The 68,640-nt window shown below is 51.2% G+C and overlaps 3 protein-coding genes and 1 long non-coding RNA gene across 4 annotated transcripts; 3 read left to right on the top strand and 1 right to left on the bottom strand.

Annotated features, from left to right (window-relative positions):
* Positions 1-210: 210 nt before the first annotated feature.
* LOC121347945 (complement receptor type 1-like) lies at positions 211-27,730 on the top strand. The gene is made up of 39 exons (XM_041427004.1): positions 211-497; positions 1,341-1,532; positions 2,018-2,209; positions 2,416-2,512; positions 2,681-2,766; positions 3,007-3,210; positions 3,680-3,739; positions 3,839-3,865; positions 3,972-4,035; positions 4,192-4,302; positions 4,521-4,706; positions 4,933-5,028; positions 5,287-5,376; positions 6,213-6,424; positions 9,125-9,199; positions 9,801-9,980; positions 11,020-11,202; positions 11,370-11,549; positions 11,658-11,840; positions 12,319-12,501; positions 12,669-12,848; positions 12,972-13,154; positions 15,778-15,972; positions 16,315-16,494; positions 16,587-16,778; positions 17,797-17,991; positions 18,469-18,651; positions 18,994-19,173; positions 19,796-19,970; positions 20,125-20,294; positions 20,386-20,568; positions 22,624-22,806; positions 24,862-25,041; positions 25,733-25,915; positions 26,188-26,370; positions 26,569-26,748; positions 27,156-27,185; positions 27,317-27,392; positions 27,649-27,730. The coding sequence occupies exons 1-39, from the start codon at positions 218-220 to the stop codon at positions 27,728-27,730; spliced, it is 5,994 nt and encodes a 1,997-aa protein (XP_041282938.1). The 5' UTR covers positions 211-217.
* A 2,022-nt stretch (positions 27,731-29,752) lies between these two features.
* CD46 (CD46 molecule) lies at positions 29,753-40,397 on the top strand. The gene is made up of 11 exons (XM_041427132.1): positions 29,753-29,831; positions 30,691-30,882; positions 31,091-31,187; positions 31,791-31,876; positions 32,252-32,458; positions 33,003-33,185; positions 33,687-33,875; positions 33,979-34,170; positions 34,472-34,498; positions 35,146-35,212; positions 38,560-40,397. The coding sequence occupies exons 1-11, from the start codon at positions 29,753-29,755 to the stop codon at positions 38,609-38,611; spliced, it is 1,371 nt and encodes a 456-aa protein (XP_041283066.1). The 3' UTR covers positions 38,612-40,397.
* Positions 40,398-41,559: 1,162 nt separating this feature from the next.
* LOC121348013 lies at positions 41,560-65,994 on the bottom strand. Its single transcript, XR_005954308.1, has 5 exons — positions 64,879-65,994; positions 61,773-64,790; positions 54,177-61,658; positions 50,794-50,899; positions 41,560-43,224 (listed from the first exon to the last, which is right to left on the bottom strand). It is a non-coding gene; the product is annotated as an uncharacterized LOC121348013 (long non-coding RNA).
* A 493-nt stretch (positions 65,995-66,487) lies between these two features.
* On the top strand, positions 66,488-68,095 carry LOC121348012 (translation initiation factor IF-2-like). Its single transcript, XM_041427133.1, has one exon. It carries the CDS (start codon positions 66,579-66,581, stop codon positions 67,197-67,199), a length of 621 nt encoding a protein of 206 aa, XP_041283067.1. The 5' UTR covers positions 66,488-66,578; the 3' UTR covers positions 67,200-68,095.
* Positions 68,096-68,640: the final 545 nt, after the last annotated feature.

Here is a 68,640-nt window from a genome sequence, read left to right as displayed (position 1 = left end):
ATAACAAAGGGAAACAGGAAGGTGCAGGTCGGCTGCTGCCTGCCCTCTCCTCGGACTGGGAGGACACATTCCCCTTCCTGCCCTTTTTGGTTTGGGTGTTTTCTTTTCGTTTGGGACTTGGCAGCTTTGGAGGGAGGGGGGATTTTCCTGGCGGGTGCAGAGCAAGGCAGAGAAGCAGAGGCAGAGGCAGCGGGTTCCCTGGAAGCTGCTCCTTGGGATGCCAGGCGTGCCTGGCACCGCGCACCCCGCGCGTTCCACACCCAGCCCCGCTCCCCACCGCGCTCCCGGCTTTCGTCAGAGCCTTCCCGGAGCTGAGCTGAGCTCAGCTGAGCTGGGCTGGCCGGGAGGGGCGGGCGGGGGCTCCGCGGAGCTCGGAGCAGCCCCGCGGGAGCGGCTCCGCTGCCCGGGCAGTGCCGGGGGACCCGCGATGGGCTGCGGCCGCCGCTGCTCGCTCCTGCTCCTGCTGCTGCTGCTGCTGCTGCTGCCCGCGGCGTGGGGTGAGCCCCTGCAGGGGAGGGGGCTGCGGGGAGCCGGGCACTCCGGGCTGGGAGCTCCGTGCGTGCGGGAGCGCTCTCTGCGCCCGCGCGTGTGCGAGTGTAGGACCCGTGGGTTATCCACGGGAGTGTGGGGTATCCATGGGAGTGTGGGTTATCCACGGGACTGTGGGGTATCCATGGGAGTGTGGGTTATCCATGGGAGTGTGGGGTATCTATTGGAGTGTGGGGTATCTATGGGAGTGTGGGGTATCCACGGGAGTGTGGGTTATCCATGGCAGTGTGGGTTATCCATGGCAGTGTGGGGTATCTATGGCAGTGTGGGGTATCCACGGGAGTGTGGGTTATCCATGGGAGTGTGGGGTATCCACGGGAGTGTGGGTTATCATGGCAGTGTGGGGTATCCATGGCAGTGTGGGGTATCTATGGCAGTGTGGGTTATCCATGGGAGTGTGGGTTATCCATGGCAGTGTGGGGTATCTATTGGAGTGTGGGTTATCCATGGGAATGTGTGCTCCATGTCTTATCCATGTGAATGTGATTCGTGTGCGTGTGTTCCCTGTACACGTGCTCCATGTGCTCCGTGTGTGTTTTCTGTGTGCTCTGTGTGTTATGTGTGTCAGTGGGTGTTATCCATGTGCTGCTCCCTGTGTGTTTGTGCTCCTTGTGTGCTTTGTGGCTGTGTGTGTGCTCTGTGTTCTCTGTGTGTGTGCGCCCTGTATCCCTGTCCCTGAGTGTTCTCCCTGTGCCCCCCTTTCCCACCGGCTCTGTGTGTGCCCCCCGCCCTGCCCGGGGTACAAAAGCAGCAGAAGGAGCCGCGCTAAATCCCCGTTTATTTCCCCACAGGGGACTGCGGGCCGCTGCCAAATATCAGCCACGCCGAGCCGCGGGGGGACACCAAACACCAGCAGAGCTTCAGTGTGGGCTCCACAGTGACCTTCGGCTGCGTCCCGGGTTACACCAAGCTCCCTTTTCTCTCCGACACCATCCGCTGCCTGCCGAACTCCCGCTGGTCCAGCCTGCCCGAGTTCTGCGGCCGTGAGTGTTTCCCTTTCTCTGACACAAGCAGGGCGCGGGCTGCTTGTGGGAACACCCACAGCTTTGGCAATCGCTGCCTCAGGGCTTTCCTCATCACACAGGATGAAGTGGTCTGGCCACCTCTCTTGCTGCCCCTTTTTCCTACACTCCATCGAGTAGCTGGAGCCACTTGTGTGGCACTTGTGTGCTAATGAAACTAGAGGAACAGCTTGGGAAGCACATGGGAAAGGGGAAGGAATGCAGGGGCAGAGCACTGAGTGACCAAAGGGTTAATCAGGCTGGGAGGTTTGGTTTTGGGCATTTGGAAGCTTCTCCAGTGAGAACTGGCTGCACTTCCCCACCTCAGACAATTCCCTGGTGGAAGTGGCCAGGGAGGAGGGCACTGTTTGGGATCCATGTTCTTAGTGAGGCTCACTCGGATTTCTGTTTACAAAATGTTATTTTTGCTCTGTAACCCGACATTTGGGTGTCTCTGTGGTGGCCAGGCAGCTGTCCCAGACCCAGATCTGTGTCATTTGCTGCGATATCACCAGAAGACAAAATGCAGAATTTTTACGCCGTTAACACCACGGTGAGGTACATTTGTCGCCAAGGTTTTGAAAACACCACAGCCCAGCCCCCCACCAGCACCTGTTTGGACAACTTAACGTGGACAGAAGTTCCTAAACTGTGTCAGAGTGAGTGTCCCCCTGTAATTTCATTTCCACCAACCCTGTGTTCCAAGTGCCACGCATGTATTTTAAAATTGCTCTTTTCTAATGACATTTAACATGAAATACCATTAACTGCCTGATTTGACATTGCCATACTGCCACGAAAACTAAGCTTTGTGGGGTTTTCCCCAGCCTCATGGTGTCCTAAGGACAATCTTACCCTTTTTTAGAGAAATCCTGTGGTATTCCAGCCAATCCAGAACACGGCCAAGTTATCCTAAAAGAACATCAGCTGGGTGCAACAGCCAGAGTGGTTTGTGACCGTGGGTGAGTGTGAAGCCAGTGTCCTCTGCATCCCAGTTGCCTGGCCAGAGTCACTGGGGTGTGAATGGGACATGGGGCCCTGCCCCTGCAGAGTCCTCAGCACCTCTGTGGTGGCACATTCTCGGTTGGTGGCAACCAGCTGATTTTGGGATGTGCCTTTTGCCCCCGCAGGTACAGATTAAAGGGAGCATCACCTTCCGTCATTTGCCTCCTACAGGGAGACAAAGCTGTCTGGAGTCCTCTTCCAGCTTGTCAGGGTGAGTGAAGTTGTCCAGTGCTTGGCTGGAAAAACCAAATGTTCCAACCCAGAAATGCTGAATTTTTGGTTTACTTCGCTAAGCGAAGTCAGGCGAGCATCTCTGCAAGGGGACAGCTGCTGTCACAAGCAGGGAGTCCCCAGGAGCATCCCTGGCTCCTGTGACAGCCTGACAGGAGCAGTGCCTGCTGAGAAGAGCACCCCAGGGGTCACCTCCTGACTTCTTCCATTTGTCCCGCAGTGATTTCCTGTCCCCCTCCTCCAGCCATCCCCCGCGGGCAGCACAGCGGGAGCAGCTCGGGGGAGTTCGTGCTGGGCTCTGTCACAACCTACACGTGCGAGCCGGGGCTGGAGCTGGTGGGAGAGGACACGCTGCGCTGCACCGGCGACACGGGGGACAGCGGCGACAGCGGCACCTGGAGCGGGGCCCCGCCCGCCTGCCGCGGTGAGAGCCATCCCCTGCTCACAGCCGCCCCTTCCCCGCAGTTTGCTCCTGCTGGGCTGCAAATCGCTGCTGATTCCACCCTGCCTGGCACTTTGTTCGCAAGGTGCCAGGCTCTGCTGAGCAGCACCGGGAGCAGAACCAGTCGTGGTTTTATGTTTTCCCTTCGAGAGGATCAGGCAGAAATGTAATGGTCAGTGTGGGGAATTATCAGTGACTGCAAAGCTGCTGGAGGGAACTTAGAAAGGATTTATTTATCAACAACACCCAGGCAATAAAGCCGAGTGGAACAGCAGAATCCCCTCGGTCCTTAAGGCCTGGAGGGGCACAAGAGGTCCCTGTCACAGCCTGAGATGCACAAGTCACCTGCCCATGTGATGTTCACTCCTCTCTGAACTATTTTATATATTTTGTACAAGCTGAGCACCATATAAAACAGCATTTTGAGTGCTTTTCCTTTGTCTCTCCCCAGTTAAAACCACAGCAGAGACAAACCAAACCAAACCCTCAGAAGAGAATCCTTACTGGCTGGGTAAGAGCTCCATTGCTTAGAAGTCCTGTTAATTGCTGTAATTGCACCACGTTTTGGCTTTCATATCTTTAACAACTCTTTCATTATTTTCCTCCCCAGCAAGCATCCTCATTCCCAGTTGCATTGGTAAGTAGCTTAAAATTGAAAATGTATTTTCCTACCCCAAAGCTGTTTGCTGTTAAATACCTGGAGTCAGTGGTTGATTTCACTCTCCCTTTCCCTTCTTTGTCAGTTCCTCCAGTAGCCCTTGGAATTCTAGCTGGGATCATCATGAGACGGAAAGAGAGTGAAAAGCAGTAAGCTGCCCCTTGAAAATCAGAACTTTCCCTGGGGATAAGTGGATTTTTCCTTTCAAGCCCCATACCTTCAGTATATTTGCATGGTTAGCATGATTTTTCCATGTTGTGAAGCTTCTTTTTATTCTACAATTTCCCCCCTTTCTGTCTCTCCAGCTCTTATAATGTGAATTTACAAAAGCAGGAGATGAAGGGAAGGGATGCAGCGATGCATCCAGAGGTTACAGATGAGAAGAAGCACCCCAAGCCCTGGAATTCCTATTTTTGGTAGGTTTGCTTGTTCACCTGCCCAAAAACTTGTGCCAGACTTCTGACTACAGCCAGGGGTCTCACTGCTGCTGAGCTCACCTGTGCAGAAGATCTTTGAGCAGTTCTTGATTTCAAACACCACGGTGAGCACCCTGCTGTCCAGAGGGGGCTTCGGGAGGGTCTGGGCTTTGCTGGCTGCTCTCTGGGTGGATTTCCCCCGTCTCTCTCACCCACAGCCACACAGGGAACTGCCACGTGTGTCCCAGCTGTGAGGAGCAGCTCCACAGTGACCTGGCCCCTCTCTCAGAGCCCCCACACCACGGCTGTGCCACCTGCCAGGACTGGCTGAGCTCCCAAAAACCCCGCAGCTACTCTGTCCCCAGCATCGGTGCTGGGGACAGCCAGAGCCCAGCAGGGACCAGGTACAGATCCAGCAGGGGCTTGCTCTGCTGCCCTGGCGAGGAGGAGGCAGAACAAAGGGGAAGGGGGAGGAAGCATGTGGATAAAGTGAGTTTTGCAGCTAGGATTCGTGTGGTTCCTGTTTCAGCAGGAGCAAGGGTTTGATGTTTAGGGAGCAGTGGCTGTGTTGGCAGCAGGTGTTTTTGGGAAGCCTCACACTCAGGTTATCTTCTCTCTCTCTGTGTTCAGCTCTCCTGCCAAAGCTGTGGATGTGCTGAGGGCAGATGGCACAGGAGAAGCTGCTCCATGGTGGAGTGAGGCAGAGCAGCCCATGGACCACCAAAGGTCAGTCTTCCACCTAAAAATACCTAAAAATACCCAGGTGCCACTGTGGGCATGGACAAAAATCAGCGAATTTCAGAAGAGAGTAGAAATGTGTTTATCAGAGAATCCCTGAATGGTTTGGGTTGGAAGGGACCTTAAAGCTCATCTCATCCCACCCCCTCACCTCCCACTACCCCAGGCTGTTCCAAGCCCCAGGGCCACGCTCTGGAAGGCCCATCCCTGCCCTCAGTGCCCACCCTCAATGGTTCTTCTCCACAGTGACCACATCTGTCCCATCTGTGAGAGCTGGCTCCGTGCCCACGCTGGTGACAGCAGTGCTGTGACACCGGGGGAGTGGCAGGACAAGGGGTGAGTGTGGCCAGGGCAGGCAGCTCCTCTCAGCACTGCAGCGCCCTCCAAGCTGAGAGCTCACTGCTTAACCCAGAATAAAAGCACCTGGCAGGGTGTGAGGGTTGGCTGCTCCTGTTGTGCCAGGGTAAAGTGTGGTGCCTCTCCACGAGAGAGATGTGGAACTGGGTCAGGTTCACTCAGATGATGCTTGTGGGGTTTTCCTGGGCGTCTCTGGAGCAGCCTGAGCTCTCAGCTGTGCCCACCTGGCTCGGCCTCGTGTTCTTTGGGGCTCTGCTTTTGGTGGAGCAGCAAAAGCTCAGGTGAGACCCTGCAGTGGGAGCCTCTTGTCAGCCACTGCCCAGGGCTTTTCCCACCTGTGGGTGTGCTTCCTTTGCTTGTGGCAGGGTAAGGTTTTGACCCAGAGAAGTGATGAGGTGAAGCTGTTTGCTCAGTTTATTTATTTATTTCTGACACTCATCCATGTGAGTCTGGTGCTCTCTCAGGCTGACAAAGCTTCCTTAACAGAATCACCATTGACAGAGGCAAATTCACATGAAAAACCAGACAAACATGGCTGGGCACGTGCATCTGCTTGCTTTGGCTTTGGGAAGTGTGAACTCCTTGCTGCTGCTTTTGCTCCGGGGTTTTTCCATTTATTCCTGTGAGTGCCTGTTCCACTGGCTGGGAGCTGCAGTTGTGGGGGAGCTGCAGCTCTGCCTTCTTGAATCACTGCCTGTTGGAATTTAAAAAGGGAAAATGTGAAGGAAAGCAGCTTTTGTGGGTGCAGGGTGGTTTGGAGAGGGGCAGGCGCTGTCACGACCCCGCTGGGACTCACCTCACCTCTCTCCCCACAGCCCCCAGGGCCCCGTCTGCCCCCCCTGCACGGACAGACAGCTCCTGTCCCTTGTCCACGGGGACACAGCCAGCAGCCCCGTGTGTCCCCTGGCCGGGGAGGGGACCCCAGCCCACCTGGTCCCTTGGCACAGCCCCGGCTGCCACCTCTGCCCCGTGTGCTCGGAGCCCACCCACGCTCACCTGTGCCAGCCCCAGCGCCTGGCACCTGATGGTAGGAGATGCACGGGGCACCCCAAAAAACACCCCGGGGTCCCTGGGGAGGGGCACAGGGCTCAGACTCCCCCTGATTCCTGCTTGTTTCCCATGCCAGGATAAATCCAGGAGCTGAGGAGGGAGCTCAGCACCGATCCCAGGCAGGGATTCAGCTCTCAGTGCAATAAAGGGACCTCACATCAAGGCTCTGACTCCACCTGAGCTGGCAAAGAAGCAGAAAAACCAAACACACTTCAAACCCACCTCTGTGTTGGTTTAATGCCCACTTTTTTTTGTTTATTTTTGTATGAAAAAGTGTTTTTGCAGCTCTTAAAGCGAGACTTTAAAGAGACAGTAAACATTTCTTTGCGCTAGGAAAATAATTTCCTCTTTGCACAATCTTACAAGATTTATTTGTATTTCCTTAATGACTTCTTTTTAACTGAGGTTCTTTTCCTAGTGTGCAGACAAAAGTGCAAAATTTACAGTATTTATAGTAAAACTGTTTTGTAAATAAAATGAAGATAAAATAAAATAAAATAACTGATGTCCTGGCTCTGGGGTTTATTTCATATTTACTAATCAAGTCTTCCTTTGAGTGGCTCAAACGATTTTGCAGTCTCATTCTTTGCTGGATGTAATCAAGTTCATTAATTGCTTCTGCTCAATTAATTGCTGTTGTTGCACTGGTGTCCAGTGCCTGAGTTTTCCTGGGAATTGTGAGGAGGGAGGTGGGGCAGTGCTCTGCCTTTCCCTCCTGACAGAGTGACTGCCAGGAAACCCTGGCACTGCTCTGTGGGACTGGAGTGCTTTGGAAGCCACCTGGAATGCTGCTCAGAACGTCTGGAATACTGGAATTCCACCTGGAATGCTGCTCAGAACTTCTCAGAACTTCTGCTCAGAACTTCTGGAATGTTGCTCAGAACTTCTGCTCAGAACTTTTGCTCAGAACTTCTGGAATGCTGCTCAGAACTTCTGCTCAGAACTTCTGGAATGCTGCTCAGGACTCAAGGGCAGCTCTTCCCGGGTGATGCCACGGAGATGCCATAGACCTTTGTCCTGGGAGCAGGACACCAACCCCACAGCTTTTGGGCACTTTGTTTCATCCTGTGTGCCCTGAGTGGCCGTGCTGAGGATGTGTGTGAGCTTAGAGAGAGCTGAGGGAGGGACCACGTGGCAAAATGCCCTGGATTTCTCTGGCTGATGGCAAGGCTGGTGTCCTTTCCTGGCTGTCACTCAGCCTGGCTAAAGATCACTGGACAAGCTGCCATAAAATGGAGTTAAGATTGGAAGGTTTCCTGTTTAGAAGGGCAACACCACTGTGGTGGAATTTTGACTGCCTAAGCCTGAGACGCTCAGACTTTTAGCTGCTGGTAAAGCAAAATGTTGATGTTTGGGGTTTTGTCTGCTGCAGAGGTAAATCACCCATCTGGGAGCTTCTCATGATGCACACTGGGAACAGGAACTGTCCAAAATGTGTCTACTACAGACCTTTGGTTTCTCATTTTCCCCTGCTAGCAGGAACATGCCTTTCATAAGAAGGAAACCCACAAATAACCATTTCCATCCACACTTCAGCCTTGTTCCAGACAGACCCCCAAGTTCTCCCTCCCCAGCAGGGCACTGTCCTGCTCAGGGGCACTGCAGATCCTGTTTTTTCAGCCTTGCAGAACAAGCACTTGCACATTGCTGGTTATTTTTTTATTTCTATTTTACCATAAGCTATGTGAGTGACTAAATGGACAAAATACAACCTAAAGCCTTGCAGCTCTGGGTTGTGTTTGGTTTTGCTGTTTTAATCTCAAGCACATTTATTCATACTGCATAGTCCAAAGTGATTTTTTTTCCCAAATTATTTAACATAGGATTTGGGGATCAGCTAGGAATTATCTCCCCACAATCAGATGAAAGGAATTGTGAATGCTGCAACATTGTTTACAGGTGTGGTCACAAAAATTTACCACTGGAGAGGGTTTATTTACTGTATTTGTAATCAGTTGCACATCATTTCTCTTTATAATCTGAGTGCAGATGACCAAGTGCAATTCTGAAGCGTGAACATTGGATTTGTAAGTATTGGAAGCTGAATAAAAGATTTCTTCAATAAAAGAAATAAAAGGATTTGAGCAGTTCATGTCCTGCTGCCTGCTTTAGGCTCAGGAAGTGTCACCTGCGTGAGGTGGGCAGCTGGAGCTGCTGGGGCTGCTCCTCACCCAAAAGTCCTGTCTGGGGGTTTATTCCTCCTGCCAGTGGGGAGGGATGAGCCCAGGGTCGGGTCAGGAGGATTTGTGTCCCCACTGGTCCCATTTTTATGGAATGCCTCGTTCTGCCTGCCCCACCCCTGGGAAGGTGAACTGTGCCGTGCCCCTTAGGTGCCACCACCACCCCCTGGGGCTCTGGGACAGAGCCTGGGCCACTTCCCCAAGGTGGGGGACACTCTGCACCATGGGCACAGTGCACCTCTGCCTGCACCCTGCCCTTTGTCACCCCTCTTTCCACATCCCCCCGTGCCAAAACCAGCAGCAGCAGCAGCAGCCTGGGGCACCTGCAGCCTCCTGGGGGTGCTGGCTGTGCCTGCACGTCCTGGGGAGCCCACAGGTTCCTGTCCCACAGTCCTGGGAAGTCCCCCAGCAGCATCTCCTTCCTCCCACGGGGGCACTGGGGGGAACTGGGGTGCTCATATCTGCCCTGTGCCCCCAGGAGCTGCTGTCTGTGCCAGGGATGGTGCCCACCTTCACCCTCTGCCTGCTGGGCAGCTCCGCTCTGCTCCTCAGCACCACGCCCGGGGCTCAAGGTAAGGCAGGGCAGCAGCTCTGCTCCTCTGGGGCCTTCCTCCCACTGCCCTCCTGCTCCTCATCCCTGCTCTGTCCTCGCTGATCCCTGCGCCCTTCCCTGCTGAGGGAAATGGGAGCTCTGCACTGGTCCCAGGTGGACCTTGGCATCACAGAGCCCTGAGCTCCTCTGCTGATGGCAGAGACCCTCGGGGGTCATCAGAGCCACAGCTGGCACATCATCAGAGCCACAGCTGGCACCCCCAGCCCAGGCTGGGCACCCCCAGCCCCCTGGCACAGCACAGATCCCTGGGTGCCTTTGGCTCAGTCCCGGGCTGCCCTGTCAGGGTTTTCCTGGGTGGGATTGGGCCCTCAGGAGGGGCTTCAGAGCCTGCAGAAAGGCCAGGAAAGGCTCTTGACACTGCTGGGCGTTGACATGAAATCCTGGACATGCAGATTGTGTCAGCTGAGGTGGCAGCGGGGTCCCCGAGGAGCACAGGGAGGGTCCTGCAGCCCAGGGACCCCCACCCCAGCTGCAGCCCCCAGTGCTCAGGGCGCAGACCCCTCAGCACGGCGGGATCCCCGCAGCTCTGCAGGTCAGCACGTCCCTTCTCTCCCTCCCAGCTGCCCGGTGCCGGTTCCCCCGGGTGCTGAACGGGAGCGTGTCCCCTCGTCGCTCTTCCTACTGGACACGGGACACCGTGAGTGTCACCTGCAACCCCGGCTACGCCCTGAAGGGCCCCGGCAGCAGCACCTGCAGGGCCACCTCCAGGTGGGACCCCTCTCTGCCGGAGTGCAAAAAGGGTGAGTGTCACCTGAGTGTCCCATGAGTGTCCCATGAGTGTTCCCTTAGTGTCCCGAGTGTCCCATGAGTGTCCCCTTAGTGTAACCTGAGTGCCTCCTGAGTGTCCCATGAGTGTCCCAGTGCTGGCCATGGGGAAAGCTCCTCTTGTGTCCTCCCAAATTCGCTGGGAAGGCAAAGCCAGGCTGGATCTGTCCTGGCTGCCCTTCCCAAGCTCGGCTGGCAGCTCCAGAGGGACATGCTGGAGGGGGGACATGGGGAGGGCTGTGCCCTGTCTGGGGCTCCGAGAGGGATGGGGAGAGGCTAACCCCGAGGGATGGCAGGGTCTGAATGCCAGGGGAATTCTGACACTGCTTCTGGGCAGATGTGGGGCAATTTCACCTTCACTGTGGAGTGGAGAGTAATCACAACTTCTCACTGCTCTTGCTGCTTCCACATCAGTCTGGACCCCTTAGTGTAACCTGAGTGCCTCCTGAGTGTCCCATGAGTGTCCCAGTGCTGGCCATGGGGAAAGCTCCTCTTGTGTCCTCCCAAATTCGCTGGGAAGGCAAAGCCAGGCTGGATCTGTCCTGGCTGCCCTTCCCAAGCTCGCCTGGCAGCTCCAGAGGGACATACTGGGGGGGGACATGGGGAGGACTGTGCCCTGTCTGGGGCTCCGAGAGGGATGGGGAGAGGCTAACCCCGAGGGATGGCAGGGTCTGAATGCCAGGGGAATTCTGACACTGCTTCTGGGCAGATGTGGGGCAATTTCACCTTCACTGTGGAGTGGAGAGTAATCACAACTTCTCACTGCTCTTGCTGCTTCCACATCAGTGTGGATCCCCCCCAAACCCTGTGATGAACCTGCAGTCCTGTCAGGACTGCTGTTACTGCCAGTGATTTCTTCCAGGTGCAGCTGCACCTTGAGTGAACGAAAGCCTTGATCCAGCAAATGAACCCAGAGCAGAACTCAGGAGATCTCCCTGCTGCTCCCCGAGCTGTGCCAGCAGCACACAAACCAGCACAGAGCAGACCCACGGGACGCTTTCTCTCCCTCTGCAGAGGTGACATGTCCTCGGCCACCGAGCATCGCCAATGGGCTGCACAGCGGCCACTCCAGGGACAGCTTCTCCCGGGGGGTGACCGTGTCCTACAGCTGCAGGGAGGGCTTTGAGCTGCTCGGCAACGCGTCCATCACCTGCACGGACTCCGGCCTCTGGAGCCGGCCCCTGCCCCGCTGCGAAGGTCTCTGGGGGTCTCTCTCCTGGGGTGGGGAGGCAGGAGGGGTGCTGGGTGTGCTGGAGGGTCAGAGCAGGCGGGGTTGTGGCTCGGAGGGGAGCAGAGGGCTCTGTGTGTGCACATCCAGCTCCCCATGCAGTGAAGTTTAAAGCTCGCTGTCTCTGTTCCCTCAGCGATCGGCTGTCAGGTACCCGAGGTGCAGAATGGGAAGGTCCACAACGTGCAGAGCACCTACAGAGCTGGAGACACTCTGCACTTTGATTGTCACCCCGGTTATGCAGCAGAGGACTCCGATGAGGCTCGGTGCCAGCCCGGGGGTGTCTGGGACCCGCCACTCCTTGTGTGCCAGAAGGGTGAGTGCTGCTCAGGAACAGGGGGTGCAGGCAGGGATTTAACCCATCCGTGCACATCCTCGCTCCTCATTCCCTCGCTGAGATAAATTTCTCATCTCCCTCCCGCAGTCCGGCCGTGCCCGATGCCTCCGGAGGTCGCCAATGGCAATCACAACGGGCGGAGCATAGCAGGATTCACCATGGGAATGTCTGTCAAGTACAGCTGCAATCCTGGCTACTACCTGGTTGGAAATGCCGCTGTGTCCTGCAGAGCATCGGGGAACTGGAGCCAGCCTCACCCTCGCTGCCAAGGTGAGTCTGGGCTCTGTCCCCTCAGGGACAAACTCAGTGTGGCCCTGAGCACAGGGGACACCCTCACCAAATCCACTGAAACCTTCAGTGAGAGACTAAATTCCATTTTAATGAAATATACGGGTTTATAACATATAAAGAACAGGCTGAAATCCACGAGTCCAGAGCCAGCACCCTCCTCCCTGTGCTCCAGCATATCCAGGAATGGTGACAGTGCTGAGAGCAGGCATGGGCAGAGGGGGGCACTCAGCTTTGAGGGGGAGACCAGCTGAGTTTAAATGAATACTTTCAATACTCTTTGTCCACAAAAATTGGAGGAGAGACAGGAGACCCAAAGGCTGCTGGCAGGATGCATCTGGCAGTACCTGGGATTTGACCCCTCTGTCCTCCCAAAGTCTGACATGCGGGAGGTGGGGCTGACCTGGCTCCCCAAAATCACCTTTCCCAAACTCTGATGAGGTTTCCCCTCCCTCTGCAGAGGTGACATGTCCTCGGCCACCGAGCATCGCCAATGGGCTGCACAGCGGCCACTCCAGGGACAGCTTCTCCCGGGGGGTGACCGTGTCCTACAGCTGCAGGGAGGGCTTTGAGCTGCTCGGCAACGCGTCCATCACCTGCACGGACTCCGGCCTCTGGAGCCGGCCCCTGCCCCGCTGCGAAGGTCTCTGGGGGTCTCTCTCCTGGGGTGGGGAGGCAGGAGGGGTGCTGGGTGTGCTGGAGGGTCAGAGCAGGCGGGGTTGTGGCTCGGAGGGGAGCAGAGGGCTCTGTGTGTGCACATCCAGCTCCCCATGCAGTGAAGTTTAAAGCTCGCTGTCTCTGTTCCCTCAGCGATCGGCTGTCAGGTACCCGAGGTGCAGAATGGGAAGGTCCACAACGTGCAGAGCACCTACAGAGCTGGAGACACTCTGCACTTTGGCTGTGATTCTGGGTACACCACAGAGGACTCTGATGAGGCTCGGTGCCAGCCCGGGGGTGTCTGGGACCCGCCACTCCTTGTGTGCCAGAGAGGTGAGTGCTGCTCAGGAACAGGGGTGCAGGCAGGGATTTGATCCATCCGTGATTTAACCCATCCGTGCACATCCTCCCTTCTCATTCTCTCGCTGAGTTAAATTTCCCATGTCCCTCCCGCAGTCCGGCCGTGCCCGATGCCTCCGGAGGTCGCCAATGGCAATCACAACGGGCGGGACAAAGCGTTTTTTACCGCTGGGATGTTTGTGAGGTACAGCTGCAATCCTGGCTACTACCTGGTTGGAAATGCCGCTGTGTCCTGCAGAGCATCGGGGAACTGGAGCCAGCCTCACCCTCGCTGCCAAGGTGAGTCTGGGCTCTGTCCCCTCAGGGACAAACTCAGTGTGGCCCTGAGCACAGGGGACACCCTCACCAGTGCAAACAGATCCTCCAAGAGGGTTAATTCCATGTAAAGTGTACCATGGAATCAATTAATGCCAGGCCTTCCCGTGGCTGGGGAGGTTTGTGTGGACACCACGCTGATTCTGTGGTTCCAGCACCAACAGCCTGTGCTTTTGTGTTTTCTGTCGCTCCAACTTCTCCTGCACACCCTCATTTCCAGGGACTGTCTGCATCAATCCAATCGTAGCCAACGGAAGGCAAGTTGGTGGCCACGGGCTTCTGTCTGCCCCCGGGCAAACGGTGACATTTCGGTGCCACGATGGTTACAGCCTGCAGGGCAGTGCCAGCGTGTCCTGCCAGCAGGATGGCAGCTGGCAGCCCCCTGCTCCTGTGTGTGACAGAGCACTGCCTCACCACAACTCCTTCACCAGGTCTCCAGGTACCTGAAAAACTGCTATTTTATGTCCCTTTATCCTGTTTAAAAAATGCTGTTAAACCCTTTGGGGATGATTTAAGCCTGTCCTGGGAATAAGAACCTAATCTTCTGCAAGCCTTTGGGAAAATGTCTTTATTAATGGCTATATTAATCAAAATGAACATTTTTGCAAGGCAAACCAAACCCCTTTCCTCCTAACAGTGCTCTTTGTGTGCTTGCCCCCATGTGCCTGTCCTGCCTGCTCCTCACATCTCTTTTCTCTCTCACTAGGTGCTTGTGGTGCTCCCACAAGGTTACAATTTGCTGAGCTAAATGAGGAGCATAGAAATGCCTTTGATTTTCCTGTTGGGAAGACTGTGCAATACACTTGCCTCCCTGGATATGCTAAAGTGCCAGGATTGTCACCTACTATGACATGCCTTAAGAGTGGAGTGTGGTCAGAAGCACTAGAGTTCTGTAAAAGTGAATAGCTCCTTGATTTGGTGTCTGTTGTTGCTGGAGGAACAGGTCTCAGGTTCTGCCCATGCTGCCAAAACCTTGATGTTACTCTGAATATGTGACTAGTAAAGCCATGTAACCCTTTGAAATTGGAAACCCGTGTTGGGGGGAACTGGGAATGTGGGCAGGGGACTGGAGGAATAATTGAATATTTTGTACTGTGATGTAGAGAGGCAGGATATAAGGGTGTTTTCCTTCCCCAGGGAAACAGTGCAGTCACCCAGGTGAGCCTGTGAACGGCAAGATTATTTCCCTGACAAATCTCCAGCTTGGGTCTACAGTGGTTTACAGCTGTGAGGAAGGGTAAGTCCTGCTCTGGAGGTGGATTGGGTAAGTGTCCCCCTTTTTAACCCCTGCTCATTCACTCCCAGTAAATGGATTCTGTACAGAAGCCCCTGTAGAGGGTTCTGTACTTATTGTGACTATACACTACAGTGTGTGTATATATATATTTATTTTTTAATATATACATATATTAAATATATATATATTTAATATATCCATATATATCCATATCCCCTATAAATGCTGGGAAATGGGTTGGCCAGAGCAAGGAAGGAACCTCCCCTTCAGGGCCACAGCTGTGCTGCCAGCAGGGCTGATCCCACGTCCCAGGTGGTTGGGAGGAACAATAACTCCAACTGAAGTGGCTTGGGGTGAATGACCGACCCTTTTAACACCAGGCACAGGTTAATTGGACAATCCAGCAGACGCTGTGAGATCTCTGGGGGACGAGTTGCATGGACTGGTCACACTCCCCTCTGCCAGCGTAAGTAGCTCATGGCTCTGGGGGTTTGCAAGGATCTGGGGAATATTTTCCAGCAGAGACTGCCACATCTTTCCAATCAAAGCTTTCCCAGGCAATTTCTCCCCACTGTGGGCAGGAAAATTACCAGAAGGTTTGGAAGTTGTAAGAAAGCAATCTGGGGAAAAGTACAAGATCCCAAAGCTGAAGAGATTATGGAAAGCAACAGCTCAGACACCTCAGCTGGAGCTTTTCCAGCAGTGCTTGTGTCCTGCTCTGACTGACACCAGGAGCCCACTGCAGGAGAGGAAGGGAAAACATGTTGAGCTTAGGGGGTGTTTTGTTAGACCCAGAGAGAACAAGGGTCAGTCCTAAGGAGAGACAGAGCACTGAGCCAGGGCCAGCAGCGAATCCCAAAATCCCAGATGTGGGTTTGCTCCCTCTCTCCGCCGCTGGTGAGTGCCCAAGAGCTGCTGTGCTGCTCCTCAGCAACTCTAGCTGGGCCTTTCTCTGCTGATCAGAGCCATTTCATACGAAGAAAGAAACGTTTGCTGGTACATTCTGGGGTTTTAAAGCATTTCCCAGGTTCTCCAGGTGGGTGTGAACCACAGGTGGCACACAGACTGTGCCTATTGCACAACCTGGCACCAGGATTTTATCCCAGTGATGCTAAATAAGTATTCGATTTCTTATTTCTTAAAAAGTAGAAAATGCAAAGCATGCAGGTGTTTCCTCCACAGAGCTTTGATTACTGCTATGCTTTCTGTAGAAGTGCCAGGGTGGGTGGGATCCTCTTCCCAGGCTCTCACCTGGGAGGTCACTTCATCCCACCTTTAGAAGAAGTGTTTGTGCCTCACAGTCCCAGGGGTTCGGTGCTGCTGTTGAATTGAGGCTCTGCACCCCTGCAGGCATCCCCTGCGAGCCACCCCCGGACATCCCCAACGGGCAGCACTCGGGCGAGCTGCTGAGCGAGTTCCACTACGGCACGGCCGTCACCTACACCTGCAACCGCGGCTTCCCCCTGCACGGGCAGCCCTCCATCCACTGCACCACCCACGACGGCCGCAACGGCGTCTGGAGCGAGCCCCTGCCCGCCTGCGGAGGTGGGCTGGGCAGCCTGAGGGTGCAGGGACCCCCAGCAATCCTCCCAGCATCGCTGCTCCGTGTTGGGAATGACTGGGAAACTGCAGCCAGCTGGGATTTTTGCCCCAGCATAATCCAGCATTATCCAGAGCAGGGGGGGGGTTGGAGTGCCACCCTGCTGTCCCAGGGTCCCCTTTGCCCTTGGAGATGTTTGATATTGTAGGATGCAGGCACAACATCTTCTCTAGGGAAAATGATTTTCAGCCTTGTGTCTTAAAATTGCAACAACCCTTGGTGGCTCCACAGCTGCCCAGCTCTGCCTGAGGGCCCGTTCTGAGCACCTGCACCTCTTTCTTTTCCAGAGGCGAATTGTCCTGTCCCACAGATCCAGCACGGGAGGATCGTGGCTGCCAGGTCTGCCTATGCACACAGGGACACCGTGACCTTGGAATGTGACCCAGGCTATGTCATTCATGGCCACAGAGAGATCCAGTGCCAGCCAAACAACACCTGGGAGCCGCCTGTGCCCGTCTGCGAGCAGGGCAAGTGTCCCAACAGGGCTTAACCTTCCCCTACTCTCCCAAATCCACCTTTTGTGGCTCTTTAACATCCAGGCTGTTCTCTCCCCTGGCAGCTGGCTGCAGAGCCCCTGCCAGGCTGGGCTTTGCCGAGCTGAAGGAGCCCTACAGGAACCAGACGGTGTTTCCCGAGGGGAGCAGGGTGGAATTCGTGTGCCAGCCTGGCTACAGCCAGCTCCCGGGGGTGTCAGCAGCCATCACCTGCCTCAGGAACCAGACGTGGTCTGCAGCGCTGGAGTTCTGTCAAAGTACGTCCTGCAAGTGCTGAAAGCCCCAAGTGTGAGCTTGGCTGGTTTCCATTTTCCCCAGCTCCGTGGGTGTCTCTGCCTGCTGTCTGTGGTGACATTCCTGCTGGGATGTGGGCACAGCCGAGGGTTGATGGAGGCTGGCATTCCCTTCCAGGGAAGCAGTGCCCCAGCCCAGGGAACCCAGCAAACGGCAGAGCTGTTGTCCTGACAGATCTCCTCCTCGGGTCCAAAATTAATTACACTTGTGACAAAGGGTGAGTCCTGCCCTGGGGACAGTGAAGTGGATTTTCAGCTTTACACAACCCAGTTTCCAAGTCAGAAACTCCTGGCTGCCACTTACAAGGGTTGTAAAGAAATCTCAAATAGAAAAAAAAATCTCACTGTTAAAAGAATTAATCCTTCTGTGTGGTCCAGGTACAAGCTGGTGGGAGGCTCCCAGAGAATTTGTGAGGTCTCTGGCACACATGTCTCATGGAATGGGGATCCTCCTGTCTGCCAGCGTAAGTAGGCCACCACAACAGGCCCTTGGAGATGGTTTACAAGATAAAGTGGAACTTCTTTCAAGCCAAAGGTTTTATTGCAAAAGATTTCTCAAGTCGCTGAATGTGTAAAATATTTCCTTTTTCTTTTATTTTGGTTTGGATGTGTTTCTGAGAATGGTTTCAAAGGTCTTTTATTTATTCTGGTCCAAACTGGGAAGAAACACTAATATTTTAAACTGCCTGTTAGTGGGTAAGTTTCTCACTGGCCAGTCTCTCTCTCTGCGTCACCAATGGTCACGGAAAGGGAGGTAAGAATTGTCCCAGCACCTCCAGACACGGGCAGCAAGGAAGTGACTCACAGGAGGGGACGGATTTTCCTTCCCACGTGTGGTTTTATCCATGCAAAGTTTGTTCCTGCAGAATCAGGTGGTTGTGTCACTGCTGAGGTGGTTTCCTCCCCACCCCTGCCCTTCCTGGGCAGCGTGTGTGCCCTGCAGCCCCGGGCACTGCTGACCCTCCCCGTGTCCTGCCCACAGGTGTCACCTGCGCTGCCCCTCCGGCCATCCCCCAGGGGACACACAGCGGGGGCTCCAGGGACACCTTCTCCCTGGGGGACGTGGTCACCTACAGCTGTGCCTCGGGGCTGGCCCCAGCTGGAGACGCCTCCCTGACCTGCACCTCTGCGGACGGGGAGCGCGGCACGTGGAGCGGAGCAGTGCCACGGTGCCAAGGTACGGCTCGGGCTGTGCCCACAGCCAGGCTGTCCCTGGCACAAGGGACAGGGCCTGCACCCATGGGGACACAGCTCATATGACTGATTTTGTTCATTCACAGCAGTTAATGTCAGTGTTCAAAACAACTCGGAGAATTTATAATTTTTAAATCATTTTTCTACGCATCGAATGCTTATTTGCTAGCGCTTTAGTATAACAGATTTTTCTTTTTGATGCTGCTGGGGGAGTACTATTATTGCTTCAGCTTTCATTACAATTTAATTTGATGTATTCTGAAAAAGCTCTAAAATAAAACCAGGATGTTGGTCTCTGATGGAGAAAAGAGCTAAGGAAAATTCCTGGAAAAGCTACATATCACCTTGTCCTGACTGACTGCACTTGGCTATCTCCCTGCTTTGCCTTCAGAAGGTCGGGGTTTTTGGTGTTTATCTTGCCCTGCCCTATTCCTCACCTGCCTTTCCTTGTTCCCGGCAGAGGTGAGGTGCCCTGCCCCCCCGAGCATTGCCAACGGGCAGCACGGTGCCAGCCCCGGGGCCTGGCACAGCCCGGGCTCCGTGGTGCTCTACACCTGCGCCGAGGGCTACTCCCTGCTGGGCAACGCCTCCGTCCGCTGCACGGCCAGGGGAACCTGGAGCCGGCCCCAGCCCCGCTGCCGAGGTGTGTTCTGTGGCTTCCTCTGCCTGGCCCTGGGCTCCTTCCTCCTTCCTGGCTCTTGGTTTAATCACTGCAAGCGAATCCCCAGGGAGAGGCAGAGAGCGGAGGTGCCAGGGGCAGGAGGAGCCCCATGCGCCCATGTGGGTTTCCCTTTCTGTTCCTGCTGAGTACAAACGCTCAGGAACAGCTGAATAATGATATTTCGTGTAAGAACAAGAGTCAGAAGTGTTGAAATGCCCGTGACAGTGATGGCAAGGCCCAGCACTGCTCCCTGCCCAGTGCCCCTCCACAGCCAGGGGGGTTTCACATTCCCAGCTTTTCACATCTCATGCTCTTCCCTTCCAGCAACTGGCTGCACCAGGCCCGAGATTGAGAATGGAAAAGTGACTGGCTCAGAGACCACCTACAACCTGGAGGACATCATTGTCTTCGAGTGCAACTTTGGTTATGCCTTGAAGGGCTCTCAAGAGTCCCAGTGCCAGTTTGGGGGCAAGTGGCACCCTCCTGTCCCCAGCTGTGAGAAGCGTAAGTGCAGATGAGGGGCAGCTGGTTTCTGAACCCGTGTGTGGAGGTAAAGGGGCTGCTCTCAAGGGCTGGAAAGGAAAAACATGCAAGTTTATATCCTGCCATCCTCCTAATTGCCATCCAAACCCCTGAACAGGCTGCCTGGGGAGGTGTGGGCATCATGTGGCACCATCCCAGGAGGGATTTAAAAGACATGTGGGTGTGGCACTTGGGGACATGGGGTAGTGGTGGGTTTTTCCAATGTAAATGTTTCTGTGATTCACACCCTTGTGAAATGTAGGTCTCTTTAAATGAATCCACAAAATCCAGTGAGTCAGGCTGGTGCCTGATACCATTCACAATCACAGAAAGACCAGAGCAAGTTGTTAGAGTCACAGATGGAAACTAACCACTGTAGTTGCCTAAACAGTGAGAAGCTATCATTTTTTTATGTCAATAAGCTCAGAAAACATGAAGGCTGGAAGGTAAGAGAGGGTAGGATGGAAATATCATTCAGTCACAGCTCTTGCTGCTGTTGGGCAGAAGTTAATGGGAAAGAACAAAGCTAAAAGGCTGCCTCACCCTGCAGGGAGGTTTGTGGTACCAGCTCTTGGCTAGCTGGCATGTTTTCCCCTCCTTGCAGTGCCGCCGTGTCCTTCCCCTCCGATTATCAGAAATGGCCAGCACGACAGCAAGGGGGTGACAGAGTTCATCCCTGGCATGGCAGTGAAGTACCGCTGTGACCCGGGCTACGTCCTCACCGGGAAAACCACGGTTTCCTGTTTGCCATCGGGAGTCTGGAGCATCCCTTACCCCCGGTGTGAAGGTGAGCTGCAAATGCTGCTGCCCTCAGTGCAGAGGGAGAGCACTGCACTCACACGGGCTCCCAAAACCAAAGGAGCACCCTCAGCTCTGGCAGCCGTGCCCCCAGCCTGAGCTCTGCTGCTTTTCCCTCCCAGTGATCACCTGCAGCAGCCCCAGCATCAAGGACGGAGAGGTGGCCGAAGGCCGGAGGGCTGTGTACCACCCTGGGGACAATGTCACCTTCCAGTGCCACCCAGGCTTCGTGCTGAGGGGCAGCCGTGGGGCCAAGTGCCAGCCCGACAGCCGCTGGGTGCCTGCTGTGCCCACCTGCCAGCCAGGTGAGCCAGCTGAGATGGGCTTGGCTGTGGTAGCAGTGCTCCTCCTCTGGGTGAAACCCCTAAAGCTCTGCTCTCTGCTCCTCCCTGGCAGTGAGGCCGTGCCCTCCGCCCCCCGTCATCGCCCACGCCACGCTCAGCGCCCAGCCGGGGATGAACTTCACCAGCGGCACCTCCGTGAGCTACAGCTGCCAGCCCGGCTTCTCCCTGCTCGGGGACCCCTCCGTGCTGTGCACGGCCTGGGGCAACTGGAGCCTTCCCTACCCACGCTGTGCAGGTGGGGCTGCCTCAGGATCCACCCCGTGCCAGACCCTGGATCAGGCAAACCTGCCAACCTGCAGGATTGCATGGCATAGGGAGAACCACAGCAGGAGCTGTGCTCACTTTGGGGGCACTGGGAATAAGCTGGTGGCATTGCTCAAGTTTCCCAAAAGGAGACAGGCTTGGGTGTTCTAAATATTGAAATTAAAGATTTCTGTACTTTAGCTCAGAGTCGTGTGAAGGCACCACACCGCCCACACTATTTTTTGGGCATTGTTTTTTCCTGTTTTTTAAGGCCACACAAATTAGGTGCCTGTGTCCTCACATGCTGAATGTTATTTGATGCAGACAAATGTCAGACTGCATAGAAGATGCATTAATAACTTGGGGTTTAACAGTGCCTATCAATGCACCTGTTTCTCTTTAGCTCCATTTCACAGCCAAGGACATATTTCTCATGCCCATTTTGTTTCTTGGCAGCCGGTTGTGGCACACCAACACTGTTGCTATTTGCTGAGCTAAGTGAGCAATATGAAAATCAGACTGAGTTTCCTGTCGGGATGTCTGTGAACTACACTTGTCGGCCTGGATACGTGGAACAGCCACAGATATCACCAACTATCACATGTCTTGAAAATCTAACGTGGTCTGAAGCCCAGCAGTTTTGCAAAAGTAAGTTTTGCAGCAGCTTCTAATTGGTTGAAATTGTTGTGCGCTGAAGCCTTGTAATTTCCCCTTCACCACTCCCTCCTTTGGAGGGTTTGGGCAGATTTCTGAAAATAGTGATTCTTCTCCTATGACACTGAGTTAAATAAGCTTAAAATCAGTTTGTTTCAACCCTTGCCATGAGCACCTTCCACAATTGCCAGGCTCAGCATCCATCCCGTGCCAGGCTCAGCATCCATCCCATGCCAGGCTCACCCTGGATCAGGCAAACCTGCCAACCTGCAGGATTGCATGGCATAGGGAGAACCACAGCAGGAGCTGTGCTCACTTTGGGGGCACTGGGAATAAGCTGGTGGCATTGCTCAAGTTTCCCAAAAGGAGACAGGCTTGGGTGTTCTAAATATTGAAATTAAAGATTTCTGTACTTTAGCTCAGAGTCGTGTGAAGGCACCACACCGCCCACACTATTTTTTGGGCATTGTTTTTTCCTGTTTTTTAAGGCCACACAAATTAGGTGCCTGTGTCCTCACATGCTGAATGTTATTTGATGCAGACAAATGTCAGACTGCATAGAAGATGCATTAATAACTTGGGGTTTAACAGTGCCTATCAATGCACCTGTTTCTCTTTAGCTCCATTTCACAGCCAAGGACATATTTCTCATGCCCATTTTGTTTCTTGGCAGCCGGTTGTGGCACACCAACACTGTTGCTATTTGCTGAGCTAAGTGAGCAATATGAAAATCAGACTGAGTTTCCTGTCGGGATGTCTGTGAACTACACTTGTCGGCCTGGATACGTGGAACAGCCACAGATATCACCAACTATCACATGTCTTGAAAATCTAACGTGGTCTGAAGCCCAGCAGTTTTGCAAAAGTAAGTTTTGCAGCTGCTTCTAATTGGTTGAAATTGTTGTGCGCTGAAGCCTTGTAATTTCCCCTTCACCACTCCCTCCTTTGGAGGGTTTGGGCAGATTTCTGAAAATAGTGATTCTTCTCCTATGACACTGAGTTAAATAAGCTTAAAATCAGTTTGTTTCAACCCTTGCCATGAGCACCTTCCACAATTCCAGCTTTCTCCAAGCCCTGTCCAGCCTGGCCTTGGACATTTCCAGGGATGGGGCAGCCACAGCTGCTCTGGGCATCCTGTGCCAGGGCCTGCCCACCCTGACAGAGAGAATTCCTTCCCAATATCCCATCTAACCCTCTGGCAGTGGGAAGCCATTCCTGTCACTCCATCCCTTGTCCCAAGTCCCTCTCCAGCTTTTTTGGAGCCCCTTTAGGCACTGGAAGAGACTTTAGGGTCTCCCTGGAGCCCTCTCTTCAGGCTAACAACCCCAACTTCCCCAGCCTGTCCCAGCAATGGCCCTGCCCTTTTCTCAGTTCTGTTTTGTCCTCTCTTTAGTGCTGCAATGCCCTTCACCTCCAAATATTGACAAAGGAAGCCACGACAGCCAGGACTTGGAGGTTTTTCCCTCTGGGATGGTTGTGAACTACAGCTGTGACCCTGGCTACAGCCTCCGGGGAGAGGCATCCATCTACTGCACCGACTCTGGCAACTGGAGCCTCCCTCTCCCTCAGTGTGCAGGTACACTGTGGTTCTAAGCTTGGACTTATGGATAGCCTAGGAGTTTCTACCTGTAGGACTCATCCTCACCCTTTCCAAAATTCTGAATCCTTTACCCTCCCCTTTTTTACTCATTTTGCACAATGATTTTTAGCTGTACCTACTCAAAATACATTTTAAAACAATGTTTGTAGTTGACGTCTCCGTTTCTCCCTATGTTTTCTCCCCTGATAGGTGGCTGTGGTGCACCTCCAAACCTCACCTTTGCTGAGCTAACCAGGGAATACAAAAATCAGCTGGAATTTGCTGTTGGGGACACTGTGAGCTACAGCTGCCGGCCGGGACACTCGAGACGCCCTGGAGTGCCCCAAACTCTGACTTGCCTCCAAAACCACACGTGGTCTGAAGCCCTAGAGTTCTGTAAAAGTGAATAGCTCCATCCATTTGGTGTTGGTTTTTGGAAATTGTGTATTTTGTGGGTTTTTGAAGGAAAGATTGGTACATGGCTTTACTAGTCACATGGTCTGGGCCACTTTGGGCCTTTTCGAAATCACATCTTTATTGGCGGCAGAACTTGGACAGAGCCTTAAGGTACCTTCTCATAGTGTGTTACACAACCTCAAGAGAGGAGCTTAAACTCAGCCTTGTTCTTTCCCAGGGAAGCAGTGTAGACACCCAGAACCCCCCAGGAATGGCAGAGTTGTTGTTCTGACAGATCTCCTTTTTGGGTCAACCGTGAGCCACACGTGTGACGAAGGGTGAGTCTCACGCTGCCTTTGCTGCCTCCGTGTCCGAGTTTGGTGCTGGGTAAAGGATCAGAGCCCACTCCTCTGCACAGCTGTTCTCCCACAGCAGACCTGAATTGGAATTTTGGTTCTAATTCTGCCATAGTTGCCTGCTCCAGAAACGGAGAATTGTCTCATTTTTCCCTCCTGTGCTCAGCAGATTAATTTGCAAACCAGCTTCAGTTTTCCTTCTCAGATGGCCTGGAGAAGGAGCTGAGAGTGGGAGCAAGGCCGTGCTGCAAGGAGGCTCCAGCCCTTTGGAAATCAGTTGGGTCATCATTTATCACCTGACCAATCTAACCCAGAGTTTTTGGGGTCAGTGTTGTTCCTCTTGGATGTGGGAAGAAGCAACTTGGTGTCCTTCATTCCCACGTGTTAAACCAGCAGAGAAACCTTGGTGATCAGCTGCATTCAGGAGGCTGCAGAAGGAAACCTCTGGGGAGGGAAAAACCCAAGCTGCAGGACTTGGTATGAGCTGATATTTCCCTCTCTGCACCTCCAGGTACAGACTGGTTGGACAGTCCCACAGGAGATGTGAGATTTTGGGACGACATGTTGGCTGGACTGGTCTGCCTCCCATCTGTCAGAGTAAGTAGGTCACCACTATATCGGGGCCAGAATTGCCATATTAAATCCTTAAAATTAAAAAGCATTTCCTTTAAATAAATAGAATTAAATGAATAAGACTATTAAAGGATCATATTCCTCTGGGATGGTTTTTTTATGCTTGTATATTTGGTTTCTTCTAAAATTCTTCCAGATGTAAGCTTTTGATCTGTCACAGCAATGCAGACTGAAGAGCTGTGAGATGCCTGCAGGGACTTGTCCCTTTTGTTTCACAACAATAAATGAGAAATCAAGTAAAAAGTGTGTTTTGTAATAGAAGAGTGATATTTTGAGTAGCATTGAAATGGAATTTTCCAAACCCTGTACTGTTAACCAAAGCACAAGGATGTATTGCAGGGGTTGCTCATTGCAATTAGTCTTTTTTTCAGATGGAATTGCTTTTTGAGGTTGGGATAGTAAAGCATTCATGAGAATGACAGTACTGACAGACTTCTACCCAATTTCATGTATTTATTAGAATATATTCACACCATCTATGTTTATATATATAATACTGTGGTACCCTTAAGGTACCTAAAAGAACTAAAACCCCCCAGTCCTTGGAATTGTTCTTATCTGAGTCTCTAAGTCCTACCTGTGAAGCTGCTCCGAGCACACTGAGAATGGACTTCAGGATGTGCTCATTTCATGGCTTTGTACCCCTAAACAGGAGTTTCTCTTTCAGGGGTGGTGTGCCCAGCCCCACAGATCCACAGTGGGAGGGTGGCTGTCCCCAAGCCCCGCTACACCTACGGGGACTCTGTCACCTTCAAGTGCCGCAGAGGCTTCACCCTGCGAGGCCACCCCACGTCCCAGTGCCGAGGGGACAGGAGGTGGCACCCACCTCTACCTGTCTGCGAGCAGGGTAAGAATCAGCTCTTGGCCTTGGTGGGATTGCACATTCCTCCTGGTTTCTCACCTGATTTCTCTCCTGACCGCTCACCAAAGTCAACGTTGGTTTTATTTTTGCTGTTTGCTCCAACTACTTTAAGGAGAATCCAGAAATTTTTCCTTGCATTTATGCCTCTCTTCACACACAGGAGATGAGCCAGGGCTTGGGTAATGCTGTAAGTACTGGCATGATTTGCACTTTCTCACTCTGCTTGCTGCAATCCATAATCTACATTCTCTTAATTCCCTGGAAATGAGGAATTTGGTAGCTGCAGGATATTGAATATCAGAGAGCTGTAAACTTTTTCCTGGAAATGTTAACACCGGGATGATGGGAAATGAAGGTAAATGTGTACATTTTATTTGCTCAACCATGTTTTTAAACTCTTAATGCTGCATTTAGATGGAGTGTCAGAACGTTATCACCACCCTGACACCACAACAAAGCCAGGTAGGTCTCTTACCTGAAGAGGCAAGATTTGATTTACTAATCACTAACTCCTCCTCCCAAGCTGTCCTGCTTTTTTGAGGGAGCTTTGCAGAGGGTTGGGCAGGGCTGTTGGGGTCAATGCTGTGGGAGGGAGCTTCAGCCTTCCCCAGCTGCTCAGAAGTTTTCCCTCTTGTCTCTCTGAGCTCTGCTTTGATCTGCACGTCTCTGTTTTCAGTGCTGCACTGCTCCAAGCCTGCAGATATCACCCATGGGTCTTTCCGTGGCCCAGCAAAAGCAGTTTTTACTGTGGGAACATCTGTAAACTACATCTGTGAGCCTGGCTTCTCCCTCCTGGGGACAGCATCCATTTATTGCACAGCATCTGGAGCCTGGAGCCATCCCCCTCCCATCTGTCAAGGTGTGTTTTGGCAGCAGAGAGTGAAGAACAAAGGACATTTAACAAGTCTTGCCTTAGGGGAAAGTCTGTAGGTCTAAATATGAGTACAGGATGTGTGATAAGAACAAACTCGAGTTTTTAGCCTTTCCAAAGGCTGCTGGAGTTACAGAGGTTCAGGTTGTTGAGTGCAGGGGAAGAAATTCAAAGGGAGCAGCTGAGGCTGCAGAGGGTCAGTGCCTCAGTCACTGGCCACCCTTCAGCATCCTGTTGATTGTCTCTCCCTGACTTTCCAGCTGTGAAGTGTCAGCAGCCTCCAAACATCACCAACGGGAGGCTGAAAGGCAACAGCTCTGCCACCTTTCCCCCCGGAGCCGCTGTATCCTACAGCTGCGATCCCGGCTACTCACTGGTTGGGAATGCTTTCATCAACTGCACGGGGTCGGGATCCTGGAGCCAGCCCCTCCCGCAGTGCAAAGGTGAGTCCCTGCTTCCTTTGATGTTTGGAATTCCATGTGACTGAGGCACTTTCCCAGTTCTGCAGAATGCGGAACGAGAATTAATTCCTGGCTACACTCAGAAGGAATTCAAGAGCAATGTCCTGAATAACCCACAGCTGCGTTTCTCATATTTCGTGTTCCCTCTAAATGCCCTCTTCTTATTGCTTCCAATTTCAGAGATCAGATGTGAATTCCCGGATGTCCAAGGTGTTAAAAGAGCCATTAAAGGAAATACTTATCGCTCTGGCACTAACATCACTCTTGAATGTGACGAAGGTTACATGCTGGAAGGCATCAGTCACACCCAGTGCCAAGAGGATTTCAGCTGGGACCCTCCCGTGCCCGCCTGCAAACTGAGTGAGTGGAATGTAAACCAAAGATCGTACAGAAGCATGCAAATGCATTTTACACCTGCAAGTGTCTGTGTTTTTTTTTTTTAAAGGAAGTATACAAGGGTGTGGTTTTAAGAAATCTGGTGTTGTGGGTGTTAGCAGTGAGACACTGGCATGGGGAAGCTGTGGCTGCTCCTGGATCCCTGGCAGTGCCCAAGGTCAGGCTGGACAGGGCTGGGAGCATCCTGGGACAGCAGAAGGTGTCCTGCCTATGGCAGGGGAGTGGATCTGGATGAGCTTTAAGATCCCTTCAACCCAAAGCATCCTGTGATTTTCTCAAAGGTTTATTGGTGTTCATTAAGGACCGTTGAGAAATGCCGTATTTTGGCAGAACAGTTTACTGATTTTCCTTTTTTTTTCCCTTCCCTCCAGCGTCCCCCAAGCCCGGCTCAGTAGGCCTAGGTAAGCAGCTTACACACATTTTTGTCCCCAGCTCAGAGGCCTCAGTGGCACAGCCTCTCTCTGCTTACCCTGTTGTGCATCTCGTGTACTTGACACACACAGTGAGAATAACCCGGGTTCTTCTCCCTCAGGAGTGGCAGCTGCAGCAATTCTGCTGCTCCTGGGGGCAGGTGTTGTCTGGAAAATAATTTCCAAGCAGAAGGAAGGGTAAGGCAGCTCTGGCTGTTTGTTCCTGTCCCTTGGTGCCAAGTCCCAAGCTTTATAACACTTGATACACTTGAAATATTTGCCTCAGTGTGTCTGGGCTTTGTAATTTTGTACCTTCAGCTCAGGCTTGCAAATGATACAGCCTGGAACTCATGGCGTGGTCATGTAATTTTATTTCAAGCCTCTCTTTCTTAAAGGAAACCCAACCGAGTGTTCTTTTACAAGGCAATTCATTGTTTTCTTCTTTTTTATGTAGCTATTATCATACGTATGAAAACTATAATTACAGAACCCCCCTGAACCCAGACACAGAACACAAAGGCTCGTGTCTGCCATAGGAGGTATGGATTTATATTCCTCAGCACAAAATATCAGTTAGAGCTGTAATAACTACACTGTCATTTGTTTATATTGCTGACTGCGTTGTCTCCTTGAATGACTACTTTCCTAAAACAATCATTCAAGCAGAAACATCTTTCCCCTTTGTCTTCTGGTAGAATATTTTCTTTTGCTGAATAGAAGATTTAAATTGGGTTTGAAAACATCCAGTTTTCCTTCTGATGCCACCTCCAAACTGTGTCTTTCCTTTTCCATGATCTGGATGGTTGGTGTGCTCAGGTCAGACTTCCACACCAGTCCTTGCTTCTGGCTTAAAGCTGCTTTTAATTTGTACGGATTATGAAAAAGCTGAAAAACGGCCTCAGCAGTAGTAGAGTCAGAAAAGACACTGAACTTTGTTCCTGGGGGCTTTTTATTGCTTTCACACTTGCTACAATGGTGTTTTTACTTGCAACTGGATCTGTTTTCTGTGGTGGATCTGTTGCAGCCAACAGTGAATTTTCACTGTTAGCAGCACTTCACCTACAAAGTGGAACATGCAAACAATGTCAGTTTTGGGTTGTTTTGGGCGATTTCTGTGAAACAAAGCATTTCCCAGAAATTCCCTCCTCCCTCTCCGGGCGGCGACGGAGTCTCTACACACCAGTACAAAGCCAGGAAATCCTGATTTCAACACCAGGATATCATCTCTTTCCTAGGCTGGAAAGAGATCTCATCCCTGCTGCTGCTGCTCACCAGGCACCCGGCTCGTTCCCCGCAGCGAGGAAGCGCCGCTCACGTGGAGACTGGAATTCTGTGCCAAAAAAGGAGGACATTTTACTGTAAATCTTCAATGCTCTTCTGCTCTCAGCAGTTACTGTAAGGATCTAGTGAGGCTCAGACCGCACGCAGTGTGGGTGCTGCCTCTGAGGGATTTCTGTGAATATTCCCCAAGAATATTTCCTTTGTCCCCAAAAAACTGGATAACCAGTTTGGTACCCACCAAAGTGGTTAATGCCAAGCCTTGGTAGGAAGAAACAATCAATAATGCACTGGCCATAACCCCAATTCCCTGTCTCCCTGTGCCCACCAAAACATACCTGCACAAGGGTGGAAGTAACCATGTGTTAATTAATGTCTTAATTGCAGCTGTATTTACATCTTTATTTCCTTCCAGCAACGCTTATGTGCAGTGTTCCTCTACCAATGCTTAACCTAATAAAAGCTGATGATGACAATTCTGTGTCTTCTTTTAGGCCTGCCTAGAACTTTAAGTCTTTTCTGCTTTGGTTTATTAAAATTTTTTTTTGGCTGTTCTATTTTAATGCTGCTCTGCCACTCACGGGATTTAACTTCCAAAAGCGAGCAGCCCTGCACGGGGATGTCCATCCTGAGCTGGCTGTTGTTTTTAATTTATCACTGTTGGTGTTCCAAGTGTTACACTTAAATACACTTTGACTTTATCCTCTTTCCTTGAGCTGCCCAGGAAAGGATTTAATCTCGCTGTAATGCGCTGAGGGTGTTGGAAAATGTGGAATATGTCCACATATTGCAAGATTACTTCAAGTCAGGGTATTCTTTGGTGGAAGATGTTTGTATACTTTCAATCCTAATCCATAAAAAAGGAGCAGGCAGGAGCATCCCTTAGTCAAGGGCACCCCCGAATAAACCAGCTTTAAGGATGAAGGAACTCAAGGTGCTGATGATGTATTTGGCAAAATACTCAAGGCCGATATATTCTTCAGCTGAGCAGCGATTATTATCCTGCTAAAAATCACACTTTCGGGTCAAACATGGCCTTCCCTGAGCATGCGTTGAACCGAGCCGGGACTGCGTCATTCGTGTGGGAATTAACTCATCACAACACAGCGGCTGTGCCTGGAAACCGCCCTAACCCTGCAGTCCTGCGTGTAGCACCGGCACGGAGAGCTCGGCCCGGGGGAACACCAGCGATCCCCGGCGGAACAACGGCCCGAGCTGTCCCCGCGGTGTCACCGCGGCGCTGAGGGGCCCCGGCGGGCGGGCCCGGCCATGGCGGCGCGATGGGGCGGCTCTCGGTGCCGGTGCTGCTGCTGCCGCCCGTGCTGGTGCTGTGGCAGCTCGGCGGAGCCCAGGCTCAGGGTGAGACAGCGGCCGCTCGCTCTTTGCTGCGCCGGGCGGGCGGTGCCGGTGGGGAAGGGGCGCTCGGAGCGGCGCGGAGCCCTCGGGGGACCGCGGCTGGGAGGAGGGATCGGGATCGGGGTCGGGATCGGGATCAGCATCGGCGTCGGGATTGAGGTCGGGATTGGGGTTGGGGTCGGGATCGGGATCGTGGCCGTGCCCTGCTCCCCGCTCAGGGTGCTGAGGGTGCCCTCAGGGCCGGCCGGGGGGGCGAGGGAAGCGGGGAGGAAATGGTTTGAGGGCGGTGGTGCAACCGCGAGGGTTTGGGCGGCTTCGAATCGGAGAATTGTGCCGCTGTTCGGCTGGGGAGAGAGCTCAGAGCGCATCCCGTTCCACCCTGGCCCGGGCAGGGACACCTGCCGCTGAACCTCCGGCCAGCCTGGCCTGGGAGCCGGTTTTAAACTCCGCTTTCTGTCCCTTAGACCCGCTTTCCTTTTTCCTTCAGAAGGGACAATGAGCTCTGTGAGTGGGCTGGCTTGTTTGTTTTTCATGCAGCAAACGAAATGGGTGTACAGTGAGTGAAGGCGTGTGTCTGACTGCAAAAAAATGGCAAACAGACAGAAATGTGAAAATAGGATCTGGAAGGAAGTGCATTGTCTGGGTAGAGTGACTAAAGAACTTAGGAAACAATGAGCAATGTGCCCTATACACATGTAGAGCTGGACGCTGCATGCAGTTAAAACCTAAATTAAAAAATCGGAAACGACTCAAATATATCCTCAAGAGCTCTTGCATGGTTCTGTCTCCTGTGCTGTTACACCTCAGGGTGTTTCTCTTCTTGCTGCTAAGGTGCTGTGTTGTTTTTTCCTCCCTCTCCCAGGCACGTGTCCGAGGCCGGAGCGGCTGCAGTACGCGGAGCTCAACGAGAGCTCCAGGGAAATCCAGGATTTTCCACCTGGGACCAAAATCTCCTTCACCTGCCGGCCGGGATACGTGAGGGTGCCAGGGAAGGCACTGACCTGGACATGTGGTGAGGACTTGCAGTGGGCACCCAAGGACGTGTTCTGTACAGGTAATTTGTTGTACCCCCTTTTCCCCCACTCATATTTGACAGTTCCAGTTGATTTGCAAGTGGGAATTAGGGTTTTGCCATGTTTTAAATGAAGCTTGGAAAATGCTGGTGTGGGTGAGAGTAATAAGTGCCAAAGATTTTGGTTTTCTATGTAACTACAAAAAATTAGATTTTTTCTTTTCTTTTTTTTTTTTCCCCTTTATCCCAGCGAGAAAATGTATTTACCCAGGAGACTTGGAAAATGGTTATTTTGATCCCACAGATCTTACCTTTGGTTCAAAATTGACATTTCATTGTAAAGAAGGGTAAGTGTTTTGATGAACTTAATGATTTTTTTTTAATGTTTACACCAGATTTGAAATAAACCCAAATTTTCTGTTCCAATTCTGACCTGAAATCTGAATTCTACCTGTAGCAAATGAAGTTTAAATTTACAGCTAAATTTAATTCCCTGGTTTGATTACTCTTTGCATCAACCCTAAGATTTTTAGTGAGATTCTGCAGAACTGGAGTGTTACCTCTGGTGATTTCTTTTAATGCTCCTGTGGCAGAGGGAGTAGATACATATTCATCATCCTTCATTATTGAATAATTAAGTCAACAACACTAAGGAGTTGTTTTGGTTTTTTTTTTCCTTTTCTTTGAGTATTAGTAATTTTAGGACTTTAATATTAGACAATATTTCTGAAAATGGTAAGACTGCCACAGTTCCTTAGTGATGTCCTGTTTTGTTTTCAAAGTGAGACTGTCAGCAAAATAAACAAGATTCTGTTCTCATTACAGCAAAACCTTGCTGTGTTATGTCCCTGTAATCACAGAACAGAATTACTGATAAGAACCAATTTTTTGGTGCTTCTTGGAGAAATGAAAAATTGTGTTTCACATCTTCAGAATTTTTACCTGTCTAGGTACAGGTTACGGGGTAAGGGAGAGATTTCCTGTGATATCAAGAATGGAGATGTTGGCTGGAGTGGAGTTCTGCCTTACTGTGAAAGTAAGTAAATTACTGCTGTGTTTGATTTTCTGCTCAGAGGGGGGTAAGTTCATTTACAAACAGCTGTGCCACCGACTTTCCAGTATAAAAAATGATGGGAAAACAGGGATTTTTTGTTTTTCTTAACTACTTGGATTGTGCCTGAGGAATGACCACTGAAAAATGTCACTTTTGGTGGTAATTATCTCATATTAATAATATGAATAATATGATTTTATCTCATATTAAAATTAACCTCCTGTTGAAGCTGAGGTTCTGTAGTGTGACTTCGAGTGGCTGTGTCAGATTTTCAGTGAAATGACTAGAAAACCAAGGCTTGCTCTTTGAGGTGAACCAGCTAACACAGCAAAACCAATTTTTGTGCTTTGTTTACAGGAATTCCTTGTGAGCCACCTCCCAAAATAGCCAACGGGGACTACGAGGAAAGAGCCAGCTACGTGTACCAGAGCTCGGTGACCTACAGGTGTCAGGATGTCCCCAAGGGCAGTGATCCCTTCTCCCTCATTGGCTCAGACACGATTCACTGCACATCTGATGAACACTCAAATGGAGTTTGGAGTGGGCCACCTCCAGAATGTCGAGGTTGTTGGGATTTTTCTTGTTTTTTTTCAATGTCTGGCCCTTTCCTTGGAAGTGGGGTGGGGAGAATGGACTTTGCCTCTAGGAAAGAAGGAACAAATGCTCTGGGACAAAGTTTGGTACAGTTCCAGAGGAAATTACATCAGCATGGTGGATATTGATGGATTGTGACACAGAATGTGACTAAAATTGAAATTAAAGCTTGAAAAATACCTCTGTGAGCATTTTGTTGGTAGAAGTGACAAGGTCAAAGTGAAGGAACTGGGAGACCACAAATCCTGCAGAAAAATGGTGTCAAGGGCAAGGAGGTGGGGGCTGGATTAGGACTTGTAAAAAGCTAAGGAAGAATCCTGTTCCTAAAAACACAGCCACCATGGAAGTGCAGGAATCAATGTTTTTATAAAGCTTCTCCAAAACAACTTGGGGAAATTGGCACTAGGGAAAAGGATGTTGTGTTTGGTGCTATGTTTGTGTTAACAGATGTTTCAAAGCTTTGTTTTCATTTGTTAACATTTGTTTGTGTTAACAAATGTTTTACCTCTTTCAGTGGTCAAATGTGAAGACCCCAGAGTTGAAAATGGGAGAAAAAAATCTGGATTTGGACTTACCTACAGATACAAGGACTCGGTTGTGTTTGAGTGTAATGAAGGCTATTTCTTGGTTGGAGCAGAGGTAATTACCTGTGAAGAAAATAACACCTGGGATCCTCCAAAACCAACCTGTGAGAAAAGTAAGACTTTCTGAAATATTCCCTTTTCTCTTGTGTGTTGAAAGTGTTTGAGCTAAAATAGAGCATCCTGGTGTTCATGGGTGAAGGCAGGAGAAAAGATGTGGAATGCAGGAGAAAATCTTTGATACAGAGAATTAGGAGTGTGCATGGTGAGGAGAGCTGTGGTATCCCTCTGGAGGAGTTGAAATCTTTGTGTGTGTTTTTTTATTCAGCTTTTCAGCTCCTACTTTCTAGAAATGATTCTGCAGCTCAGAGAAATAATGAACCAGTGAGGATTTCTGAGCTGCCACGTCATAGGATTGTATTACCCTAATGAACATCTACAGTGATGTTTAAGTTTTCTAAAGGGAATATTTGCTCTTAAAATTGGGGTACAGTTAAAGTTCTGCCATGTGCTGAGCTATTTTTCTTACATGAAGGCAATTTCTGTTTGTAGAATGAGTTCCTGAGTTATGAAATGAGCTTTATTCTCACTAAACTTGTTTTGAATTGCTGTGTTAGTTACTGCAGATGTGTGTCCTGCCCCGGAGATCCCCAATGGGGTCCTGACTCCAGGCAAGCCTGCCTATGCAAAAGGAGAGTCTGTGCACATCAGGTGCAATGCTGGCTGCTCCTTCCCTGGTGGCTCTGCAGAGATGACAGTGACCTGTCAAGAACAGAGTTCCTGGGGTGCTTTGCAGCACTGTACCTGTGAGTAAAACTGCTAAAATCAGGACACCCTGCCAAATTTTAAATATCTGACGTAGTAATACATTTATTATTATTTTTTTTTTCTCCCCCCTTTTCTTTCCAGGTGAGCCTGAAGGTTCTGGTTCCACGCCAGTCATAAGTTATGGGAGAGTGATAGCTGGACAAAAACCTTCCTATTTTGTGGGGGATTTCATTACCATTGAATGTTACACGGGGTACACCTTGCACGGGGAGCCTCGCATTCAGTACATTGGAAACAACCACTGGGAGCCTGCAGTGCCAACCTGCCAGCTCAGTAAGTATGGACTGCAAAATCCCCACCAGGATGGAAATACAGCTGAGACAACAGTCCTTCAATATTCAGGAGAAATAATTTAATGCAGCTTCTTTCTTTGTTTTGATGTGAAAAATAGGGTTTGTTAAAATGAATTAAAATATTAATATTCGAAGTTAAATATTATTATTTAAATTAGTCTGCTTCAAAGATTGTGTTGATAGAAGTACTTGACTTGAAATTGCTCTGAATATTTTTATAATAATGTTTGAGTAAGAAGCACTTATGTTCCTCTTGTGATACTGATTCCTTCTGTTTTCAGGTGGATACATTATAGCCATCATCTGTGGTAAGTATTTTCTAAAACCTTAAAAAAATACGATACAAATTACATTTTTTATGCGAGAATTCACTTTTTATTCCACTCACCTGTGACTGCAACAGGGTGATGTTGGAGTTTCGGTTAAAGCTGCATGATTCAAAAAAAGATTGCTTAGTTATTATAGCTTAATTTAATATGAAATGTGTATTTTCTCACGTGGTGAGGTCACATTTCAAAGGCAATTTCCAACAACTTGGCCACTTGGATAAATTTCAGAGCTTGGGTTTACTGGGGGTGTGAGTAAATAACTGCTAGTGAACAGAAGTGTTCAGTTCCTCCTCTGTCCTTGCTTTTGTTACCCAGATTTGTACAAACTTGTCAAAAGTAATGCAGGGGCCTTGTCATTGTTTTAGTTTCTGAGCTGCTGGGGTTTTGCCATCGTGGTGGCCACTGGTTCTGAGCTGAACTGTCTTGATGAATCAAATATTTAATTTACATGGCTCATTCCATAAATAAGTTGGGTTGTGGGGGTTTTTGTGTGGATAGAGGTGGGATAGACCTGTACATGAAAACAAGGCTATTCCTGCAAAATTTTTGTTCTTTTTTTGTGAGCTGGAGATGATCTTATCACTCTAAGGTGCTTTTATTTCTTTTCACTTGAATTCTTCCTGAAGTGATTGTGGTAGTTGTGGTGCTCCTGGCAGCCTTCTGGATCTACAAGAAATTCTTCTCACAGAATGGGTGAGTAGGCTTCCTTTTTATTAACACTGCAAATTTCCAAATGACTGAGCCAAAGCTGTGCTGATGTTTAAGTTTCTTGAGCTTTGTGTGCCCTTTCTTTTTCAAATGTCTGATTTTGTGTGAGCTCCTCCCAGCAGCTGATGGAAGCTAAAGCCTAACCATGAATTTAACTTTGGTTTTGGATCTGCTGTTCAGCTAAGCTGCTAATTAACACTTGCACTAATTTCAAGGAAGGAAAAACCCTGTTCTCAAGCCTGTGTTTGGCAGTGTCCACTTGCCAAAGAAAGACTTTGTCCATCTGCTTCAAACACATCAGTTTATCTCCTAAAGCCAGGGGGAGTCTTGGTTGTGTGGGCTTGTGCTGCCAGAAGGTTTTTTTCTATTCCTATAGCCCCACTATTGGTGTCTCTATGTTAAAGACTTGCAAAATTAACTGTAAAATACTAGATTTGTGCACAAGCAATTAGTGGTCTATTTTTAATGAGATATATAGGGTGTTTTAAACTTTATCTTCAAAACAACTGGGGTTTATGTGTGGTTTTTCATGGAGGGGCAGGAGATTTAAATTCCTCTTTGTGCATTACTTTTTGCTGTGATGTCTGATTTTATCTTCTGGGAAAAACCTTTTTGTCAGAGAAATATTTTGTAAAATGCAAAACGCTGACAGTCCAGAGCAGGTTTGGTGGTACACATGGAGTGTCAGGATGAGCATCTCATCAAAACAGTGCTGTCTTTTTCCAGAATCTGTTGGGATTCATCTGGAGTGCATGAAAAAAAGGAAGGGATGCTTTAAATGAAGCAAACCAGAGGGAATATTCCTGTGCTTCATATTTGTAATGAGGTCCACACAGAGGACTTGGGAGAGCCCTGGAGGTGCTTTATATCCAGTGAGGTTTTAGCCTTGAATAGGCAGTGCAGTGTCAGTCCAAGGGCCAGAGTTTGCTGCTGAGCAATTTGGTGCTTTTGAGCCACTGCTTTTATTCAGTACTGGGATGTTCTGCAGCCTGGAGGGGCCAGAGAAGAGCTCTTGGCAGTTCAGGGCAGCACTTGCTGTCTTCACTTCTCAGGGCTACTGTAGAAAGCAGGAGAGATCTAAAGCAGCAGCATCAAAAATTAAAGACTGACATTCCTGAATATCTGACAGCATGAAAAGCCTTATTGTGCCTAGTGCTTCCCTTCATCTTCCTCTCTGAACATCTGCCTCTTAAAGCTCTTTCTTGTCTGAAAACCCTGATCTAATCTCCTTTTATGAAAGCCTCCATCTCCTGTTTAGTGTCTGAGCTCCTGGTGCAGCTGAGCCTTTGTGAGCTGTTGTGCTTGCAGCCCCTGATCCTTGCTGGTTTGTAGCCTCCAAATGACAGCAGATCTTTCCTTGGCCTCTCTTTGTGGTGTGTGTGAGATGCCCTTGGATGGGACATTCAATTAGACCTTTCTCCCTTTCTGCTGTTCAGCTCGTACACAGTTGATGAGAGTTGCAAGGAAATTTGTATTTTAAAAACTAATGTCCCAGCTGAGATGGAAGAAACTGCACAAATGAATTAATGAAAAGGTATAACTTTCCACTTCATTTGGACTTTTTGCAATGCAGCTTAAGTGTCTGTTTTATTGTGGTTTGCTTGGAATTTCAGGAGTGTGGAATCCATCTAGCTGGGAACCTTGGCTTCCTGTAGGAAAGAATATCTTAATTTTTCATTCATTTTGAGAGAACAGGATATAATATATAGAGAATTACCATTTAGCTATGTCAGTAAGAGCTTCCAATGACTGTAAATCACATTTCTTGGTGTTGTGTTTGAAGAATGAGTAGCATATTGCCTACAATACTCAGAAGAATGTCTGCACCCATCTCAGTGGTGAGTTACTACTCTTAGCTAATAGTTTAACTCCCTGTAATTAGAAGCTGGAACCACCTTTGGGGACTAAAACTCTAAAGGCAGTTGTGTATCCCTTCAGAGAAAACCAGATCACACCTCTCAAAATTACTGATTCATGTGCATTTTTGCTTTCTAGAAGAGAATAAATGAAGGGTCTAACAAGATCTTTTGAAACCTTCTTATGAAAAGGTGATTTCTTTTTAACATTCAGAGTTCTGTAGCCCTGACAAGAATCAAAATTCAGTTGCTTTGAAGCTGCTGTCCTCTCCTGTGTTTTAACCTAATGCTCACTGCAGTGAGATGCATGTGATGAATGTTGGGGTTCCTCCTGCACTTGTGTAGGGTCAAATGGGCTCTCCCAAAATCTGGCTCTTCCAGCCTTGTTTGAACAGAGCACTTTGCAGACAGGACAGCTCAGTTTGACTTTTCCTTTCCAGTGTTTTGTTGTTGGTATCTCAACAGAGCTGGAACTACAAATAATTTTTTTAAATCAGCATCTTCTTTTTTTTTGTTGCTTTTCTCCACTGCACAAATTCTGAGGAGGTGATGGGTTCTCTTATTCCAGCTTAATGCAAAGGTCTTTTCATGTGCATAATCTTGTTTTTATTGACATGTAAAGGACAGGTGAATTTTCAGTATTTTTGGTGAGTTTTTATATGAACACTAAGCTTGGAGTTTATTCCAAAATAATTTACAGATTAAGGAATATCATCTTCACTCTGAAGAAAGATGTTTCTAATTAAGATAGGATGTGTTTTCTGGGTTAATTTGGCTTATTTTTGGAGAGAAAAAAAATGAATCAGGAGATAGAATAGAATTCTTCATTTCAAATTTACCTTTACACACGATAAGAGGAATTACTGGTCTGGTGTGTCAAAACACTGGTGATTCTGGATGCTTTCTTATGGAATGTGGAACTCCTTAGAGCCTTGGAGTAATAGCACTGAGGTTTGGTATGGGGTGAGATTTTGTTAAAGCAAAGCAGGAGTTATTCAAGAACTTGGGACATACATAATAAGAATGTCATTGTGAATTTTAGTTCTTGCATGTTTAAGTGTTTTAAAGTTGCTGTTAGTGGACTGCAGAATCAAAATCCACACAAAGTAATATTTCATTTTTGGTCGGGAAATATATACTAAACAACACACAGTAATTAAAATGAATTCCAGAGTGCACCTGGTGGAGTTATGGGAATCCTGTACCTGTTCTGGTGTTAGTTTTTGGTAATGATCACTTGGAATGATCCCTTTGGATCAAAGGTTGTGCTGCTCCTTGGGTCATTGCTGAATGTTCAGTAGCAGAATGAAGCTAAAATCTCAGTCCAGCAGTTGGTAAAGAGAGGCTAAAGAATGACCCAGTCTGTGACTTCACCTGCAGCTTAAATGAAGCCAAAACTAAGGATGTGCTTTCAGTGTAAATGTAAAACCTCTTGCAATGTAAAACCTCTGATTTGACTTGTTTTTTTGTTTGTAGGAAACGTGACAGCACTCCCAGTTCTGCCGAATATAAGATGTGTAAAGCATGACTGCCCTTGCTGGGGGGAGGGAGGGACTCTGCAGTGGGATGTCCCTGTCAGAGCTGGACAAGGATTGATTGCCCTTGCAGTGAGTGGCTGTCCTTGAGTTCCTTGTGCTGTGTCTTGCTCTGCTGATGAACTGGAGGAGGAGATGCTTGATAGGATAAGAAGTGTGTGTGCATATAGCTGACACAGATCCTGCTTTGCCTTCTGGGCCCCTCACTGTCCTTCTGTCAGCTGGGGGAAAGGCAGTACCTGCAGCATGCCAGAGTCTGTGGGAGTGCTGCAATGTCCCTGTCCCAGTGCTGCTGCCTTCAGTGCCACCTCTTGGCTTACACAAGATGTCCAGTATTCCCCTCTCTCCTGTAGAGCTCTGCTCACTCAAACCTGGCTGTCCTTCCCATCCCTTTTTGCTAGAGGTGGTGTAAATGGTTCTGTTGTTTCCTTTGTGCTCTGAAATGTGTTGTTGCTCATTCCCTGAAGTCTGGTGCCGTTGAAGGCGATGTCTTTTGGAAACTATCACAATTAAGATCTTATATACTCTACCTCTTTGTCTGCCAAAGTTGGTTGCTGTATATATAATGAATTAAAATGTGCCTTGAAATCAGAGTTTTATAGCTTTTCCTTTGCTTTTGAGAAGGAAAAAAGCCATATATATTTCTGATTCTTTGCTGTAATCTCCCAAAGACTGCAGTGGATTTGTTGGACCTGAAGACTGAAGGATTCTGTAGCAAAGGCATCCCCTGCTGTTGACAGGAGATCCCTAAGTAAAGGAACTGCTGAGAGCTCAGTGGTGGCCATGTCCTGTCATGAGCACAGTGGAAGTTCCTTAGGGTGCTCGATTTTAGTGAGCCTTGAGGTCAGTTCTGCAGATCTTCTGTTGCTTTCAAGGATAGAAACAGGTGCTGTGTGATCCACCTACCTTGCTTTTTTGCTTGAAGTCACATATTCCACATTTCTAACCTCTGGCTGCAGACTGGGATGTTAAATCAAGCTCTGAAAAGCTGGATTTTGCATCAGGTTCCTGTTTAGAAGCAGAAGATTTTCCCTGTCACTCACTTTTCATGTTAAAGGAAAACCAAATCAGTTCAGTTGTGTGAGTGCTGGTAGATGTGGTGGTCTCTTGTTTGCTGCTTGGTGCTGGTTCAGCGAATGTTTCAGTCCAGATCCTGGCTCCAGGAGCTCCCACCACTGTGTTTGCCACTAGTTTAGAATCACTGCTGCTTCTAATCCTCAGCAAACCCCAAATCTTAACTAGAACAGGTTTTAGCTCCATGAATCTCACTATCAGCATGCAGGCAGCTTCTAATTTTCACAGAAAACCCAAATAGCCTCACTTCAGATGCCTGAGGCAGCATTGAAAGTGCTCTGGCTTGTGTGTGGCTGCTTGGCACTGCTCTCCCTGTCATCAACAGATTGTTGGAGTGGCACAGAACTGTTTGGGGCTTTATAGGGATTTTTGGGACAGTCCCAGCAGTCGTATTGTTGGAGTTCATAATAGGCTGTGGTTGTTAGAAAGGGGCTTTGGCTCTGCAGAAGGATTTGCTGTTGGTGGCCTGGCTGATAGCTCAGTTTGAGAGTTGTTTGTAAACACTGGGATGTGTGACTGGGACTGAGTGTGGGGCTGGTCAGGAGCTCAGCTTGCTTTGTGTGGCATCTGCAATGTCTGAAATACACTGGAATGTTCTTAACTGGGAAGTGAAATCACTGTAAAAAGTGGCTGTGTTTTTGCTCTTCTTTCTGGATGTAAAGATTAGCAATGATTTGTACTATTCCAAATAAAAATGTTAAATTATTTAGCAGTAAGTGTTTGTCTTTCATTCATCATTGTGCTGAGCAGCTCTTCTCCCATTGTTATCCAGATGATTTTTCATGTCCCAAATATCAGGTGGAAACTGCTGAGATTGAAGTTTGCAGTTTGTACACAGAGTTACTCAGTGGCAGTGTAGGGGATGGGGTTTAATTTGCTGAGCACCTTTTGGGGTTTCCTTTTAGAATTGCAGAGAATTTCCAAGAACCTCCAAAATTTTACAGTGTTGACTCCTGAAAAAAATTGGTGAAAAGCTGATGGAGAAGAGGAAATTGGGGCTGTTCTGGTGGAATACTTGAGGCAAAGCCCAGAGGGTGTTTTGGTCCTTTTGTCCAGTGTGTGACACGTGCAGTCCTTAGGGAATACAGCTCTGGTGGGTTTAGGTGACCTGTGAAGGAGAGTGGATTTAGGAATTGTGTGAGTTTCACACTTGAAATGTACTGAACTGCCATGTGTGGAGTCAGCTGCCTGATAGAGAGTAGCCTTTCAGAGGGTGGAATAGAAAAAATAACTTCAGGTGCTGTATTTCATTGCAGTTTGTGATACTCAGAGTGAGTTGGTGTGGGTGATGCCAGACTGCACAGCCTTACACTGTGGAGTTTGGGTTTGCAGTGAGCATTGAGGGGATAAGCAAAGTTTCTAGGAATGGGATGATCTTTAATCTCCCTTCCAACCCAAATCATTCTGGGATTCTGCTCTGTGATTCTGTGAATCTGACTTAAACATTACAAATTAATTTGGTCTAATTGTCATGAGTCCTGTGCTGTTTTTCTAAAACTCGGTGCTGCATGAATTATTTCCTTTTGGAGTCTGGAACTGATAATTAAAGGGATGTGAACTCTGCTGAGGGAAAGACTGCATGGAATAAAAATGAGTTGTTGCCATCTACTGGTGACAGGGCAGTGGGAGTAACAAAACAGGTCCAAAGTTATGTGGTTTAGGGTTAAATAATGTGAAGTGACTGTGGTTGGTGGATTTTCAGTGTCACAGTTAAAATGAGTATAAATTAAACCCTGCCCATAGCAGGGGTTGGAGCTGGATGGTTTTAAGGACCCTTCCAAACCAAACCATTCTGATTCCCTGAACCTGAATACTTCTGAGGGTGGTGAGGATGGAGCTGGGGGCTGAAATGAAGAGACTTGCAGCACTTAGGTGTTGTCCAGCAGGGAATCAGGTGATCTCTCTACCTGAGACAGAGCCCAGGAGCATAGAGCACACAATTTTATTTAAAAGGAAAAAAAAATAATCTGTGTAAAGAACAGGTTAAGGCAAACAAACAGCACATGGAGTAGAAATGGTCAGAAGGTTGGGTGACTGTGTTGTCACACCCAGGCCCTGGCTTGCCTGAGTTGAAGAAGCTGAGTTATGTTTGAAGAGATGCTTCTCTCTGTCTGGAAGCATCCCATCCTCACGTGAAGGGGATGCTGACTGTCCTCCTTGTGTGCAGGATGTTCAGCCTGTGGGGGGAACTTCAGCTCAGAGAACACAAGCCAGTGGTGTTGGGGAGGCCAGGTGGTGCTCTGGATGGTGTTTGTTTGTGACCTGGGGGGTGAGGGAAGGAAGTTTCCCATTACTGTTGCTTTTCCCCCTACATCATAACCGATTTCAAATGGTGCTAGACAAAAACTGAGACTCTGAACACCAAGAGAAATCGGTCAGCCTGTGTAAGAGACGTTTTCCTGGCTCAGAGAAGGATCCTCTTGGAGATGACAGCTATGCATTCTTTAGAGATGACTACTCAGTGCTCTGATCAAACCTTCATCCACACAGGGATCAGCTTTTCCATGTCTGGGAACACGCTGGGCAGCAGGGAGGGCAAAAAAAAAAAAAAAGTTCAGCTTGATTCTAGGTTGGGATGCAGGGTTGGAGAAGTGAAATATTGCTGGGAGGTACCAGCAGCAAACTGGACAATTATTCTAGAAAAAGGAGTGGGTTCTGTGTGTGCTGGAAAATGACTCTGGAAAAAGGAGTGGGTTCTGTGTGTGCTGGAAAGTGATTCTGGAAAAAGGAGTTGGTTCTGTGTGTGCTGGAAAGTGACTCTGGAAAAAGGAGTGGGTTCTGTGTGTGCTGGAAAGTGACTCTGGAAAAAGGAGTGGGTTCTGTGTGTGCTGTGTGGCATCTTGTGATGCCCGTGGCAGGGGGTGGAACAGGATGATCTTTAAGGTCCTTTCCAACCCAAGCCAGTCTGGGATTGCTGAAGGCACTTGTGTCTGACTGCTGAGGTGAAATTATTGGGGGGAATTTCTGTGTTTGCAGAGCTATGGAATGAGAATCCCGTGGTGATGGAGCCCCCAAGCAGAGGGTGGGAATCCTTTTGCTCTGAGGCAGTAAATTCGAGGTTGATCCTAGTTTTTGGGTATCAAACATACTCTGCCTGTCAAGGTACAAGAGATACCACGTTGGTTTTCATGCAACTTGCGGATCACTGTACTCTGGACACCTTGAACTCATATCCATTGTTTATTGAGCAGAAGTACACGAGCAGGAGGCTGTGCTGCTGTGGCCCTGGCTTGGGAGGGTGCATACAGTGGTTGGAGTGTTCAGAAATCAGATGATGTTACAAAGTGGATGGCTGGTAAAAAAAATAACCTTTGGAAAAGGGGCTGATTTGAGGAGCAGAGGATGTTGTTGAAGTGAGCAGGTGCTCGGTCTCCTCCCACGCTGTAATTCTTGCTCCTAGAACACTGATTTCAAATGGTGCTAGATACAAAGTGGGAAAATCTAAGCCACCATGTGAAACCAGCTTCCAGAGGAAGACACATCTTGTGCATGGCTGCAGGCTGAGGGAGAAAATCCTTCATCTCCACCGTACCTAGAGAAAAATTCATTTATTTAATTTTATTAGACAGCAAGACAGTTACCTTGGGCTTAGCTACTTTATGGATACACTTCTTTTGGTGGCATCTTGTGGATGGTTGAGGCTGGTGTAGGAGAAATGAAATCTGTGGTGAGGAAAACCCCCAGCCTGGCAGTGAGTGTTGTTTCCTGCCCTAGCCAGGTGGAATGCACTCAAGTTCTTCCCAGCAAGTGATGATCAAGGTTTTATTTCTTGCTAGTGCAGAGCAAGTGATGGGGTGAGTGTGGGAAGTTTGTGTGGCTCAGGAACGCTTTTTCCATTTCACTGCAGATGAAACCAGGCTATAAAGCTCATTCTGTCCAAGGCAGAGAGTGTTCTGGCTTTCTGTCACTCACTGATCAGAGAATACAGGACACATCAGGTGCTTTTTGTGACAGGGAAAGGAAATGTGAGTGTCCCGATGGAACTTCCTCTGTCAGCAGTCCCTGTGCTTTAAATAAGCAAGGACTTGCAGATTTTTGTGAGACAACTTTTAAATTCTGCAGGCAGGATGAAAATAAATCGGATTGAAAGAACTTCGAGTGTGGGTCAGAGCAGAAAGGGAGCGTTCACAAATTGAGCTGTAAATGGTTCAGTGGAAGTTGTCGAGGAAGGAGAGTGTGAAAATGAGTGGCTGATGGTTCCTGGAACTGCAGCAGGGCTGAGCACTTAACCTGCAGTGTCCACAGCTCAGAGCAGAGGGAATAGAGGGGGTGTTGAGAAGCCTCTGAACTGCTGCACACATGCATAATTCAGGAGCTATCAACCCTTGGATAAGTGTCTGACCTGTGCTGGAGTAGAGGCCAATGTGAAATGGAACAAAGCACAACTGGAGGCAGCAGTTTCACTTATTGATGCCCTGGGGTTTTGGCAGCTCTGTGTATTCCTGTTGTAACCACATCCAAAAATCTGCTCCGGTGCCTCCATCCTAATGCACACTCCCAGGCAGCAGAGGGAAAGCTCAGAGACAGGAGCTTGTCCTTCCAAGAAAGAGGGGTGGAGGAAGGGGAAATAACTGGACTAGATTCCTTGTCTGGATATTTACTGTCCTTTCTAAATCCATTATCTGGGGCAACAGGGTGAAAGACGAGTGGAAAGCAGGTTCCCTCCCCAGTGCCTGCCGTGTGGCACAGTTATCTAGGAGGCACCCTCTATTATCAGGTGAGATTTACTCCTGAAAAGCTGCAGCAGGAGTTGCTGCTGAGGAGAGGCAGGTACAGAATTCCAGAATCACAGCAGCATCTCTGAGAAGCAGGCTCACAGTGAGCTTTGCTTTGGTTTTTCCTTGCCTCATAGTAAGCATTACAAAGAAATCTTCATTAGGATTTTGAGAAATAGTTGGAGGAAATGTCACTTAATTTTGTGCTGCTGAAAATGGGAACTTGTGTCAAAGTATGAGATTTAGAAGGACTGAACACTTCTGCACATCTTCCCATCTGCAAAGAGACCAACCTTTCCAGAAATATCATGCAGCAGATGAAGACCAATGGCTCATTTATTATTTACAGTTTTGATAAAACCAGGTTTCACTTCAGCATAATTAAGATGCTGCTGCCCCTCCTCCAGGCTACCTGGAGTTTGTCCTGTTGCCTTCACAAGCTCCCCAGAAGGTGTCAGCCCTTCTTGGCAAGGTGCAGGTGCACATTTGGGAAGGGTACATCTGCCTGTGCTCTCCTTTCCAAGGCTCCCAGTGTGTCTGGGCAGGAGAAAGGTGCAGTGCAGGATGCTGTGATCCACAGCTCCCCACTGGGACCGTGCACATGGGCAGGAAAACAGGAGCACAGGATGGTTTGGCTTGGAAGGGACCTTAAAGCTCACCCAGTGCCACACCTGCCATGGGCAGGGACACCTCCCTCTGGCCCAGGCTGCTCCAACCTGGCTTTGGACACTCCCAGGGTGGGAGTAGCCATAGCTGCTCTGGGAATTCCATCCCAGCCCCTCCCCATCCTCACAGGGAAGAAAATGAAGCAGTGCTGGTCTCAAACATTTGCTGTGTGGAGAGCAGCAAATGCTGTCACCTGTGCTTGGCTTTAGCACAGGGGTCTGGACTTTCCAATAAATAATAGTAGGGAAAGTACAGTATCATTCTGTGGTTTTCCTCCTTTTCAGATGTTTTAGTGGCAGTGCTGTTCTGTAGCTTCTTTCAGAGGAACAGCTCAAAGCCTTTCATGGACTTCACACTGCTTTATACATTCCATAGGAGACAAAGACAAAAAGGGAATCCCTGCCTTCCCTGTGAAAGGCAACTTCTCTCTACCCTGAGACCTTCAGTCTGCAGGAACAAGGCAAGCCTGGATGTCACAGACCTGATTTTGCACAACCTGCACCTTCTGTAGAAAGGCAGTTCTGGGGTTTTTACAGAAAGCAAAACACATCTCAGTGTGCATCATAAATTTTTTCCTCCATTTTCACATCACAGGGTGAAACTCATAGTTCATCAGGCTCTGGTCTCCCCTGGAGAAAATAATCCCTGTTTTACATGCTGAGAATCTGAGCTTGATGCATCATCCTCCCAGTGAAGGAATGAATCAGCCCAAGGCCAGGTGCAGGACAAGGGGTGTGACACTACAAGTGGTGACCTGCAAGGGGAATGGAAATGAGTGAACTTCTAAGGTTTCAAAAAAAGCCTCCTGAGCGTGGGGAGCCTGTAACTGCATCTCTTTGTTGTGCAGGTCTGGTGCTGCGTGGGTCAGCTGTGGACAAATGTGCTCTGACTTGCACTGGGAGCCAGTTCTCTGTGGAGCACTTGGTGTGCCAGAGCAGCAGCCTGGGCTGAGGGAAGGCAGAGCAGGGGCTGCACTGCTTGGGAAAATTGGTGTTTGTGCCTAGGAGATGGCTCTGGAGAGGCCACTGCTGTTTTGGGCAGCAAAAACAGGTGCTTCCTTCACGAGTTTAAAGCATGAGGGAGATATTTTTTTCCTTTATTAAGACCACAGTAAAAACTCCACATTACAGTCCTGAATTGAACGTAGCCTATTCCTTCAGTCCTGCTCTTGCAGCCTTACAACTGCAGTACAAATGGAGTTAAAAGCCAGACTCTCTGTGTCTGAAAGCCCCAAAACCCCAAGGCAGGCTGAACACTGGGAAAGGATGGGGGTAAAAGCCTGTGGAGCTTTGTGTCCCTTTTAACTGTGAGCAGTGGGACAGTCAGGCCTGCTTGGTTTGAGTCACTGATTTCAATTCCTGTTAAGGGGAATCTGTCAGAGCAGTGTCTGTTTTAGCATGGTGACCATTAGAGGTGTGCTTAGATATTAGAGCTGTAGTTCCCCATCTTGTGATTCCCCCCTGCTCATCTGAAATTGCTTTGACTTGCCTGGAGTCATCCAGTTCTCCTCCAGCTTTGCTCTCAGGAGAGTTCCTGGGCAAACCCTGAGCCTGTTTGGAGGGCACAGCAACTGCTGAACCCCTGGATCCTGTGGAGAATTCCAGATTTCACAGGGAACAGTGAGGTGAAACTGGGCAAACACAAAAAGAGCACTGCACTTACAGGGCTGAGGTCAGGGAAGGGCAGTAGGAAAGAAAACATCAAATTTAGCCCTGTACAGCCTGAATGAGCAGCACTTTGCAAAACTCACTCCACTCAAACAAATGATCCACCTAAGCAGCTGCAACCAGAAAGGCCATTTTCTATTCCTAACTCCTGTACCTAAGCATCACTTTAGAATGTAAAGTACTGATTGCAGGGCTTGAAAGCTCTCACAGGGAGATGATTGTTGTGATTTGTACAGTCAGTTTGGGAACATGGTGTTCCCCCAACACCACCGCTCCAGCTCCTCCAGGTAATGGCAAGGGAAGCCATATTTTTCTTTTGTGTCATTCTAGAGACAAAAGAATGTCCTGTGCCAGGGAGGAGCATAAGGAAACAAACCCAGCCAGATGTTCACTGAAGTATAACCTGCCTTTAGACCAGGCATCTGAAAACAAGCCTTTAGTTTAACACTGCCTGCAGTACAAGGACCTGGCAAAACAGCTGGAGAAAAGCACTGACCAAACACTCCTGGCTGACTCCTGCAGGCACACGAGCTGCTGGTCTGTCCCTGTTCCCAGGGTTTCCATCATTCCATCCCTGAAATGTCACCATGTGGCCAAGAGCCATGGTCAGTGTTTAAGAAGCATTTGGGCTGGATATCCAAATGCAAAGCCAGTGGCTGCTGTTGGACTCCTGAGTGTTTGTGGGGGGAGCTGAAGAGATGAGCCTCACTCAGAAATAGCTCTTCCTTGGAAAGCTGGAGGGCTGAATCACAGTGTGTTGGCTCAGTTTTTAGCAGACGAGCCATCACATCTGCCTCCCTGTAGGCGAGGAGCCGTCACTGGCATCGGGATTGGCAGCCAGGTTCTGTCCCTTTGGAAACCAGGGAATGGTGATGGGGAAGGCGAAGGCTCTTCGTGGGCAGGGTCAGGCTGGGGGCTTGGTCAGGTGGGCTGGCAGCTCTGGGAGCAGGAGGGCTCTGCTCATGGCCCTGCTCTCCCTTTCCCTCTCTGTCCACAGAATGTGCCCCCAAATTGAACTTTGGGCACTAAATAAGTTCTTTTGCTCAGAGGCATTAACCACTGCTCTGCTGCCTGGGAAACAACCCTGAGCATATCCATGTGTTGGCCTGAGATAGCTGAAAATACCAGTGAGATGGGCAAATAGGAACACCAGGGAAAAATGGGGAAACTTGTGAGGGGACAAGGCAGCTCCTAAGGTGAGGTATCTGAAACTGAAAGCACCTGAGAGACACCCCTGGCTTGACAGGCTCTGGGGAGCCTGCAAAGTCCACCTGGTAGCCACAGAAATGCAAATGTACACAGAGGTTTTCGTCCTAGAACAGAGTGTGAGCCCTTAAAAACATGTCACTCCTGGTTCCCAGCAGTCCAGAGGAAGTCTTGGGGGAAAAGGGGATGAGGGAACTAGTGGAAAGTTTTTGGAGCTAGCAAATAAACAAATTACAGATATGGATTTTTAAATCTTTCAGAGACACGGGACTTTTTTTGAGCTGCAGTTTTGGGCTCAGTGCCCCCACTGCTGCAGTAATATTAATTTTCAAGCCTCCCCTCCAGGTTCAGGCATGGGCACAGTTGCAAGAGAAGTAGATTGGGAGTTCCTGAACCAACTGGTTGCTGACCATGAGTCAGGGGAATGACCTTGCAGCAGGCGGCTCACGGTGCCGCTCTCGGAGCCGTGCCAGGATAAACGGCACTGGCATCTCTGAGTGCTGGTGGAACCATTTTGTGACATTCCAGCTTGGCCTTTCCTCCTGCTGCCTTTACACCCAAATTGTTTGGGTGGGTGGGAATGGGGTAGAGTATTCCCTTTTTTCCTCACAGCCTGGGCTTGGGACTGTCTATATACAAAGATAAAGGGGACAACTCTTATCTCTTGCCTACATCCTTGTCCATTAACATCAGCATTACAGATATTTAACCAAATTAAATCTTACTCTCCCCCCCAGCCATACCCATATTAAACTGTAAGAAAACACCATGATAAAGTTTAAAAAATCCTACGCAGCAGCACTGAATTTTCTGGATAGGTCTGGGAGAGATTTGTCAGAGGAGAGAGGGTAGAACACTTGGCATTTAGATGTTTTAATGAATGTTCCCAAATAAGAAAAGAAAAACATTTGCTTGTAGACTTTAAGCTTCTCACAGCATCAGAAAGCTCCTGACACAGAGCCCAATGCTGTATTTGTATAACATGGAAATGAACAGCAGCAGCAGCAGAGCTGCAGGCTCTGAGCTTGCTCTGCGAGCTGCAAAATGGCCAGGGATGCTGGGGCTCATCCGAATTCCTTCGCCATTTGGGAGGGTCACTAGGTAGACCTGATACCCCTAACCCTTCAGGTGTGGTTTCAACTCTAACATCAATATGAAATGAATATTTCTAACCATATTCAAGCTTGTGCCCTAATCAGCTCCACTCCCTAAAGCACCGACAGGAACCAAGAGCAAAATTCGTCTGCGTCACAGATGTAACATGACCATCGGCAAAACAAGAGCAGGAGGAGATCATGGCTGTCTCGTCCCTCACAGAGCCTTCCTTCACTAGCAGACAAGAAGAGGTAATGCTTTAAATTTATATCATGGGCATGTGAAATCCTGCCCTTCCTTCCCCGAATCCCGCGGTCCCCGAGCGGTCAGAACGCCCGAGAAAATTGCGTGCGTTTTGTCGGCGTGGTACCGAACGCTGCGTCACGATGCTGCACCAAGGCCGAGGCAGAGCAAACCCCACTCCCCAGAGCAGGGAAACCCAGATACAGGAAAATGAATCAGCTCATGCAGTGTCACACACACAAGTGTCAGAGGGAGGGAGAAATCACAGCTTTCCCCAGTCCTTTTGCTGCACTGTGCGGAAAACGATCGTGGAACGGTTACCCAGGTACAGCTCACGGTGACAGTGCCGTGTGTGTGCACACAATCACTGCTGTCCTACAGAAATATGCCATGTCCCCTTCTTAGCCTTGTTTCCTGCCAGTCCCACAGATTTACCTGCTGACAGTAACCTCAATTCCTGAGTAATGAGATTTACAGCTGGAGTTTAACATTGAAATAACTCCTCTTATATCCGTCTCCCTGCCCTCCCTGCGTTTAGGCACAGTTAAACCATCGCTGTGGCCAAAACATGGTGGCAAAAGGAATTAAACCAAATACATCCCTATGCTGAACACACTCAGCAGCCAGTGGCACCTCCTTGAAAGCCATAAAACAGCACTAGCTTTACAAAGTCAGGGCTTCTCCACCCCACAGCCGTGATGGGGAAAACCACGAAGAGTTGTCCATGCAACCAACACTGGAGAAAATAGCCTCAACCCACCCATCATCCACACAGCCCAGCATCATGCCTTAGTCCAGCTCCTGGCTGTACAGAACCCCCTCCACAGCTGCCTGGGACTATTCTCATGTGTGTGTGTCTATTAATGCCTGTCTGTCTGTCTGCAAGGACCACCATTGTCGCTGCTGTTCCTGTTGTTCCCCTGCTCTGCGGATCTGGCGCTGCGGGAGGCAAGGATGCTCCGAGGGAGCCAGCACCAGCCAGCGAAGGCTCAGTGAGTCAGGAGGGGTTGTGATGACTGCAGTAAGAGGCTGAAATTCCCTATGGAATCTGGCAGGAAAGGAGGGGAAGGAGGAAAGATGGAGATGGGAAAGAGGGAAAAAAAGTGGGGAGTGGCACGTACAGTCTGTTGGGTTCTTCCCTCCCCGTCCCCGCGCCGCACTGCCGTTGGAAATGGCGGCCCTGCGCAAAGGACGGCGTCGCGAAAAATCCGCAGCGCCTGCGGCCTGCGCGACCAAACCCCCAAAATTCCATTCGGGGTGTAAATCCAGCCCTGCCCTCTCTCCCTGTCTCCCAGAGCACCCTGCAGAGGCCAGGCTGCAGCCCAGGCGATGGGGACAGCGGCCGCACGGTGCCTTTGTTGCTAAACAACCAACCCTGACGCTGGAGATGTCAGCCAGCGAGTAACAGAGATTAAACACTCCTGCTAGCACATCCTGAAACTTGGTAAGCCTCAGAATGATGGAAGGCTATGGAATAATGGCCCCTGTTGTATGAGAAAACAAAGTTACCACTCCACTGCATAATCGGGGGACTTCCTCGGCCAGAAGGACCAAGCTCAAGGCTGGCTGTGTCCTCAGCACTTCCAGGCAGAGCTGCCATCTTCATTGCGGGGCGCTTTAAGAAGAGAGGTGAAAAAATAGTATAGTAAATGGTTAGGAGGGAAAAGTGGTCTTCCCTTCACTTCCTTATCCTCTCTCTGGAGCTGCTCTCTGCCCTTAGTCTCCCATTCATCCTTAACCAGTTCCCAATTCTTCCTTCCTTGCTTTCTAACGCTGTTACTCCTTTGCCAACCTTTACAGAGCCATCACTGAGGGCAGTCTGCATCTCTCTGTGATGTTACCGAGCCTGTGGCAAACTCACACTTGTGCAAACAAAAGCTGAGTTTGGGTAAGAGTAATTTTCATTTCTTTAACTATTCCCACGACATAATTTCCAGGTGCAATCCCTGCTCCAAGCAGCTCACAGTGCTGCCAACACTCCAGCACCTCACAAGAGGGAAAGAAGCAAGGAGAAAAGCCCTGAACACCAGTACTTTCCCCTGCACCGTGGGCTGCAGCTCTGACACTGGACTGGACGGCGAAACGAGACCTCCTGGCAGCACCCATGGGCCAAGGGCTGCACCCAACACACCCAGCAGTGACCAGCTCCTGTCCTGCCTGCTGCCCGGGGACGCCTGGCATCCCGGGATCCGAGGTGGGCACAGAGCGAGCGGCGGGCAGGGAGTGGTGGGAAGGGAGCTGGGAGCAGGCAGGGAATGGGCAGCAACTGGGCAGGGAGCAGCCACGGAGCATGCCAAGGAATGGGCAGGGAGAAGTCAGGGGATGGACAGGGAGCAGGGGGAGCAGAGGGAACAGCCAACAGGCAGGGAATAGGACAGGGGCAGCCTTCGGTACTCGGAGTACTGGGATCGATGTTCAGGTTGCAGAGGCAGCCCAGCACTCACACGGCTGCTCTGCTGATACCCACGGGCAGGGAGCAGGCAGGGAATAGAAGCAGGGAGTGGGCAGAGGGCAGTGGGCAGTGGCAGCAGGCAGAGGGCAGAGGCAGCTGCTGACACCCGCGGGCAGGGAGTAGGGAGCAGGGCACCAGTACTTTCCCCTGCACCGTGGGCTGCAGCTCTGACACTGGAGTGGACGGCGAAACGAGACCTCCTGGCAGCACCCATGGGCCAAGGGCTGCACCCAACACACCCAGCAGTGACCAGCTCCTGTCCTGCCTGCTGCCCGGGGACGCCTGGCATCCCGGGATCCGAGGTGGGCACAGAGCGAGCGGCGGGCAGGGAGTGGTGGGAAGGGAGCTGGGAGCAGGCAGGGAATGGGCAGCAACTGGGCAGGGAGCAGCCACGGAGCATGCCAAGGAATGGGCAGGGAGAAGTCAGGGGACGGACAGGGAGCAGGGGGAGCAGAGGGAACAGCCAACAAGCAGACAGGGAATAGGACAGGGGCAGCCTTCGGTACTCGGAGTACTGGGATCGATGTTCAGGTTGCAGAGGCAGCCCAGCACTCACACGGCTGCTCTGCTGATACCCACGGGCAGGGAGCAGGCAGGGAATAGAAGCAGGGAGTGGGCAGAGGGCAGTGGGCAGTGGCAGCAGGCAGAGGGCAGAGGCAGCTGCTGACACCCGCGGGCAGGGAGTAGGGAGCAGGGCAGGGAATAGAAGCGCAGGGAATAGAAGCAGGGAGTGGGCAGTGGGCAGTGGCACTGGGCAGAAGCAGCCCTGCTTGCTGCCCGCTCCCCTGATACCCACGGGCAGGGAATGGGGAGCAGGGCAGGGAGCAGGCAGGGAATAGAAGCAGGGGGCGGGCAGCGGGCAGTGGCAGTGGGCAGTGGTAGAGGGCAGTGGCCAGGCAGGGAGGGAGGGAGCAGGGCAGTGAGCAGGCAGGGAATAGGGAGCAGGCAGTGGGTAGTGTCAGCGGGCAGTGTTGGAGGGCTGGCATCCCGGGATCCGAGGTGGGCACAGAGCAAGCAGCGGGCAGGGAGTGCCCCGCGGGGAGTGAGCAGGCAGGGAGCAGACAGGGAATAGGGAGCAGGCAGCGGGCAGTGTCAGTGGGCAGTGTCGGAGGGCACCTGCAGCCCCGCGGGCAGGGAGCGGGCAGGGAGCAGGCAGGGAGCAGACAGGGAATGGGGAGCGGGCAGCGGGCAGTGCCAGCGGGCAGTGTCGGAGGGCACTGGCAGCCCCGCGGGCAGGGAGCGGGCAGGGAGCAGGCAGGGAGCAGACGGGGAATGGGGAGCAGGCAGGGAGCAGACAGGGAATGGGGAGCGGGCAGCGGGCAGTGTCGGAGGGCAGTGCCAGCGGGCAGTGTCAGCGGGCAGTGCCAGCGGGCAGTGTCGGAGGGCACCGGCAGCCCCGCGGGCAGGGAGCGGGCAGTGAGCAGGCAGGGAGCAGACAGGGAATGGGGAGCAGGCAGCAGGCAGTGTCGGAGGGCAGTGCCAGCGGGCAGTGTCAGCGGGCAGCGGGCAGTGCCAGCGGGCAGTGTCGGAGGGCAGTGTCAGCGGGCAGCGGGCAGTGTCAGCAGGCAGTGCCAGCGGGCAGCGGGCAGTGTCAGCGGGCAGTGCCAGCGGGCAGTGTCGGAGGGCACCGGCAGCCCCGCTCCGCTGACACCCGCGCACGGCCAATGGGCTCGGGCGCTCCACCTGCCATCCCCGGCGCGCCCAATGGCGGCGCGGCCCCGGCGCTGCGCCCTCCCCGGCCAATGGGAGCCGGCGCTGGCTCTCGTTAATGATGCAGCAGTCCAGGGAAGACTATCACATGTGAGCTGGCCGCCTGCCAGCATGGAGACACCGAGAGAGCAAGGTAAACAACTTTCCAACGCCAAAATGATGACATTTAATCCCTAAATGCTGGCTTCCCGGCTCGACTCATCTTTAACCCCTTTCAGCTGGTGTGGAAGCGTCTGGAAGGCACCCGTCTACCTGTCCCCAGTGCTTTTAAAAACTGGACGACGTGCCCTGCAATGATCACTGCGTCACCGTTTGCCACTTTGCGAACTACGCAGTGACAAACCTCCGAGCTCCGAATCGCAGGGCGCCTGTTAACCCCTGCACCAACCCCTGGCTGACATGCCAGCCTCCAGGAACACGGGGAGGGGGGATAAACAGCCCAGACAAACCGGGAAAACAGCAGTCTTTGCAAAGTTGTCATCTCTCCCCCACGACTACTACCCTCCTCTGCAGTACAGCAATGCCGGCAGGAGTGACATTAGTACAACCTGTGCCGTCGCTCCATTGAGAAAACAGCTCTGACGCAGAACAGAGCAATCCTACCCAGCCAAAATAATAATAAAGGCACTTTGGGATCCGAACTTAGGGACGCCGGGGGAAAGGGACGCCCTGCAAATAATCCAAATACGTAGCTGCAGCTCCAGCCCCATCCTGATCAAAGGGTACGTACGTGAGGGAGACGAACCGGACCGAGGAGCCGTGCCCGTGCACCATCTGCGCAGTCCTCAGCCCTCCGCTCGCTCTGGAGCGCCGCAGAAGAGAAGGTTCCAGAAATTTCCTTCCCGTTAACCCTTTCGGTGTCTGCCCACTCTCCCTCCCCGTGGGATTAAGCGCGCCGGGTCTCCAGCATCGTCAATGGGCGAAGCCTCCTACGCCATGCGAACCCGAGTACGAGGTGCAAATGGCAGTGGATGGTGGCAGGAGCCCAGTCCGTGGTGTTGGTGCCACTTCTCTTCCTGGAGCCCTCTCTGCCTCTCTTGCTGCCTCTCTCCCCTCTTGCTGCAGCAGGGCTGTTGCTGGTAGACCTATCGACGGAGCTTGCTCTCTCACTCTCTCGCTGAGCTCTGTGACGCAGCTCTAAATTCTCCAGCCTGCTCCTTGTGTTATAAGAGCGGAACTGCAGCTTTCCAGGGAGCCCGTGCCAGCGGTGCCAGGGCCAGGCAGACCGGAGGGAACGTCGCTCCTGGGCTCTGCACCTTTTTTTGGCAATTATTCTGTTCCTCACCTCTCTTTCTGCGCTTCCTCCCCGGCTCTCAGCCTCGCATCTCCTTCTCTGCTTCTGAGTCATACTTGCCAGGTTAACTCTTTTAGGATTGGTAGTCAGCAGTACAAATCTCGAGCGATAGCAGCTGAAACCACAGCCAACTTTTTTGGTGTTTTCTGCTTTAAAAAAACCAAAGCAAATCTTGCTGGCTCTAAAAAACAAAAACACGTGCACGCACACACACGTTGCAGCAGAGAGTTGGTGCTTTCTGATTAACTGTTTCGGTGACAGGAACTACTGCTTGACTTCCTGAAACGAAATATTTTAGGCCCATGTCCTGCAAATCCTCAGCAGGCAGATCCCCTGAAGCACAAGGCAGCTTAAGAGGAGCTGCTGCTGTGAACAAATGCAGGACTTCTGGGCATGAGGCTACTGCTGGCCCCACAAACCCCTGCTCTGCTGGCCACAAGACACTGATCTGAGCGTGGTTTAGCTGCTGGGGAGATGTGTGGCGTGAGATAAGGTGCTGAAAGTGCTGGAAAGCCACAGGATCTTCTTAATCTGAGCAGCATTAATAAGTGTTATCACACACACAGATTCAAAACGCTCGGCGTGGGCAGGGGAACTAATAACTGCGCTCCTGGAGTCACCAGAATCCACAGAATCCAATAATCCCCAACAAAGACAGGCCACAGGCAGCTCTGCCTTTCAGCACAGCAGGCATCATCCCCAGGCAAGGAGCCTTTTGCAGCTGCACTCTCTCTCCTTGCCTCTGCCCCCCAAATCCCTGGAATAACTCCGGTGCCTCCGGCCAGCCCCGGCACCCGGCAGGGGAAGCAGAGCTCTGCCAGCCCCGGGAAGTGTGGAGGAGGATCCGTGGTAGGTGCAGCTCCTGGGAATCAGGGAAGCTGATGGAGAGGCAGCACTGAGAGGGAGTTGATGTGCACACACAGAGCAGCGAGGAGCAGTCCGTCAGGAACCACGGAATGCAGAGAGATCCCTGCTCCACTCCTCCGTCTGCCATTTTAATTCTGACTTCAGAGCCGGCTGCGAGCGTTGGGTTTTTCACTACAACCAAAGCTGAAGTAACCACGGGTTTTTTTCTCCTCGCAGCGTCTGAAGAGCCTGAGCTATTTTGGGATTTGTCTGTACTACACTGAAAATGACACCTGTTACGCACAGACACAAATGAGGAAAATTACAAGTGCCCGGTTCCTCTGATAGGATCCTACAAAAAATGGGGTGAGATCCCGTGGGTCAGGGCTGGGTGAGCAGCACGGGCTGTGCTGTGGGGTGAAGGGGATGACCCCGGTGAGCTGAACAGACACCAGTATGGGAACTGTAAAAAGTCTGTAGTAGCTGATGCAAGGGGAAATCAAGCCTCCATGTGACCAGAAGAAGTAGTGCATGATCAACTAAATGCCACAATACATGGTTTCTTATGCAATCGAGCCCATGGGACTCCAGGCCTTACACATCCACTTTGTGGCCAAAGCTGCAGGGATTAACTCCTTCCTTAATGACTGGGAGCGAGCACAGGCTCCTGAAATGAGTCATCCCCCCAAGCAGGCCGGGCTTTGCTGAGGCTGGAGCTGCCTGTGCTGCTTCCAGTCACCCCCATTCTCTCAGGAGCCCCAGCACGCAGGGCCAGGGCGGATTTTCTGTGTTCCCACTTCTCCCTGGTGGTTTGCACCGTGCTGTGCAGGCGGGCAGAGCCCACCTCGAGATCCAGGGAGCTCCAGATGTGACAGAGCAAGATGAAACACCCGAGCCAGATGAAAGCTGGGAGCCTCAGAAACGGGGCAGTTGGCTGGTGCTTGCGGCTCACACCGCTTTTGTCAGGCCTGTGGTGTGTCAGGAAGGTGAAACCAACTTTGTTTTATCCCAAATGACTCTTTCTGGTTGCTTTCAGGAGAAATGCAGTGTTTATTTTATGGTTTGCTTTCCTTTGAAAATCACCAGCCCTGGAGTGTTTCTGTCTTTGCCTGGCTCTAGGTGCTTGCTGGTGGCTCCCAAGAAGAGCTCAGAGCTGTGAGCTGCACTGGGGAACAATCAGCTGTGTCAGGAATCTTGGGGCAGTGGAAAACTTCAGCCCTCAGATCGGAGTGATGAGGCCTAAAAGCATAAAGTCATTTTCTGACACTCTTGGGCAGGATTCAGCGTTTGAACATCTTCGACATTCCACTATAAAAATCTAGGCTGCTTTTCTGGTTTAACTGGAGCCCATTTCCATGTGTAGCTACTGGTTTGGGTTGGGTTTTTTTTTAGCTTTTTTTTTCTTTTCCTTACAGACTTTAAAAGTAGGAGGCAGAGCTTTGGTTTTGTAAGAACTGCCTATGAGGGTGCAAAGTCCTGGGCTAGAAAGGAGGCTTGGAAAATGGGAATAATCCATGGCTGTGGTGTGAGACAGGGGAGATCAGTGTCACCATCAGAATGGCAGGGTAGGAATCTCTTCCAAAACTGGGAGTGACCCCATGGCTGATCACAGCTGGGCCCTGAGTGCTGATTAATAAAATAGAGAGTTTTTATAGTGCTGAACATTCTAACAAGATTTCAGGACTTGCAACTGGGGTGGTTCGGGCTGGATGTTTGGGGAAAATACCATTTTTTGAGGAGGGAGGGAGAGGATTGACTCTCCAGACTGTCACTGACAGTTCCCTCAGCACCATGAAAGGATCAAGGAGGGATTCCTCATCTTCCAGAGGAAGTTTGGGCTTGCCCTGCTTCTGTGCCAGGCTGTACCTGAAGGTTCATCCTCAGTTCTCCGGCGTCTCCCGTGCGATTTTCTGCTGCCACGCTGCGATGACCTTGATAGCAACAACAAATGGAGTCTGACACTCCCCACATCTCCCCCTTATGCACATCATTATTGCTGCTGGGGTGTTTTGAGTGCTGAAGGAAACCCTCGTGGTCCTGCCCGCACTTCCAGCTTCCTGCCGGGGAAGCCTTGGCTCGGGTTTGGGTTTAAATGCCATCGGCCACACCTTCCCCCAGCGCAGGAAGCACGATTGTTAAAATCAGGGCATGTTCCTGTTTAACTGAAAGGCTGAGATAAATAATCCAAAGGCCTCGTTTATGCCAAGTGAATTCCTGCCCGGGCCGGAGCAAGTCTGGGCAGCTGTAAATGTGTAACCCCTCGACCTCGCAGCCACGGAAGGGGAGGCTTGGCACATCCCCGCGGGAGTGGCTGGGCACAAACGGAAGGAGCAAGGAATCGGGCAAAGGTGGACAGGGCAGTGGAAAAGTTTCTTCCCTTTACCAACCCAGAGGCTTAAAAGCTGCTGTAAAATGCAGAATGGTCGGTTTTTCAAGTGCTGATGTGGGGTAGCTCTTGTTGGATTTGCCAGTGATACCTCATGCTTACAAACAGCCTCAGTGAGGGACAGAGTCACAACAAACATTCAGGTTTCGTTTTTTTTCCAAAAGGTTTATTGTTTTCCATAGTGAATTCCAGAGAAATGGCCAGTGGGTCCTTTCTTTACCAGCCCAGCAGAATCACAGAATGGTTTGGGTTGGAAGGGACCTTAAAGCTCATCCAGTGCCCCCCCTGCCATGGGCAGGGACACCTTCCACCATCCCAGGCTGCTCCAAGCCCCATCCAGCCTGGCCTTGGACACCTCCAGGGATCCAGGGACAGCCACAGCTGCTCTGGGCACCCTGTTCCATTTGGAACACTCTGCTGCTCTCCCTGGGGTCCCAAGCAGCAGGAGGAAGAGCAGCAGGCAGATAAAGAGCAACAAACCCCTTCCCAAAGTTTCAAAGCCGATTCCATGCGTCTGTTTGGGTGTGCACGGCTGACAGCCCCACAGAGAGCGGGGCGGGGGGTTCACGGTGCCCCTCGGGAGGTGCTTCAAGGGAATTGTGTGGAACAGCTGGTGCTGGGATCGAAAGCCAGCCCTGCCAGAGGTGTGGGCTCGCTCCCGGGCGCTGTCGGGGATGTGTTGGCACGGCTGTGCTGGCACTGGGGAGTCACATTTGCATGGAGCTTTTGCATTCTCGGTGCGAACCCAGCCCACGGCACAGAGCAGGCACTGAAATGGGAGCCCGCAGGTGAAAACCTGGCCCTCCCTCTGAAAACCTGGAATTTTCCCGGTGAAGTCTAAGAAACCCAGCTGGAAGTGCCAGGATCCTTTTCAAAGAGGTGGCACCGCGTTAACATCCCAGCCGCTTCCAAGCACCGCTTCGGGGCCGGTGTGGGACTCGGGGCCGGGGTGTTTGGGATGCTCAGCCCACAGCAGAATTCCCGGTGGGCACAAGGACACCGCCCCCACCCCCGGGACCCCCGGCCGCCCTCCCAGCGCTGGCAGCGGCTGTGGGGGCAGCTCTCGCTGCCTCCCGATGCAAGGAGCCAACAGCGCGGAGACAAAAGGAATTATTTCAGCTATTAGCTGCTAAGAATAGAGGCGGCGGGGGTGCTGAGGTGCCTGACAGCGCAGCCGGAGGAGCAGGGATTGCAGGGGGAGCACGGAAATAGCCGCGCTCCCGCTCAGCACCCGCGGCTCCGTGAGTCACCCCGGCCCGGGGGCGGGCAGGGTCCGGGCCGGACAGGGACCAAACCGAGCAGGATCCAAACCCAGCAGGGTCCGAACCGGGCAGGGTCCGAACAGGACAGGGTCCGAACGGGGCAGGGACCAAACCGAGCAGGATCCAAACCCAGCAGGGTCCGAACAAGACAGGATCCGAACCGAGCAGGATCCAAACCCAGCAGGGTCCGAACCGGGCAGGGTCCGAACAGGACAGGGTCCGAACGGGGCAGGGACCAAACCGAGCAGGATCCAAAACCAGCAGGGTCCGAACCCAGCAGGGTCCAAACCCAGCAGGATCCAAGCCCTGTAGGATCCAAACCCAGCAGGATCCAAACCCAGCAGGGTCCAAACCCCACAGAACCGGCCCCGGGCTGGGTTTGCAGGGCAGCTTTCAGCACTGAACCCTGGTTTTCCCTGCGGAGCATCTTCCCAATCGCCAGGAGAAGCCCAAAGAGCCGCTCTGGCTGCTCTGCTGAAGGTTCCGCTCCCTGGGCAGCGGGTCCCGCTCTCGCACGGGCCAGGAGGATTTGGGAAAGGCAAACATTCCCGAGCCGGAGCAGGCTCTTGATGTCGGTCCAACTGTGTTCCAGGGTGTTTTCCCAAGTCTAATCTCGAAGTTCCCTTTCCAAATACCTCATAAAAGGTTAAAGATACGCACGGCAGGTATTTAAGTGCGGGGTCAGTAAATGGTGAGGTGCTCAGAGATGGCTTTAACATCTTGTCCTGCTGCTGTTTAACCAAAATCCTTTTGGTATCACTGCGTGTTTTTATCCAATATAGCTTGGAAGAGGCAATTTTCCTTCTGTACTGTTTGTGCAGCACAGGGTACAACACATTCCTGTTCTATGACGAGGTTTCCAAACTCCATAGTAAAATGAATAATAATGATAGTAAATGTTGTATAACTTTTTTTTTTAATTTTAATACAGCAACGTTTGTATTACTTCAGTGCTGGATTTTCCAGTTATTGTAGATAGGAGGAAAAAAAGATTAAAAAAAAAAAAACAAAAAAAAACAAAACAAGGAATAACAATGAATTGGAAAAAAAAAAAAAAAAAAAAAACCAACCCAAATAAATTCAAGGTTTATAAGGAAAGAAAAATCAGTCCTGGGTGCCACTGCAGAAAGAGTCAAGCTGGACAGAATTAAACATCTCAGCTGGAGCGTGGACAGGGCAGCAGACAGCCTGCTAAAAATAGATTAATCCCAATTACAGCCACACTTCTGCTGTGCCCAGGTCCCCGTTCCCCGTGGGCACAGGGCGCTGTGACTGGAGAGGGGCTCGGTGCCCAGCTGGCCGCAGCGGGGCCGGGGGCACTCGGTGCCCGTCCTTGCAGAACCCGGGGGCTCGGAGGGTGGCAGTGGCAGTGACAGTGGCAGTGGCAGCAGTGTCCCCCCTGCCGGCCTTGGCTGCAGCTCCAGCTGCCCAGCGCTCAGCTCCGCTCCTGCCGAGCTGCTCTGCCGGTGAGCCGAGCTCTGCCGGGCACGGCTGCGGCTCCCGCGGCCTCTCCGCCTAAAGACCGAGCCCTGGGCTCCTCCTGCATGCCAGGCTCTGGTTAAACCCCGCGGAAATCCCGGCTGGATGGATTTCCTCCTCTGACTGCTTCTCTGACTGCTTCTCGTCAGCGGCGTTGCAAAATGTTTAGTGGGAAATAAACAGATTTAAGCCTCTGTTTTCCAAACTCTGGTAAGTTTATTTGTCCCATCCAGCCTGGGAAATTCTGGCAAATAACTCTTTCCCCACCAAAGGGATGGATATTAATTACCAATTTAAATAGTTAGTCAGAAAATGAATCCCTTCAGCTGTAACAACTTAGTTTTGTTTAATCAGAAACCAGGAGTGAATGCTCTGGGGTTTCTTTTAGTTTCTGTGGCAGAAATCACATTTTAATATCTTGGATTTTCCTGAGGAACTACTGCAAGTACAGGGGGAACAGCATGGATTAAATTTTATGTTCATCTGAGCCTGATGGGATGTTTTATGTAAAAATCGAAGCCATGGTGAATGCCAGGACCCAGCCCTGAGAGAGGCAGGATCGTGTCCAGGCTGGCAGGCAGCTCTGAGTGGGGATAAGGGTTTGGATGCACTGAGGAGCAGCAGTATTTCTGCTTAGAACTGATCAGAAAAGATTTCAGTTTACACTTTTGGGGCTCAATCACCCTTTGCACTGAAATGCAGATCCAGGATTTGGCTTTTTTTTTGTTTTGTTTTTATTTAAATGAGAAAGACTCAGTGCAGAGCAGTTGGTACCCGTGGGCTGCAGGGCAGAAATTCCCCTGCACAGCCCTGTTTGCTTCCCCAAGAGAAGTCCCACGGAGCCAGTCTCCTGGAGCTCAGCTGGTGCCAGAGCAGAGTTTCTGGCTGTCCCTCAGTCCTGGCTGTCCCTCCTGCTGTCACCTCCCAGCTGCCTGGAGCTGCACCCTGGGTACACAAAAACCTCCCATTAAAAGTTCCGCCAACCTCGTTGTGTAACAAAGCAACATTTTCCCACTGGGAAGTGAACAAACAGGGGAAAAAAAAAAAAAAACCCCAAACCTGTTTGGGCATTCCTGAGCAGCTGGTTTGGCATTGCTGGGCCAGCAGCAGCCCGTGGCCAGGAGCATGCCTGTCCCTGTGCCCCCTGCTCCTGGCATCAGCTCTGCCAGGTGAGCTGAGCCTGGGGCCTGGCTGGGAGATCCCTGCGGATGTGTCGCTGTGATATTTTATGAAAAATCCCTTTGCTAGGATTTTTTCTCCTGAGAAGCTGAGAAGCCACAGAGGAAAAGAAAAAACAACAATTATCTGCTGCTGTGGAATGCAACAGGTGCATCTTTGATGGGTCCATGTGGGTTGTTTCTACTTAATGACCAGCCATGGTCCAGCTGTCTCGGACTCTCGGAGAGTCACGAGCTTTTGTTATCATTCCATTCCATTCCATTCCATTCCATTCCATTCCATTCCATTCCATTTTCCTTTCCAGCTTTCTGTCTGTATCATTTTATCTATTCTTTTAGCATAGCATTTTTAATATCATATAATATCATAATAAATCAGCCTTCTGAAAAGATGGAGTCAAGATTCTCATCTCTTCCTCGTCCTGGGACCCTCGAAGACAACCACGTGGCTGGGAGGGCACATCCCTGCCCGTGGCTGTGCCTGCCTGGAGCCGCTGCTTTTGCAGGGATTGGGAAATGTGCCGTTGATGTTCTCAAGCCTCACGTTGGGCACCAGGTGTCACGGTGAGGACTTTGTCACAACTTTGTGACAACTGGGGCGCGACAGGATCCCCCTTGCAAGCTCTGCAGAATCCCAGCTACCAGCGGTGGCTCGGCGCAGGAACAAAAGGCAGCAGCACGGGTCTCGGCGTGAGACTTGGGGTTCATGATCAGCACCCAAGACCCAGACTTGGGGCTAACAAGAGCTTTCATGCCTCGCTCGGGAGAAGGGGTTTAGGGTAGCAAACCAATAGGGGTATGGTTGGGGAGGGGTTGGAGGCAGGGTATTTTACTCTTGAACCAATAAAGGAGCACTAGGGAGGGGAATAACTTGGGTAATAGGGTCCCAAAGGACATAAAATAGGGAATTCTCCAGAAGAAAGGGCAGGTTCGGGGGAGGATTAACACCCAGTGGGAGGGAGGAGCAAGGGGGATTCAGGGGGAAAAGGGCAGGGATAGGCGGGATTGACAATTGGGAAGGTGGGGCTTTAAAACTCGGTATGGAGTGGCATAAGGGGATTGCAAAATCACAAATGGAACAGCAAGCAGACCAATAAAACAAAAAAAAAAAACCCACACTGCAAGAGTGATTCACGGGAGAGCTGCAGCCCCGCGCGGCACCCGCGGGCGCTCGGAGCCGCCAGACGCGCACGGAGCAGCTCCGGCTGCCAGGGAACGCCCAGAGCCGGCGCCTCGCACGCACACCATTTATTAAAAAAAAAAAAAATCCATCCTGAAGTGCTTTTTATTACCGAAAATTATCATATTTGGGATTATCATATTCATCAGCTTGGCTGGCCGGGGTGTTCTGCTGTTCCTGCTGGGCTTGGTGCTGGCAGCGCTGCCTGAGCTCTCTCCCTGCCTCTCGTCTCAGCCTGGAAACTGGGATTGTGAATTATTTTGGCCGGGGATAAACTGGCCTAAATAATTTGCTTGTACAGCGCTGAGCCACGGTGGCCTCTGGGTCTCAGCTGAGCCTTCTGGAGGCTTCTAAAAATAAGGAGTTCTAAGCTATTATCTTTTAAAATACTTGGAAAAAAGAGGGGGCAAGGCGAGGATCCTTTCACAGCTGTTTTGGCCTCAAACTGCCAAGATTTATTTTTTTAAAAATGTGTTTTCTTGATCATTTCTCTCCCTAGCCTTTCATTAAAAAAGAGCTCACAAATTTAGGACAGGTGTTTTGTACTTCCATAGCAAAAATCATTTGAAAACCACCAGTAACTTCTAAAATCCAAGCTACCAGTAATAAAATGAAAATTGATCCTAAAGCCTTGTTTTTATGCATGAGTTGATTACTCTTCGTGGCCTGGAATTATTTTGCAAACAAAGCTCAATTAGAGAATGAACTTTTCTATTTTTTTCCCTAATTGTCATTTTTTAAGATATTTTGGATATCCCATGGCAGGGGTGGAATGAGATAAGTTTTAAAGTCCCTTTGATGGCCCCCAGCCCAAACCTTTCTCTAAATCCTTTTCACAGACACAAGACAGGGAAATCCATCCCGCTGGCACTGGGAGGGGACGCTCAGAATGGTCCAGGGATGGTTCCAGTCTGGAGCTGCAGTCATTCCATGACAGGAGAGGATGGCAGCGAGGGAACCACCAGAGCCAGCACAGCCCAGGGGGAAGAAAAGGCAGAAGTCGTGGATGGAGAGCACACAGGTTCATCTGAGAAGGACCTGCTGCCTCCTAAGGACCTGAAATAAACCCAGCCAGCCCCCATCCCCATGGAAACTCCTTCCTTCAAAGCACTTCTAGTGGAATTCACCTCCTGTTCCTGAGTTCTCTGCTGGTTTGGAACAGAGCAGTCCAGGCTGGAGGGCTGGGCTGCAGGTGAGAAACCAGCGCTGCCTTTGGCAGCAGGGGACAGGCAGAGCTGTCCCCTCCCAGGGGACACCTGTGGCACTTTTACTGTGAGGACACAGAAAAAAATCCAACAGCCTTTGGTCCTCCCTGGGCAGGGCAGAGCTCAGAGCAGCCACCCGGGCTGAGGGCACCTTACAAACCCTGCCCCAGGCTGACAGAGCCGTGCTGGGGCACAGAACTATCCCAAAACCAAATATTCCTGAGCTGGGCCTCGAGCAGGGCACAGGACATGCCTTTGGTGACTGATAACGGGAGGGAGAAGCGTTCTGTCAGCCTGGCCCTGCGTGAGAACCAGCAGAGGAAACCTAAGCCGCGAAACATTAAAGTTCCAAAATTAAACCCTTGCTTACGTAAGGACTGGGTCACTGCTGCTGTGGAACACGGCGGTTTGAACCAAAAAAGGCCTTTTTCAGCGGGCCCTGCTCCCTGCCAGGCCTCCCCCAGCCCGTCCCCATCACTTTCTGCTGCTCGTTGTCCTGCACAGGGAGCAGCACCTGGGGTTCAGCGGGCCCTGCTCCCTGCCAGGCCTCCCCCAGCCCGTCCCCATCGCTTTCTGTCGTTGTCCTGCGCAGGGAGCAGCACCTGGGAGCTGGCCCTGGCACTCAGCTCCTCACCCTGCTGCTCACTAACACCTCACAGGGCTGGGAATCCTCCTCGGTGCCCTTCCCAAAACTGCCCCTGCCCAAACTGCCTTCCCCTGTCCTCTTCCACGGAACACAATCCAGCTGCAGGCCCCCAGCTGGGTTTGGTGGCTTTAACCCAGGCTGGAAACTGCATTTGGGGCTGTCCCTGCAGAGCCAGGAGCAGGAGCTGATGGTCCCGTGGGTCCCTTCCAGCTCAGGATATTCCATGATTCAGTGGGGTTTTTCTCTTTGAAATAAGGAATAAAACTGTCTGCAGCCTCTACAGAAAGCAGCGGAATGTCCTTGTCCTTGCTGCTTCAGCCTGGCTAATAACAAATATAACACAGCAGAATAAAAATAAGAAAATGTAAATGCAAAATATAAAAAAAGAACTTTATGGAGCTTCCCCCCTGCAGTGTCTTTTAAAAGCCTTTTACCACATGGCTAAACACACCTTTATTTATTATTTTTTAAGAAAAGGGAATAAAAGAACTTAATCCAAACTAAATATTTAAGCAAACAGCAATTAACTAACAATGATGAATGGTAAACATTCCTAGTCCCACGCTAGGCCGGGACTTTAAAGCCCGTTTATCTAAGCTAAAGCTGCTCAAGGGGAAAAGCAAGTTTATTGAGTAAACTTTGTCTCAGCCACCTTGCTATTAAAACAGTCCACAAGCAGAACCTGCATCGTATGTTCTGGGAGGAAAAAAAGGAGCGAGAACAAAACAGCCCATGGCATGGAAGTTACAATGCTGTGTGGAGCAATCATCCCTAAATAGAAAAATGGGGAAAATACAGAGCTGTGAAGCAGCTCCTTCCTTGGAGCCTTGGGTTAAAATAGGAAGAATGAGAGACCCCTTAAATTCCACCTGATGTTCCCATTTGGCCTGGGGCTCTCAGTGCCACTTATCCACTGGGAAGGAGGGAGCCTGGGCAGAGTTGCCTAAGATTTTATCCACTTGGATCCTTTTATTCAAATGTAACACTATTACTATTATTATTATTATTATTATTATTATTATTATTATTATTATTATTTAAATTTGAATGTAACATAATTATGATGTCATTATCATTATTAGCATTATGATAATTAGCATTATCACCATTATCACTACCATTATTGTTACTATTATTTCCAGTATTCCTATTTATTATTATTCCTATTGACATTATAATCATCATCATCATCATCATCATTATCAGAATTATCATGATTTTAACCCATCCTCATCACTCTGGAGCGGGGCTGCTGTGCCTGTCCCACGCCAGCCCCTCCCCTCGGGCCCGGGGCTGAGGGGGAGGGTCCCGGCCCTGCGAGGAGAGGGGGGACAAGCGGGGGGCAGGACGGGAATGGGGGCGTGGGGGTGAGCAGGGGATGCGCAGGGGGGGATGCAGGGGATGAGAAGGGGATGCAGAAGATGAGCAGGGAATGCAGGACATGAGAAGGGGATGCAGGAGATGAGCAGGGGATGTTCAGGGGGGATGCAGGAGATGTTCAGGGGATGCAGGAGATGAGCAGGGGATGCAGGAGATGTTCAGGGGATGCAGGCAGGGGATGCAGGAGATGAGCAGGGGATGCGGATGGCGGGATGCAGGAGATGAGCAGGGGATGCAGGCAGGGGATGCTCACGGGAGGCTCGGGGATGCAGTGAGATGTGCGCAGGATGTGCGCAGGATGTGCGCAGGGACGCAGCGGGAGGTGCGCGGGGATGTGCGCAGGATGTGCGCGGGATGTGCGCGGGGATGCAGCGGGGCGAGCGCGGCGATGCAGCGCGATGTGAGCGCGGGTGCGGCGGGGACGCGGCGGGGCGTGCGCGGGGACGCGGCGGGGCGGGCGCGGAGATGCAGCGCGAAGTGCGCGGGATGTGCGCGGGGATGCGGCGCGACGTGCGCGGGATGTGCGCGGGGATGCGGCGCGACGCGCGCGGGATGAGCCCCGAGATCCAGAGCGACGTGCGCGCCGTGTGCGCGGGGATAGAGCGGGACGTGCGCGGGATGTGCGCGGGGTGCGCTCGGGCCGTGCCCGGCCCCGATCCCCCCGCTCCCCGCCCCCGGTACTCGCCTGGCGCAGCATCCCCGGCCCGGGGCCGCTCCCGGGGGGCCGCGGAGAGCTGGGGCGGAGCGGGGCCGGCGGAGGCGGAGGAGCCCCCCGGGCCCTTCTGGATCCCTCGCAGAGGCGGCGGCCGCGGGGCCAAGGTCACCCCGCGGCGACTACAATTCCCAGGAGGCGGCGAGACGCCGGGAAAAGGCCCGGGGGGAGCGGGGCAGGAGTGAGGGGTCCGCTCCAGACCCCTCCCAGCCGCCTTCCCCCAGCATTTTCCTCTTCTTCGCCATCGGAGCTGGGATGTCCCATCCCGGGGGATGACGGCGCAGCTTTTGAGAATCCGGCACGAACAGACGCGGATCTATTTCGGGATTAAAAAAAAAAAAAAAAGGCAGCATGAGGAGGAATAATAAATGTCTGACGGTCGGGTTTAAAGTGCTGCGTGCTCCCTGCAGGGCTGCAGCCCCTGTGTGCGCCACCGCACATCTCCGGGACCACCTTCCAGGACCTCCACAGTCATTAGTGGGTATTATCCTCGCTCCCTCTTAGGAAGTGGTGGGATAATCATTCCCCATTTAACGGCTGGGAAACTTGGCGCAGCGCACATTAAGCGATTTGCTGACAGGCGCACAAGAAAATTGCGCTAGTCAAGCGTTCTCCCAATTATGCCATCCTTGGAACTGCATAATTTCTCTGCGTGATTCCAAACACGGCTCAGACTCCCCGGGCAGGGCAGGGCTCCATCTCTGCGCAGCGTGCGGCTCAAATCAGCCGGCGGGACCCTCCTGTGTCCCCCGGGGGGCTCCTCGGGGCTCGGACCCGCAGCTCCGGTGCCACCGCACAGGTATCACCCGGGGGGCACACCAGAGCCCTGCGGAGGCCGAGGGACGCTCAGCAGCCCGGGGGTGCCGCACAAAGCCCCCCTCCCACCTTCCCCAAGCGCAGCTTCAGGATTCCGCAGCCCAGTGGAAATTCCCCAGCGGTGCCAGCGCTGGGGCCTCCGGGAACCGGCAAAACCTCCCCGGAGCCAGCCAGGAGCTGGGGCTCTGCCACCGGGAGAGCATTCCGGCCTCCGGGAGGGATCCTGTGGAGCAGAGGGTCTGGGGGGGGCAGGGGGTCCCGGGGAGCGGGGGGTCCGGGGCAGCGGGGATGGAGCCCCTCGCCCTCCCCCGCGGTTCTCCAGGCTCCCCTGCCCTCATTCCGACGGGCCGTGCCCGCCCAGCCTCCTAATCTGCGCTAAGTGGCACTGCCGATGAGCGCTGCGATAAATTTAGAAAGAAATCTTTGTGTGGGTCAGAGGAAAAACACGGCGGGGGGAAGCCGAGCTGCTCCGCTGGGCTGGGCTCGCTCCCAGCCGCGTTTCTCATCCTCGCTGCCCAAAGCCAGAGGCAGCCGCAGGGCTCAGGGGTGGGCCAGACCCTGCTGGAGTTGGTGAGCCGAGGATTTCTCGGTTTAAAAGAAAGATTTTTAAGTGATTTAGTGGGAAAGGAGCGGGAGGAGGCAGCGCTGCCCCGGCTCCGACCGCGACCTGACATTTCAGCCGGAGCCTCTTAAAGAGCGAGTTTGCCTTGCCCAGGATTTGTTTATAAGCACGAGCAGCGAAAGCAGTTGTTCTTAATTCCTCTCTCGGGCTCCTGCCTGCCCTGCTTGCTCCTTCCCAATCGCTTTTGT

This window comes from Onychostruthus taczanowskii, unplaced genomic scaffold (assembly GCF_017590055.1).
Source record: "Onychostruthus taczanowskii isolate IOZ18803 unplaced genomic scaffold, ASM1759005v1 scaffold97, whole genome shotgun sequence".
Classification (NCBI taxonomy): domain Eukaryota; kingdom Metazoa; phylum Chordata; class Aves; order Passeriformes; family Passeridae; genus Onychostruthus; species Onychostruthus taczanowskii.
The sequence above is the reverse complement of the archived record's forward strand: the minus strand, read 5'-3'. Positions and strand labels throughout refer to the sequence as shown.

Excerpts from the sequence above, each read along its gene's own strand:
- LOC121347945 (XM_041427004.1), top strand. The coding sequence starts at position 218 with ATGCCAGGCGTGCCTGGCACCGCGCACCCCGCGCGTTCCACACCCAGC. Across the intron at positions 2,210-2,415 it reads AGTTCCTAAACTGTGTCAGA|AGAAATCCTGTGGTATTCCA; the intron begins GTGAGTGTCCCC and ends ACCCTTTTTTAG. Across the intron at positions 3,211-3,679 it reads GGCCCCGCCCGCCTGCCGCG|TTAAAACCACAGCAGAGACA; the intron begins GTGAGAGCCATC and ends GTCTCTCCCCAG.
- CD46 (XM_041427132.1), top strand. The coding sequence starts at position 29,753 with ATGGGGCGGCTCTCGGTGCCGGTGCTGCTGCTGCCGCCCGTGCTGGTG. Across the intron at positions 30,883-31,090 it reads CAAGGACGTGTTCTGTACAG|CGAGAAAATGTATTTACCCA; the intron begins GTAATTTGTTGT and ends CCTTTATCCCAG. Across the intron at positions 32,459-33,002 it reads GCCACCTCCAGAATGTCGAG|TGGTCAAATGTGAAGACCCC; the intron begins GTTGTTGGGATT and ends TACCTCTTTCAG.
- LOC121348012 (XM_041427133.1), top strand. The coding sequence starts at position 66,579 with ATGTGCGCAGGATGTGCGCAGGATGTGCGCAGGGACGCAGCGGGAGGT.